The 71,933-nt window shown below is 29.6% G+C and overlaps 8 protein-coding genes and 2 pseudogenes across 10 annotated transcripts; 5 read left to right on the top strand and 5 right to left on the bottom strand.

The window, feature by feature from the left end:
• Nucleotides 1-321: 321 nt before the first annotated feature.
• LOC132939813 (uncharacterized) lies at nt 322-3,726 on the top strand. Its single transcript, XM_061007196.1, has 5 exons — nt 322-411; nt 519-639; nt 3,153-3,260; nt 3,381-3,464; nt 3,548-3,726. Exons 1-5 carry the CDS (start codon nt 322-324, stop codon nt 3,724-3,726), a joined length of 582 nt encoding a protein of 193 aa, XP_060863179.1.
• Nucleotides 3,727-4,483: 757 nt separating this feature from the next.
• Nucleotides 4,484-7,113, bottom strand: LOC132939815 (lipopolysaccharide-induced tumor necrosis factor-alpha factor homolog). Its single transcript, XM_061007198.1, has 4 exons — nt 6,961-7,113; nt 6,607-6,713; nt 6,388-6,547; nt 4,484-4,983 (listed from the first exon to the last, which is right to left on the bottom strand). The coding sequence occupies exons 2-4, from the start codon at nt 6,707-6,709 to the stop codon at nt 4,878-4,880; spliced, it is 369 nt and encodes a 122-aa protein (XP_060863181.1). The 5' UTR covers nt 6,710-6,713; nt 6,961-7,113; the 3' UTR covers nt 4,484-4,877.
• Nucleotides 7,114-7,223: 110 nt separating this feature from the next.
• Nucleotides 7,224-10,912, top strand: LOC132939812 (E3 ubiquitin-protein ligase CCNB1IP1-like). The gene is made up of 3 exons (XM_061007195.1): nt 7,224-10,405; nt 10,492-10,702; nt 10,794-10,912. Exons 1-3 carry the CDS (start codon nt 10,193-10,195, stop codon nt 10,898-10,900), a joined length of 531 nt encoding a protein of 176 aa, XP_060863178.1. The 5' UTR covers nt 7,224-10,192; the 3' UTR covers nt 10,901-10,912.
• Nucleotides 10,913-11,428: 516 nt separating this feature from the next.
• LOC132939811 (ubiquinone biosynthesis protein COQ4 homolog, mitochondrial) lies at nt 11,429-14,398 on the bottom strand. The gene is made up of 6 exons (XM_061007194.1): nt 14,038-14,398; nt 13,869-13,965; nt 13,675-13,777; nt 13,479-13,608; nt 12,017-12,110; nt 11,429-11,944 (listed from the first exon to the last, which is right to left on the bottom strand). Exons 1-6 carry the CDS (start codon nt 14,195-14,197, stop codon nt 11,779-11,781), a joined length of 750 nt encoding a protein of 249 aa, XP_060863177.1. The 5' UTR covers nt 14,198-14,398; the 3' UTR covers nt 11,429-11,778.
• Nucleotides 14,399-15,003: 605 nt separating this feature from the next.
• On the bottom strand, nt 15,004-15,835 carry LOC132939942 (uncharacterized). The gene is made up of 2 exons (XM_061007382.1): nt 15,616-15,835; nt 15,004-15,552 (listed from the first exon to the last, which is right to left on the bottom strand). The coding sequence occupies exons 1-2, from the start codon at nt 15,761-15,763 to the stop codon at nt 15,248-15,250; spliced, it is 453 nt and encodes a 150-aa protein (XP_060863365.1). The 5' UTR covers nt 15,764-15,835; the 3' UTR covers nt 15,004-15,247.
• Nucleotides 15,836-17,258: 1,423 nt separating this feature from the next.
• Nucleotides 17,259-25,147, top strand: LOC132938262 (G-protein-signaling modulator 2). Of its 3 annotated transcripts, none has more exons than XM_061004996.1 (12): nt 17,259-17,699; nt 18,151-18,383; nt 18,540-18,675; nt 18,766-18,908; nt 19,528-19,651; nt 19,714-19,829; nt 19,896-20,062; nt 20,460-20,557; nt 20,624-20,818; nt 21,051-21,128; nt 21,194-21,341; nt 24,366-25,147. In XM_061004996.1, the coding sequence occupies exons 1-12, from the start codon at nt 17,667-17,669 to the stop codon at nt 24,713-24,715; spliced, it is 1,821 nt and encodes a 606-aa protein (XP_060860979.1). In that variant the 5' UTR covers nt 17,259-17,666; the 3' UTR covers nt 24,716-25,147. The 3 variants fall into 3 exon arrangements, with proteins under 3 accessions (XP_060860979.1, XP_060860981.1, XP_060860980.1); XM_061004998.1 differs by having other exon boundaries at nt 20,624-20,779; XM_061004997.1 differs by having other exon boundaries at nt 17,260-17,690; nt 24,366-25,146.
• Nucleotides 25,148-25,189: 42 nt separating this feature from the next.
• LOC132938264 (surfeit locus protein 1) lies at nt 25,190-28,008 on the bottom strand. The gene is made up of 7 exons (XM_061005000.1): nt 27,800-28,008; nt 27,451-27,555; nt 27,263-27,384; nt 27,009-27,200; nt 26,777-26,950; nt 26,514-26,657; nt 25,190-25,481 (listed from the first exon to the last, which is right to left on the bottom strand). Exons 1-7 carry the CDS (start codon nt 27,863-27,865, stop codon nt 25,406-25,408), a joined length of 879 nt encoding a protein of 292 aa, XP_060860983.1. The 5' UTR covers nt 27,866-28,008; the 3' UTR covers nt 25,190-25,405.
• Nucleotides 28,009-28,106: 98 nt separating this feature from the next.
• LOC132938263 (ATP-dependent DNA helicase Q1-like) lies at nt 28,107-33,786 on the top strand. Its single transcript, XM_061004999.1, has 12 exons — nt 28,107-28,325; nt 29,460-29,624; nt 29,704-29,883; nt 30,186-30,316; nt 30,931-31,105; nt 31,166-31,332; nt 31,392-31,525; nt 31,673-31,868; nt 32,005-32,159; nt 33,105-33,283; nt 33,354-33,536; nt 33,609-33,786. Exons 1-12 carry the CDS (start codon nt 28,307-28,309, stop codon nt 33,710-33,712), a joined length of 1,788 nt encoding a protein of 595 aa, XP_060860982.1. The 5' UTR covers nt 28,107-28,306; the 3' UTR covers nt 33,713-33,786.
• A 15,158-nt stretch (nt 33,787-48,944) lies between these two features.
• LOC132938581 (probable aconitate hydratase, mitochondrial) lies at nt 48,945-53,342 on the bottom strand (annotated as a pseudogene).
• A 7,366-nt stretch (nt 53,343-60,708) lies between these two features.
• LOC132938576 (probable aconitate hydratase, mitochondrial) lies at nt 60,709-67,224 on the top strand (annotated as a pseudogene).
• The last annotated feature ends 4,709 nt before the right edge of the window (nt 67,225-71,933 follow it).

Raw genomic sequence — 71,933 nt, forward strand, 5'->3', positions numbered from 1 at the left:
TGCAGGTTCGCAGTTATAGTGTTGTGATTTTATTTTTTTAAAATAGATTATAATAAAATTAATTACTTTTTAACTGGCTCAAAAAAAAATGTTATCTACTCCAAAAATAATATTGTTTGGATAATAATGATTGACGACGTATATTTTATTGAAAGCAATACCCATACGTATAATTCATACATTTTAAATTGTTTCATCGCTCAAATAGTTTTAAGTACCTACATAAATAATATTCTGTTAAATAATACACGTTACATCAAGCTTGAATGCTTGATAGACGATATAGACTATATCTAGTTGTTTTAAATTTTTTTTTTAAAAATGGATCGCTTAATTTTTAATCTGTATCAATATTTTTTCGGAAAGAACCAGCAGAATTCTGAATCTGAAGACCATTCTAAGGACTATTCGGTATATGAAATATAAATTCTTAATTGTCTGCAAATCTCAAAAATTACGATTTAATACAAAATATAATATTATAATATATACTATATTATAACGTACTAAATATTTAGAACAATATTATGAAGGAAGAGGAGTGGAATTCAATTTCAACATCCACAATAAAATCAACAGATTCGAGACATTCAATTGAGTTCCATCCCAGTCGAGATGAAATCAATGCTTTTTCCCTGTGTAAGTTGAAAGTTCTAGGTTTTAAGACTTAAGATTCATACCAATCATTGCGCAAAAGCAAACGACACAATAATATTGTGGTATACTAAATTCGATTAACTATAGACTGGTTTAAGATTGTCCCACATTATCCCGCAACGGGATAATGAACCACGTAAGTGATATGGTCCAAACATCCCGGTGCATTATTTTTTGGTTTAATCTAGCGAATTTGTAGATAATGACTAAAACTATATAAGTATGGGTTATTGGGTTGTATATTTTTTTACAGACATTGTCAAAATCGTGGTTTCAGTCCCGTCAATCTTAGTCCGTGGCTTATACTAATAGACGGGGCAAGGGTGTAGTTCGCGTGGTTTTGCCAGGCAGCGCTGCTCAACAGGACTCGGTGTCCTACAAACATGCGCAGTAGATGACACAATAAACTGTGTATAATTATATATTATATATCACCGTAACGCAAATTGCCAATGACCGCACTAACCAACCCCGCCGTCCTTATACGCTCCGTCTACTAGTATATAAGGTCCATGGGTAATAATCGGTTATAATAAATATATTTTGTTTCATCTATTCTGTGATAATATATGACCACTGCAGGCCGCGTTTCGTAGAAGATAGAAATAATGAACTAGGAAATTATAAATAATGTTCCATAGATTGATTTGAACTCGAAAAAAATTAAGTTGTCGAATAACATTGTTTTATTCATTATACTCCAATAGACTGATATCTGATGAATGATAATAAGCTGTTTTGGGTTTTTTTTTTTTTGTAAGCCGAGGTTTTGATACATAAATACCAAAAATTGGAGAGGTTAATAATTGTTTTAAAATTAGGAGTGCTAATATACCAGTAATACCTCCTAATTTCGCCTATATTCCACTAGTTTTTGGATTAATGATAAAAATAAATAAAAACGTTAAGACACAGCAGCTGATATATATATATATATATATATCGTTTACCCTTAAGGGTCTATTTAGGAGGGGTTGATAGGGGGTATTATATCGAAAAAAATAACTTTACGGGAATAACTCTCAAGCTTTGTAGAATTGTCGGATTTTGATGACTATTTTTTTATCTGAAAGAAGAAGATTTCCTACAGCCCGCATCGATCTCTGATTTTGTATTTTATTTCAAATAATTGTATTAAAAATTTGTAAAAAAATGCTTTTTATCTTGTATAGTTTATTATAAAGTTTGAGAATAAAATATTGAAAAACAGAGATCGATGCGGGCTGTTAAATATTTCCCTCTAGCAATTGAAAAATTAAGAAATTTGGTTGATTCGACAAGGCGATATCGTTATTCCCGCAGAGTGTATTTTTGAGGACAACGGGTGCCTTATAGGTACTCAGTATAATAGGCTGAGACTCGATTGAGCATAAAACATCTTTTTTGCGACAGGATTGAGCCAAATTGTCGGCGTATCAAAGGAAATCGGAATATAAAAGAAATCTTACACGATTTAGGATAAAAAACTTAAAACTCTGCAACGTTAGAATGTCTATGTTTAAAATGTGTAGTTTCTTAACTATTGGGTTACCTATGACCTTCGTCTTACACGCCTACACGCCTACCCACCTATACAGCCATATAGGTAGGTACTGCAGCAATGAAACCTGAGTGTTTCTTTTTTGCCGGATTGGTTTTTATAAAAACAACTATGGCTGTATTGTACTGTCGTGTGTGGTTCTGAGTGGGGTGACACCTTCTTAATTGATGTAGGTACTTTGTACGTATCAAAATCAATCAAAAATGTAGGTACACCAATATTATCTATTCAAAATATATGTTCATTTTTAGTTAGACGTCATACTACGTTGACATGTTATTTCCGTAGACCTATTAGTTTATAGGTCTATGGTTATTTTGTACATTACACAATAGACGTTCAGATTAATCCATTTAACTATAATATTTTTAATATTAGATTTACTTGATGTATTATAAATTGTAAATGTAAGAATATTATCGTAATTTTTTTTTCGATGAGTTAATTTTGATGCAAATAATAAGAATTTTAAAATTGTAAATATATACTATATTATGTCTATATATATAATATTATAATATATTTACATTATTGTCTTTTTTATATTTATAAAAGTTGGGTAGTAAATATCAATATATGTATGAGTGTACGATTATAATTTAATTGGTGATTCATAAATTTCTTTAATACATCTGAAAATCTTCAATCGCAACTCACTATTTGACAGTGAAAATTCAAAATGTTGAAAAAAAATTTTCATAAATTGCAGTTAAGATGGTAGCCGGTAGGTTCTGTCCATCGGCTATCATAATAGGACTAGACATAATGATAATATTATAATATATATTATATCTTATATATCTACGTTAATACGTTATGAATTATAATTTATATTTTATAATATATTAATATTATATTTTTATTATAGGTAGGTATTTAAAATAAGTAATAAACTAATAACTAAACAGTAAACAACTAAGTACTAACAAGTCTTAAATAAATTGTTTGTATTCAGACATCGAAGACAAATCGAAACTCCCAAATACTACTCCTATTGAAGATCGAATTCCGAAGTGTACAGAATTATATCAATGTTTGAAAAATACTGTAAAGGAACTAGGAGGTGATACTCATACTGTGATAGTATATTATATTATTATTTAACTTATATAATAATTTGGAATCCCATACAATCCCTTTTAATAATAAGCTTCTAAATAACCGTCAATTTTCTCTCGTTTAGAACAAAAGTTAATACACGACACACAATTAAAAGGATTGACATTAAATTTGAACAACAATAATATTCGTTTGATTGCCGTCGAAAGTATTTATAAATCATAATTTAAATATTATAGGTATTTCAAACTAATTTTACGTTATAATATCAATATCTAATTATACGTTTAGACGATGTTAAAAACATAATCCTAAAATATATGGGTCTACCTCAAATGTATGAAACATTACAAGACCAACTCGAAATGGTTTCGGGGAAGATCAATGTGAAGTTCGATCACTTGGAACAAATGTTAAGCTATCATGCAGCGGAGTGTTATAGAACAAGTGATCCTCCCGAAGACCTGTAGCGCGCATCAAATCCTATAATAATTATTTACTGTAAACCACGAATTAAGATAATTAATAATTTATAATAATTTTAAGTATATCTTAATTCGTGCTGTTAAGTGTAAACAAAAGCTTCGCGTTGTACCTACATTTTATATTAAACAATTTTTAAACTTCGAATAATTGCGCTAGTTTTTAATAAAACACTAATACGCTATTATAAATAGGTATTCACCATTTTTTTATTTTTTTTTGTGGAGTGCTCAAGCACCACACCAACCTATAGCAACCCACAGGCCATATGATGTGGCTATGTGGATGAAAATCAGATAGGATAATAACAACTATACATCATAATAGTTTTCATTAAATAAGTAATTATTTTTACCATCTAGATTTATTCTGTGATAATATTTTTAATCATTATTTGTTTTGTTTAATTTATTACACTTTTAGACTATCTAGGTATATTTTATAAAACAAAATTATAAAAGAAATAGGTAACTGATAGAATTTTATGCTTTTTTTTAGTACTTAATATTTACTCCCAAATTGTATATATGTGTTCAAATTTGCTTATTATGCCTATTGTAGCATAGATTGTAAATATTATAATAATAATAAAAAAAAAAAAAATATTTACTAAAGTAAACAATCTTTGGCCTATTTGATACAATGATATGAATATGTATCGTACCTGCACGGAACTGTAATTAACTGTTTTAGTAATACCTAAATAGTAAATTGCAAATAACTGTATCTAATAAAATAATGAAATAGTCTTTGAAAATTTTTTTATTAGTCATAACAATAATAATTATAATAAAAACAAACAACACATTATATAATAATATAAAATAATAAAAATATAAACAGATAACATTAAAACTTTTATAATTAATATTGATATGAGGTAACTAAATTCTAATGGGATATAAAATAATTGTTTAATTTATAAGTAGTTTTAGAGATTTTATATTTCCAATAATACTATAAGGCACAAAATTACAAGTCACCGAAGACAATAATTGTTAGTAAGTATACATAATGTCTTTTGAATACATCAAACAAGCTGCCTCATTGAGTAAGCATTAGTATACTAAGTTTTGTAAGTAACAACTGTGTGTTAATTTGAACTTTTATTAAGGTTTTAGTTAAAAATATACATAACCTATTGTATATACTGCCCTAAATAAACTTCACATTTAGGGCATTTATGTTCAACATTTAAGCATTGGTCCATACAAAACGGTATTAAGCAAGGACCCCAAAAACATCTGAAAAACATAAATTAAAAAAGTTATCATTATAATAATTTAAATAAATAGTACCTATAACTTTGAATTGTATAAAAACTTTTTTTTTTGGTTACATTATTTATTTATTTATACAATCTGTAAATTAATTTTTTTACAATAAGTACAAGTGCTGTGGGAGTTGATGGGTTGGAGGCTTGAAAGAAGAATCCATCCAGTGATGGAACTTCTTAACAGATTTATTATACAAACTTAAATGTTTTACTATCTTTTTAGAAAAATGTGTGTAATAAAAAAATAATAATATATGCATAAATAGTACGGTTAATTTATTAATGTACATCAGCATCACCTGATATTCATTATAATATGTATTGTTCAATTTATTCAACATTTTAACTACATAAATTATTATTATCCTTTAGTCTATTCAATCAAAATGTTATAAACATAATAAAAACACAAAAACTGCCTTGTCATAAACATTGTTATTTAAAAATTAAAAATAAATTTTACCATTTGAAAATAGAAAGTTTACATTGGTATAACAATACTGTAATATAATATAAAATTGATTGTTGTTAAGAGGAGGTTACTTAAACACTTACGTGTTGTTTCCGTCTTACAAAACATATTAACATACCAAATTTTACATACAAAATAATCCATTTTATTATAATTTTTGACATTAGTGGGTTTCTTTTTTAAATTTGCAATGCTTAAAACTTGCTTTAAAATTAAAATACCAATAAAAAATATAAGTGAGTCCCTGGGTAATATTCTTGTCTTCAAATTTTATAAAAGGCCAATTCATTCTACTGTTAAAGATAACTGAGTAAAATTAATTGAATATAAAATTTGGTTTGCGGTGTTTTTAAGACAGGGCAACACAATATGTGGGTATATACTATATACATTATATTCAGGGATTTTGACTAGTTACTAAGAAATTTACTTGCATGTTAAAAGGACACTAAACAAACATATTTTGTTGTCTGTCTTACAAATGCGTAACATAGCAAATGTACACTCAGCAGATCGCATTTAGCTTCGTTAGTTTAAAAATTCGAGAGTATCGAACTATTTTGTATGAAACTTGATGGTATAAACATTATCTGTGTTTGTATGTGATTTTTTTTTACGAAAATTCAGATATTAAGTGAATAATAGGCATTTTTTAATTTAAGCTATATTAAATAAATAAAAATTGCTAAAAAATTGATTTATCGTAAAAAAAACCCACATCAAGTACAGATAATGTTCTTACCATCAAATTTTAAAATACGTTGATTTACTCTTAATTTTTAAACTAACAAAGCTAAATGTGTAAGACGGAGACAACAAATGGCCGTGTAGCGTCCTCTTAACATAATTACAAAATAACTATTTAAAATGATAAAAATTATTAATTCATTTGTTTATTACCCAAACACACAAAGCAATAAACTGGATATATAAGCCTTTGTAATTGGTTTTTTATGTATATTTGTAGTTATTTCTTTTCGGCAAAAGGAGCAGACCATTCGGGTACTATGGGGGCCAACAGGAACAACAGTGGTAATAAGTTCATATGGTGCCTTCACAACTAAATCAAATAAGATACTTTTAAAATATTAGAAGAAAAAAATGTAGCTGGTCACTTACATTCGGGTTGTGGGGTGTAAGGACTTGCTGGTGAAACACTTATCTGTTGATTCCATCCATATGGTGCTGTTGGAACAGTGCCTGGTGTATATGTGCCACTCATGATTCTATAAATAATTAATACCTTGGTATAGTTTACAAAATAAATTAATAAAAGAATATTACGTGTGTGTAATTTTAAAATATATTAAATAGACTTCAAACAGCCAAATAGCTAAAAGATTTCCATTTTTGGGGTAAGGTCAAACAAAACGGGTTATTAGAGCAATTTTATAGGCCTAATTATTTTGAACACTTTCTATTATTGAAAATTCTATAAAGGCATTCCGTAATAGCACAGTTAAAATACTGTACCTGCACGTATCCTATAATTCAATGATGTATATAAAAACTAAAATTAGTTATTATAGAAGTAGGTATCTATTTACTAATAGTAATTTGAGTATTTCCCATGGTAATTTCATAATTTACATTCACGATTCACAATCACATTTCAGAATAATATGCACCTAATCATATTATATTCTAATGATAAAAATATATTATATTATTCTAGACACGTTCATGGAAACATACATACATAATAACTATTTCTTCCAACGTTTGTAAAATTTACGGATTTACGATTAATGATTATTACAGCAATATTGTTATATTCTGTGATTGTACACTCAATTTACTTATTCACTGAATACGAATGTAGGAAATAAAAGCCAAACATACAGACAAAGTCAAACAGCTCCAAACTACAAGTTGTTGTCTACAACTTACTGACAAGTTCATTGTTCATATTATAATAATATCCCGTACGACGAACAGTGAACTGGAACCAATTTTTAGCTGGCAAAAAGTTCTATTCCTAAATCCTGAAACCTAAAAAATGCTACATTTTAGTACTTACTTATTTTTGTTATAGTATTTTGATTGTAAATTAAAAAAATGTGGGTAAGTGGATGTCGCTCTGCTGTACAGTAGGTTACAAGTGGGTCACTGTAATGTATGGTGTTAAATTTGAATTCATTAATTTAATATCATTGTATAAGAAAAACGATTCTGAGCGAAAACAGTCGGTCAGCCAAGTATTACCATATTACCAAGTATATTTGATGATATTATTGTGAATAAAATAATTTATATATAACCTATTTACGTGGAGCCTATATAAGAGCCTTGTTTTCAATTTTCAATCCTTAGCTATAAAAGTGGAAAATTTTATAAATTTTTAACTAAAAATTAATTATTAAATTATAAATGCTTATAAAAAAGAATTTTGCCAATGTATTTTTAATATTTTCAAGTGCTATTAGAACGATATATCAGGAGCCTTGCATTAAATTTTCACGCTTTTTTACACAACGAATAAAAATTTATTGATATTTATAGAAAAAAAACTAAACAAATTGAAAAATGACAATGTCCGTAATCAGCTCAAAAAGAGTCAAATTATTTTCGAAATTTTACTGTGTATAGAAAATGCTAATACAAACATTCAGTGAAATTTTCAAGTATCTACAGTGATACCTTTTTTAATTACAACAAAATAAGAAAATCGTTACACGAGAAATCAAGTGAATATCAAATGTTGTAAAAACATGAATTTCAAAAGCTCATAAAAAATTAATTCGAGTTTCTTGTAGACATTATTTTTGTTGATAAAGGTAGATAAACTTATGGATAATCTTGTATTACATTTTCAAATCTTAGATTGAAAAAGAAAAATTTTTATCAATTCTCAACTCAAAATAATTTGCTAATTTTCGAGATTTTTTCGTATTTTGTCAATATTTGAACTTTAAATGCTTATAAATAAAAACTGTGATTAAGGATTTTTAATATATTCAAATGTCTTTCTAATAATATAGTAGGAGCCTTGTATAAAATTTTCAAGGTTTTTTATCCAACAAATAAAATTTTATTGATATTTGTAGAAAAAAAAACTGCAAATGTCCATAAACAGCTCAAAATAAGTCAAAATATTTGGAAAATGTTATGGTGTATAGAAAATGCTAATATAAACATTCAGTCAAAATGTTATGTACCTTGTACCTACGGTCATTTCTTTAGAGTTGCACCAAAAACCAAAATCGATTTTCTCAAAAACAGATTTTGCGTAAAAATTCCCGTTTTTCCTTGACAGACACAAAAATAAAAACAAAAACACACATCATTGTAAAATTAATACATTCATCGCTTCGCTCAGAATCTAAAATGAGGTTAATTATTTGATTATTGAATGTTATATAGAACTGTTGATTAGAAAAATATAGATTTTTATCGATTATTTCCAACTTTTACGCTAGGTATAAATATTAATTATTTTTTTTCACTCTAAATAATTTATTTAAAGTTTATATTTTTATAATTCACACTTATTATTTTGTTTTAACATAATACCGTCAGAAAAAAATAATATTTTTTTTTAATCAAAAGTAATACGAAAATGAACACGAAAAACACAATGTTTCCATTATTTTTTTGGTTATTTAAGAATATAACTAAAAATTGCAGAGTTTTATGTAATATTAAATACACACATGTTATATAGTACAAGTTGTCAACAATAAATTTAAAAAAAGATGTTTGCCAAAAATGTGTTTTAAGTACATTGTACTTAATAATATTATATGATTTTACTAAAATAGTAAAATATATATATCTACGTAATTTTGAAAAAAAACCAAGATTTCAGACATATTTTATCGTCTTATCGATTATCAATCGGAAAATAATGATATTAAGACACGATTTCGATAATATTATAATATTATAAAAGTATAAGACTATTAAAATTTAAAATAATATTGTTAAACTGAATGTGTTATTTTTTTTTTCAATTGTTTAATGTAAACAAGTAAACGTTCGTATGTATGAACACAATTTTCCAAAGAAGTTTGATTTTTATGGTATCTATATTTCTACTTTACGGGGCACCTTTTTATTGCAATTTTTCTTTTTGAAACGGATGTAGAAGTAGGTACATTGAAAACGATGGTGAAGTCAGAAATCGGCGCTCGGGCATAGTTTCGAGGTTACGACACTTCAAAGTTAGCATATAAAGAGTTGAGAAAATGATAAGAGTGGATATACGGCGGTTACCCTGCGATCAACTACTTGAGGTGGTGTTGCATAGCAATTTGAGGGATATTTTTTTTTGTCCGAGCGCAGAGCATCGAGCGAGTGGTAACGCGGGCATCGCTGGCGTCCCTCCCCCCAAAAAAGTACTAAAAAAGGGTGTCCCGTAAAGTAGAAAAGTTCCATTATAGAGCCGTGTACACGAAAAATTTGAACTTCAATTTTGATCCAACTTCATGGTATCATGGTTAAACCTGTGGTAAGAACGTATACACTCTGGTACATCAAAAGCTTACCATGTATACCAACCAATCACAGAAAAGTATTTTTATGCACGTGTGTAGTGGAAATTCACCTATAGTAGTTCACTGGTTAATTATACAAATGTGGTTATTATTGACTAATATATTATATAGATACTATATGTCTATATCTTATACTATAATGAGTAGTGAAAATGTGAATTCGTTGCAAACTGATTCAATTGTTGAAACAATCAAATCAACATATTAAAATGTCTGAATTAAATTTAATCTGTAATTATAAAAAATGTCGTAAGGATTTAAACTCATTTGCATGGGTAACGAGTTGCTCACATATATTTTGTGACTACGATGGTAGCCGAACATTTAACCGTGAAAAAAAATGCCCATGCTGTAATGAAGTCCTAAACAGACGATTGGACATTGTCCAGATAAACTTAAATCCAGACGAATCTTTTAAATCTGTATGCATTTTATAACTATAGAGTACCTTTTACCTATTCTAAAAACATAGATTTAAGCTTCTGTAATGATCAATTTTAAATTTTAGATGATACTGTGTGGTTTAAGACCAGAAGTTGTAATGGATATATCATTACGAGCAGTGTCTTTTTGGAATTACCAAATGACCCAAGAAAAAATCATTCAGACTAGTAGTATGAAAAGACTTCAAGCAAAATTTGAACAGGTTAAAATCAATATAGAAACCATGGAGTACCAGTTTCAAAAACATATTTTAATTGAAACAAAAAAATCTGAGTGCAAGTATACTTTTAGAAATTCATGACAACAAAATATATAAAGGTATTTTGTAATTTCCTATTTATAACTAGTGTACAATTACATTTATAGCAGCTTTGAAAGATGCTGAATTACAAAGACGAAAAACCCAAGAGATAGAAGAGAAGCTGATCGAAAAGAGTAGAATCTTACATCAAGTTCAGGTGATAGTAAAATAAAATAAAATCAACAAAACATAATATTATGCACATTAGGATTTAATACACTTTCAATAATTACTAAATGTTTAAAATATCAATCATATCTAGTTAGTCTAGTTATCAAATATTGACTAGAAATTTGCTGGGCTAAATCGGTGTAAAAATAATGCACCGGGATGTTTAGATCATATCATTTACATGGTTTATTTGGTGCGAGATAATGTGTAATAATTGTATACTGGTCTAGTCAAGCAAATTTCTAGCATGAAACATAAATATGATTGTACTATTGAAGATAAATATTGTTTTACATACTAAGATAAGGTTGGGTTATAAATGATAATTTTTATTATATATTACACGTTTTGGTTACTGACAAATTGCGCGCATACTGTAGTCTATGTTATTAATTTTATAATGCCATACATTTTCCAAAACTGTACAATTTTATTTATTTTTACTAAATTTTACAAAGGTATTTAGTATTTCAATTTCACATATATTTTAATAAAATATAGTTGAACATTTTTGTATAAAAGAGGCAAATTGAATATGAAATCAATATAAAAATATTAGTTTATTATGGAATTATTTTTAATATTTTAGTCGAAGTATGAGTCTCTCAAACTTCAACTTATTTCTAATACTATAAAATCAACAAAAACAGAACAAATTCCTATGGCCCAACTCCAGCCTAAGACATTTGAAGGTCAAAATGGTCAGTGCAACTATAACATTATCATTTAACTTTAAATTAAATTAATATTTATTTTATTTTACAGAATTTGTATTTGCCCCAAATGTTGATTAAGTTAAATGAATAAATGTATACTAAGCTAGAAGACAAGACTAATACAAAACAAGATGTTAACACTACTTACACATAGAAACAATTTTTATTTTAAATCAATTATTTCTAAAGGTTTTATATTTAATTCTTTTTGTAGTTCTTCTATTGGTTGATCCCATCTTTTTTCAAAATAAATATTTAACATAAAATTGCTGTTTAGTCCTGTTTGAATAGCCCATGGTAAATAATGTTTTACATACTGTTCTCTTTGCCTAAAAATAATGTAAGTGGGCATTAAATTGAACAAACTAGAGTAGATGTATATTAAGTATATAAATGTTTACTTTGGTTTAAGTCGTACAGCACCAAAAAGACCTCCACTTAAAGTCATTGGTAACTTGGTCTGAAATGCTTCAATCCATTTTACTGTTACTTCTCCTAAATAAAATAGTTACAAATTTTTAATTTTTTTGATTAACTTGCAGCAACATAGGCCATTGGGTGGTTTTCCAACTGTTGGGGGAGGGTACTGTAGGTTGGGTCAACACTTCTATTTGGTTTTGGCAGAATTTCGAATTGGGCATCCTTAGGTTTCTGCCATGCCCGGTCGGGGGAGACAGTTGCCTGCCCAGAGAGAGGAGCCACCCGTGGTCGAGATTCAAAACTTCTTAGTCCGCTCAGCCACTCCGGCCCCCAAATTTTAAATTTGCTTAAAAATGTGTATTTAAGTACTCGCTATCACCTCCCGAAAACCTCATTTCAATCTAAAGTCATTCAGCTGAATAATTAAGTGGGTACCTCATATTGTGAATAAACTGTACATATAATATTTATACACATTAATCTTCTATATACATCAAAGTCTGTGGAATAAGTAAAACAATTGTAATGATATCTGAGATTTAAACTCTATACCATTAAAAATTGTCTTTATATTATACTCTATGGACAGACATAGTATTTATATACTCATGGACAGACAGTCTTTTTATACTTTAGGGGCATACAGTCTTTGTATTACTTTACAATATGTGCTATATTGTAATTACTTATTTTGTAACTTTAATTCAACCGATTTAACTGATTTTTTCTTAATTATCAGGACAAGGTTTGTAAGAAATTTTTTTTTATGAAAATCCACTGGAAAAGTTGAAAATTGGATGGAAAAATACAACAGTGGCAACAACTGTCCAGAAAAAAATAAACTAAATACCTAATAATATATTTTTATTTATTGTTAGGTTCACATTAATTATGATTTAATATAATTTTGGACCTGTACCTATATTATACCTATTAGGTCAAAACGATATAACTTAGTAAAAACAGTATTTCAAGGGCTAATTTTTCGACCGGTGTCCCAGTAACCTACTACCTACACATCCACATCATTAACAATTTGTTAATAAAACATTCGTAATTAAGAACGTACCTCGCAGGGTCTGCAATCCGCTATAATATAATATAATTGAAAGTGTGCTGACTGAATCACTGACTGATCACCATAGATCCTAAATAATGATAACTCAAGGCCTGACATTTTCATGGAACCTTTGTACCATCATGTAGGTGTGCTTTAAGTTAGCATCTTCCAAAATTAGCATTTTAAAGTGATGCTTGCACAAGTACTTTGAGATTCAAGATAATCAATCAACATTTTTAAATTTTGAACATCATATAACGGATATTAAATAAGCGAATTGAACAAAGTTTGAATCATATACAGTTGACGGTTTTAAAGGGGACAATGAACGAGCAAATACACGGCTCAGCTAGTATTTAATAAATTAGAAAACAACATATTACCTAACATATTTGTAGGCATTCCCAACACGGTATGAAATAAATCATGTACTTCTCTGTATCTCTGCATCACATATGCTAATTGAATGTCATCAATGAATTGTACTGACCCTCGGGAATCTGGTGTTACTTTCTAGATAATAATGAAACATTTTTGGCTTAGCATTTCATTGATATAACTTAAAATATTGTTACTTACATTATGATCCAAAAATTTAAAGTAAGCATATCCGAGAGTATTTTCTGGCATATATTTTAATTTTCCAAGATCAACTGTTGAAGTGTTAATTTGTGGTTGTAACCTTTAAAAAAGTATTTCATGCAATTAAAATCAAATCAATATGTCTTAGAATATAAATATGCAGATAATTTCAAGCATTTTATACTATATACTGTAATATTTCGTTGCCTTCAGGATTATTAATCATTTTATCTCTCATATATTTCAACGCAGATGTTCCAGTAGTTTCTCCCATAGTGGCAATCATATCTAAAATGCAGTATATAGTTTAACAAATATCAATAAATATTTAATATAATTATGTTGTTCTCCAATTGTTACCTGCTCTTCGAGGATCAAACAATGAAACAGTGGCAGAACCGATTGATAATAATAACTTTTGGAGCGGTGTGGTTGGTATATGATTTTCATTATATTGGGTTACAAAATCAGACATACGTCGGTGTACTTGGTAATTTAAAACAATACTTTTTTTCAACATTTTAAAGTGAATTCTTAAAAATTATAATATTGATTTTTTATTCGTTTTGACTATCATAAAATAATTATTTTTAATTAATAGATGACAATTGAGTGTTCAATTTAAATACTATTAAACTATTTTAATTTGTAATTTTATTGATTATTATTCTATTATTCAATATGATATTAATTAATAATTATCAGTTATCACGGTTAACACGGGTCGGGTACAGACAAGGTTTTTAGATTATAGACTATAATCTAAAAACCTTGGGGTACAGATTTCCCGATTTTGATAACAATTGATAACACCACGATTAAAGATTATATACAGGTTGCACGTCGCCCCATAATAAACGCATAGACGATCTATGAATAGATTGCTTTCAGATTGCTTTACAAAGTGACTATGAAAATCAGCTGTTAATAATTAACTAGTAGCGCTTGATGTCAACATTCAACCATAAGTGTCGACATTTAGAACTAATTTTACACCTATATATCTATAATCGGTTAATTGTAATACTGCCGCTTGGAGCGCCACTGGTTAACTATTGGTAGTCGTTTCCACGGACTAAGATACTATCATTTTGCAACACCACCCGAAGGCTGAAGTTGTATCTTAGTCCGTGGTCACAGCACAGATTATATGATCATATAATCTGTGGTCACAGGGTAACCGCTTATTATACCTTATTATTTTATAACCGCCGTGGGATCGGGCGGCGGGCGCTATTAAAGCTATGTATTAAATGTCCTTGCCCTCGGAACAGTGCCATTTCTCTAACTCAGTGGCGCAACCCGGATTTATTCAAAGGAAGGGTCCAAAAATATGTATTTAACTACTGTTTTTCTATACTTTTTCTGAGTATATATGTTACGGTATATTATGTTAAATGGAAATTAACGTTATTCGCCGGTTATTAACGTTATTTACCAAATACACAGATAATTATCGTTGTAAACCGGATAATCACGTTAATGACCAAATACAAAGGTAATTGTTGTAATAGATCAGATATATGTACGCGATGAATCTCAAATACTACAATTTGAAAAATTATGATTTTTAAAAATAGAAAAAATGCAATATTATTTTGTATTTATTTTTACAAGCTGTATTCCCATGACATTTACTATTGCATAATATTTCAGCCCCACGGCAGGCACAACGCTTATTATTGCAACCAGTTTTGCAATGGCAACGCTGGTACCCTTGAGGGCCCGCAACCGAACTATTACTAGTTGCTTCCCTCAGTGTCAACTGTCTACCATCTGCTAATTTGATCACATTGTCCATATCTAATAGATTTTCTTCGCAAGCAGCTATTTCTTGACGTGTGTAATTGTATTTAAGAAAACCATGTTCAGTATCTATAAAATAATTAAAAAATTAATAATTTTAATAACATATTTTTTTATTAAGAATTAACTTACAGAGTTTGTATAAGTCGTGTTCAAGTTGGGTGACAACTCCTAGTATATTTCGTGGAGAACCACGAGCTCTATCAACGTCCGCCACAGTTACACGTACAGTTGTGTCTATTTCAAGTTGAGCAAACTTTTCTTTCGAAAGTTTCATCATTTTCTCTCCTTGTTTTTAAATAAGTGGTAAATACGACGACAGTTGTACGCATACTGAGGTTATAATCAATATACATTTTTTTTAGGTATGATATTTTCAAATGTAACCTCCACCGATATTATATTATGTATAGTAATTGTATACTGTATAGGTCCACATTATCTGTGGCCGATAAAGTTATATTGGTTTACCCAATTAGTACCACAATTAGTTTGGCGATCACCTTATCATTGCTCGTTGAACATTATTTTATAATCAAATAAACATTTCCCAAATCATACGGTTATTAACGTTATTAACGATAATTCCCTCATTCGTAGGTAAATAACGTTAATAACCGGCGAATAACGTTAATTTCCGATATAACATCATTTACCGTAACATATACATACATTGTATTTTTTAATAAACACAATTTGCCCGGTTTAACCACAGAATATAACAATAACCCCGTGTCCAAACTGAATGCGTCCGATGCGTCGAAAAACACAACGGCTTGTATTTTGCCGCATTGGACGGAACAGCATGATCAGAATAGAAATCGCACGCACTCGCCGCACTCCACAGATTCAGTTTAGTCACAGACAATAAAAAAAAAAATGCAATTATATTATATACATTTTTAAATTAAGTATATGAGATATAGTATGTTATTGACAATCGTTGATATTATCTAAACATATTCGGATTCAACGTGTTATCAACAAAATGCGGCATAATTCTGGTTTATAAAAAAAACCAGCAACCTATCAATTTTTCAAATTTGTTTTTTCCAAAATGTGTATTTTGGGGTGGTTAAGTTGAGAAGTTGGAGTTGTACAAACATTTTCAAATACCCCACCTAAACGTCTAAATGTATTGGACAAGAAAAAAAAAAAAATAAGCATCTTTATATTGCTTATTAGTTGACGACAGACGACAGTTGAAACTTGATAAATAGGTATTAATTTTAAAGTTATAATCACGGTCTTAGAATATAGTTACGGTTATAATAATACGTCAAAGGGGTGTTGGGCGGGGGATTTGGCCCTTCACAGTTCACACCCTGCGTACGTCAATGATAAGAACAGATTTTTTTAAAAGATATTTCAATTTCAAATTTTAAATAAAATTAAATATTGAAACAAATATCAGTGATTTTAGTCATAACTTATTAGTTTATTATATACTTATTTTGTTGTAATTTAAAATAATATTATTTTTAGAAACTTTAAATTTTTTGCCATTACGTAGATTATTACTAGCATAGAACAATATTTTATAACAAAGGCTCTCTAATTACTACTTTATACAATGACATTTTTAAAATTGTTCTATGATAATATGTCATAGTTTGTTTTAGACATAGACCTATTAGTTAATTATATGTCTATGGTTTTAGATACACAGGTCACAGACTTCTTTTCTTTGTAGAAATTTGTTTTCAGATATTATCTTATCTGTTATTGTGGTAATTGATAACAATGATAAAATATATCATAATGACGTCATGGACAGTGAGAAATTTTTCATGTTTGTGAGAGAATAGAATGGATGATGCTTCATCCACTTTTTTGTTTAGATCCATACCGATTTGTTGATATTATCAACGAGTTGTTATCGTCTTAACATAATTGGTTAAAAATTAATGTTTACTTCTTCTTTCAAATTCGATGTAATATGTTTAATTATTAATTAATATTCAAATATTAAATATTAATTGTAGACATATTTTGTTAATAAATGGTATTTGGTAGTATATTATACTTTATATTTGAATCTTGTGTGTGTTACTGTTGAGCTTAAATTTAAATTTGTAATTATTCATTAATGCAACTATTAAAATTTATTTTCAATTGTCATGAAATGTTTATTTATTGTATTTTGAACGTATTGTGAACGACTATTCTATCTAAAACTCATAATGTCTGACAATTCAGAAGATCAAGTAAGACAAGTGAATGGCTACATAATTATAAATAATTTTAAATATTATGTATAATTTATGTCGGATAAACATTATTGTAAATAAAAACTTTATACTCACTCAGTTGGTAATTATTTTGTTGACTAAATATACAATATAACTACAGTTTACTGTTGTAATGCATATTTACTACAACATAATATAATTTGAATACAATCATATTTCATCCAAGCTATTTTATATGCTCAGAAAAATGTGAGTTAATAATTCTTACGATTTTAGTTATGAACAATAATTTGAAAATAAATATATTAAGTGGACTTAGTATTTGGTACATTTCACCATAGCTACATATTTATATAATTAATAAATATTAACTACTTCATAAATTAGAGTGTAATATGACTAAAATATATTAATTATGATTAAATAAACTATTCAACAATTGTTATTTTATTTAACAACATTTATACTGTTATAGAACCCTAGAGATGCTGGTAACATGTGTTTAGAATTGGCTTTGGAAGGTGAAAGACTTTGCAAAGCAGGAGACTGTCGTTCAGGGGTAGCATTCTTCCAAGCAGCTGTTCAAGCCGGAACTAATGACTTACGTACTCTTAGTGCCATATACAGTCAATTAGGCAATGCTTATTTTTATTTAGCGGATTATCCAAAAGCATTGCACTTTCATAAGCTTGATTTGGCTTTAGCAAGGTATTTATATTGTATATTTATTTACTGGTCTTAATAAGAATATAATAAAAATAAAATACTTAACTTATTGTTGGATTTGTTGCCAATTTTTATAAATATATTAAAAAGTCACAATAAAGAAGTTTTAAAATACTTGTTTTTTTATGCTTCGTGTAGAACACTAGGAGATAAACCAGGTGAAGCTAAATCTAGTGGAAACTTGGGAAATACTTTGAAAGTAATGGGCAATTTTGATGAAGCTATGATTTGTTGTAAACGTCATTTAGAAATAGCAAGAGAATTGGGAGATAAAGTCAGTATCAATTTTATTTATACACTTCTAATTAAATTTTCTAAGTAATTTATTTTTGTTAAATTATATAATGGTTAATTCTTTTAATAGTTGAGTGAAGGACGAGCCTTATACAATTTGGGAAATGTGTATCATGCTAAGGGTAAACATATAGGAAGAGTAGGTCAGCAAGATCCAGGAGAGTTTCCGGAAGAAGTAAAAGTTTGCATTGAACAAGCAGTTAAATATTATGAGTAAATAATATATTTATATTATATCTGTTACTTATCAGTTATTACAATTAACATAGGTTAACACTGTGTTATATATATATATTACTTTAAAGCAATTTTGTAATCTACAAGACAATATAATAGAAGTAAGTCTGCCCAACTAAACTAGAAGCGTAAAGCATAGAGCCTGTAAAGTGCATTTTACTCTAAAACAACTGGGATTTACCATGAAAAAAAATGTTTGTGACTTTTTCCTAGGCTATCGACCATCAAAGAAACGAGTATGTGGGTCACAAATCCAAATTATATAAATATATTATAATAAAATGTAATGTTACATCCTGTAAAAAAAAAGTAAGTAGGTACTTATGTATGTTTCAGGAAATTGTGTTTATATACTTTATACTTATTATATAATTTTGTCTTAGAGATCACAAAAATTATCTTAAAATAATATAACTCTGTGTTAACCTGTACTCGTAATAACAAAATTATGTTCACAGAAAATCTTATAAGTTGTCACAATAATTGATAAGTTCCTTGTTTTGTTTAAAAATTGTGTCCAATCTTTCATTGAAAGACTAAAAGCTTATTGGTGATGAATAATATATAATAATATTACTATGAATAATTTTTGCAGAGAAAATTTAAAACTAATGAAAGAGCTCAATGATCGTGCAGCTGTTGGTCGAGCTTGTGGTAATCTAGGAAATACCTATTATCTGTTGGGTAACTTTAAGGAAGCCATTCAATATCACGAAGAGGTAATGTTGTTTTTAAAGTTATTTATATATAATATCACAATCTAAATATTTTTTATGTTTAGAGATTGAAAATTGCTCGAGAATTTGGTGACAAATCAGCTGAGCGCAGAGCTAATAGCAATTTAGGAAATTCTCATGTTTTTCTTGGTGAATTTGAAGAAGCAGCAGATCATTATAAGTAAAATTAATATATATATTAAAATAATCATAAATAAGATAAATAGTAATTTTAATATTTAACTAGGAGAACATTGATCCTGGCTCAAGAATTGGAAGATAGAGCAGTTGAAGCTCAAGCGTGTTATAGTCTTGGAAATACTTATACATTATTGAGAGATTATAATACAGCTGTTGATTATCATTTAAGACATTTAGATATAGCTCAAAAATTACATGATAGGATTGGCGAAGGTAAATCATTGTTAACAATGTGTTAAAATAAGAAAAAAAAACAATAAGTATCATATCTTAGTCATTAGTCATATTTTAAACTAGAAATTGTTGGAATCTCTTGGAAGCATCAATTTATTATCTAACAGCATTCTATAAAAAATTAGCTTGAATTTTTCCTAGATTATCTTTTGGCAATAGCCGATCTTCAAAAACAAAAACTGATGACAAATACTGGTTTATCTAAGGCTAAAATTGGGTGACCATATAAAGTTACTCTTATATACAAGAAGAGTTTAGTGTAATAAATTCTATTTTATTTCAATGTTAAATTTAATCAAACTTAACAATGTATTAAAAAACGTGTTTATGTTATTGTATAAATTAAATATTGAATTGATTTTTATCTCAATTATAGGAAGAGCTTGCTGGAGTTTAGGAAATGTAAATCTGGCTTTAGGAAATCACGAAAAAGCATTATATTTTGCTTCTAAACACTTGGAAATATCAAAAGAAGTAAATACTAATTACATAATATTGTATAAATTACAATTTTATAACAATTTTTAAATTTCTATTTAGATTGGTGATACAGTTGGTCAAGCAACTGCACAGATAAATATAGTTGATATCAAAAAATCTTTGGGTATGTCAAATGGACAACTTTCACCAGATAGTAAAGAATTGTTGGATACCATCTCTAACACACAGCCTTCACCTCAACTACGACGTTATCGGGTGAGGCGTCAGAGCATGGAACAGCTTGATTTACTTAAGGTAGTGTGTGCATGTTTATGTGTGTCTAGTTTTTGTTTGTCATTGTATTTTATGTAACATAAATCATAATGCATTAATTATTTTTACGGTATTCAGTTAACTCATTTTGGCATACAGTGATGTTATATCAAGTAAATAAGTAGTTTAAAGCTTGCAAATACAACTGCTTTTATTTTAAGTTTAATTGATAATCAAAAATTGGATTTGAAATAATATTTATTAATAATTCTAGTTGACTCCAGACAACAAAGGTAAATTACCCAGCTCTAACGACAAGATTTATCAGTCTACTTCATCAGTTTCCAAAAAGGTATATCATAATGTATTCTTCTCATTTATTATGTTTATTAATATCCGTTTTATTGTTTTAAATAGTCTGAAAAAACTGAAGATGATCCATTCTTTGATTTGTTGTCACGATTCCAAGCTGGACGCATGGATGATCAACGTTGTACTCTTGGTTCCTCAAGAAATTTAGAAGATAAAGAAAATCAAAATGCGAACAAATTAATTGCCCAAATTGGTCAGTATTTTATTAATTTACTTTTTTCTGGTGTCATAATATGTTAACTATCAACTGATTATTCTTTAATATATGTTATATATATATATTATGAATAACAGATATAAATAACAAATGTAATTAACTAACTGCATAGGTAAAAACTTTTGTTCTTATTAATACATTTTTTTCTAATATTCATGATATGTACAATAATTATAACAATTAAATTTTAAAACAAATAATGTATAACATAGTTAGTTAATTACATTTGTCAGTTTTATCTGTAACACTCTGTATGACTGTATATTAAATTAATTAACTACCTCAAATTTTTATTGATACTTAATATTTTGTTTAGTAATTTACTTAAAAGGACGTCATACCTGCATATTGTTTTGTATCCGTCTTAGTAACGCATAATATACAAAAATTTACGTCCTGGAGTTTCAATTTTGGGTTAAATATTTGACCCTAACCTAACCTTACCTATTACCAAACTTTAATGAACCTAAACTGTGTTTTCTCATTGGTTTTTTACGATGTTTTTATTTTTAAGTGAATTATGAGTGTTTTTAAATATCAATATTGTACACTCATAATTTTAACAACACAGAATAGGAACTACTGGATGTACATTTTGGTATATTAAGCGTTAGTAAGACAGAGACAACATATGCGAGTACAACGTCCTCTTAATAGTTGTATTTTAAATTTTATAAAAAAAAATTTAATACAAAACACATCATCAGATTGACTGATCACCATTCTGGTAGTTGGTAGTTTACAATATTATTAGTACCGTGCAGTTTAATCTTGCTCGATTTTAATCTTACAATAGACAACATACTTTACATTTTGTTAAAGTTCCAATTACTGAGTTTTTGACATTTTTTTTTCCACTTTGTTATAAATGTATGCTGTTTGTAACAATATTGCATTTTTATTACAGCCATTAGTTCAGTTTTATGAGTTAAATGGAACTCTGTATTCAATTGTAAGTTTTAATACGAAGAGAAATGATTTCATAGATAATTTCCCAATATATTATGCTATGAATTGTTATTGAGTACCAACTATTTTGTTACATTAGTTTAATTATTTAGTTTTATTAGTTTAAATGTTTATCAAGTTTATCAATGATAATTTTTAATACACGTGTATTAAACGGTATGTACCTCTGAGGGTTTTGAAGAAATCAAATTTTTTACGTTTGGTTTCCAGTGAACTTAAAGGTCTCAGTTATAACAAGAAAAAAATGCACACTTTAACTACTAAAACACAGGCCTAGCTTTAGACTATAATGTCTTTTCTGAACTCCGTGCTAAGTGCAAGCGTTTCTCCAAACTAAACTATCAACAATTCACAGGCCAAACCTAATTCTTCCTATCCAAAATACCCAGGTATTTTTGGAAAAATATTAAAGACTTAAATCAAAAACCAGTCATTCCCTCTCGAGTTACCTCTTCAGTAGAACTTTAACATGAAACGTCTTCTAACCCAATTGAATCAGCCAACTTATTCTCTAAACACTTCTCATCTATCTTTAGTTAAACATTAACTTCTAACCTTCAGACTATACAACCTAATTTACCATATGACGTGCCTGCTTCCTATACCTTCAATCCCAATGATTTGCTTTCTGCGCTCTAAAACCTAAAAAAACAATCGTTCCAATGGTCCAGATGATATTTCTGCATGTCTCCTTTACAACTGCCGTTATTCCCTGACTTTACCACTCTACCACCTATACCAATATGTTTTCGACAGTGGTTTATTCCCTGACGTCTGGAAAATCTATTCTATAACTATGATTTTAAAATCTGATGACCCATCTATTGTCACTAATATTACTTACCGCCCAATCTCTATCATGCCTCATCTTGGTAAAATCTTTGAACTTATTGTGCTTAATAATATTAAAAGATCTTTTAATCATGTTTTAATCGACGAGCCACACATCCTGATAAGTCTACCATAACTAGTAGTGTGGTTTTTACAACTTACATTAGTGATTGTCTTGAAGCAGGTTATCAGGTTAATGTTACCGATTGTAATAAAGCCTTTGATAGTAAACCATGAGTTATAAATAATTGACAAACTGGAGCGCTTAGGCGTCGGTTATCCACTTAATCCTGGTTTGAGTCTTATATCACTGGTAGAAAACAATTTGTTTCTATTTCAGGATCTACTTCGGAAATGTATGCTGTTACATCTGATATTCCTCAGGGTGGCCACCTAAGCTCATTATTATTCTCTCTTGTAAATTCATTACCCCAGTGGCTTACTCATGTAACATTTTTACTTTATGCAGATGATATAAAAATATTTTATAAGATTACATCTCCTGACAATTCTTTCCTGCTTCATAGTGAACTAAATATATTCTACGAATGGGTTACCCAACTAAGATTAGATATAGCTTGGTGTCATGTAACTTCTTCCTATCACCCGTAATACAAAATTCTTTAAATCTCCCAGGTGCCTGCACACTTAGTATTTTGCTCTAGTTCATTCATTGTTAGAATACAGATCATTAGTCAGGAAACCTCTTCTAGCTAAATATCAGATTCGTTTTGAGCGTGTACAAAACAAATGTTTAAATTACGTGGCTTTTAGTATTCATTGTATACCTCACGACTATACCAGTATAAGGCAGACTTAAAATTGCCTATCCACCCTATCAAATGGCTCAATTGATCTCCTTTCAGTCTTACCATTCAGTATCCCTAACCATTCATCTAGAACCCATTCCCATTACCACATACTACATTGAATGCTTAGAGATGCAAATTCAGTTTAATTACTTAGGCCACGTCCCTCACTTCTAAATTGTCTTAAACTATCTTCTATCAATACTATATATTTTTATTTTTGTACTTACTAATAGTAACTATCGAATATATTATATATTAATTAATTTCTTATAATATGTTACTTCTTATCATACCATTACTCATTTGTACATTTATGTAATTTTGTATCCGTGTTAAACTGCCGTTTGGCGTAAATAAACTAATAATAATAATCAAATATTTATAATAGGTGGACATGTTGAAAGTCAAGATGATTTGTTGGACATGATAGCAGGTATGCAGAGTAAGCGTATGGATGAACAAAGAGTAGAATTGGAACAACTTCCTGGCATTGCAAAACCAGATAGTGAACCCGATGATAACTTCTTAGAACTTCTTATGCGATGTCAAGGCGAACGGTTAGAAGATCAACGCAGTGAGCTTCCTGTGTCCAACATTAGTAGTGATGGAGAGTCACAACGTACACCAAACCGAGGACCAACTGTACCTGATGAAGACTTTTTTACATTAATTATGCGCCTTCAATCAGGTCGTATGGAAGATCAACGAGCAAGTGTTCCAATGCCAAAACGAAATTAATGTATGTTTAGTTATTAAGTATTATCAATCAGGTTATGTATATTATAAAAATATTATTTGTCTTCATTTTGGATTTTTTTTCTACTTTAAGAACATTATAATTTGAATAATTATACTTGTCTGTTAATGGTATTGCTATATTCTTTACTGTAATACTATCAAAATGTCCATCATATGTTTCTAGTATTAAAATAGTTATCTGTACTATCTATCATATGTTTACAAATAATTAATTATATAGATGAGAGCTACTATTATTTGTTGTATTATTATTTTAGTAATATAGTTTTATCATTCTTAGATTACGCTTTTATTGAGCATTTTTCATATATTATAGTTAATTTAAGAATTGGAAATTAGGACTAATATTCTAATAGTATCATACATTTTACATTTATATAATTCTAAGCCATATTAGTTTAAACAAGACATAGTATAAAATAGTTAGATTAGATAATACAAATGTTTAGTACATTTAATATTTGAATAATATTTATTTTTTCAAATTATCTACAAAATAAAATATTATTCTAATAGGTAGTTAAGCATAATAAAGTTTAGTTTTTCAAAATCTATTGTTCTTATTTTGACCATAATAAAATATAAATTGTAAAACAATTTGTTGATGAATAATACTTAATATTATTTTTAGTATATATATTTTGACTGGAATACATAAGTTAATAGTATTTATTTAATAATTGATCTTAATGCATGTGAATATTTTGCATACCACATGTATCCTGTTGCAATTGCTAAACCATACCTGCAATAATTGATAAAACAATTTATTTTATTACACATAAATATTGAAAATCATAAATATGAATATTTTAATTTCTTCAACTATATCTATTATCTATACTCTGTCTCAGAGTAGAATATACCGGGCATCGACCTGTTTCCAAACGGAGACGCGCATCTCCCTCATAACAGCATAGGTAGTGACTGGTGGAAGGGGAAAAAAGTGCATAGAACTGATGTTTTCTACTTTAAGACAGAATATATAGAACTATAAAAGATAATTGAACAGAAAAACTGAATGAAATACAAACTTTTCTACTTTTCTAATATAAAAAATTCTATTTAAAAAATAAAATTTAAAAAAATGATGTCCACACGTCAAAAAACACATTTTAGCACAAAAATTACTCAGGTTTATATAATTAAAAAAAAGAAAAGATGAACAAGTGAGTACCGCTTTGTGCTTCTGCTGAACAGTAGGTCCAGTGGCGCCGAACACGGGTATAAACTGGGGAAAAAATTCCTCAACTATTTATGGGTGGGTGATAAGTGATCAGTCATTAGTGGTATTTAATATTTAAAGGCAGTATATCGTTATTATAATGCACTATTTGAGAGTAGCTAAACATTTTTTTTAAGTAGATTTAAGTTTGATATTGCTATTAAAGCAACTTATTTTACTATTAGCAAGACCAGTGTGACGGAAGGATAATTTAATTTAGGCCAAAAACGTTGTATTTATAATATTAATTATTATAATATTCAATATTTCTAAGATATTATATTGTAGGTAGTTATTAACTTAAGTCAATACCACATTACCGTAGAACAGTGTGGTGAACAGGTCTAAGGTATAAATAAAAAATAGCTTAAAAATGTAAAAATTAATATAAAAATTTTGAAAATTTCATTGCATAATATATTAAAATTTGTAATTTTATATGCTCCACTTCCACCAGGTACCCTCTAAAAAACTTTGATTCTAGCCAAATCAAGATAACTATTTAATATAGATTTGAAAATGTAAAATAATATGGAAAATTATGTATCTTACCAGGTAATAATGTAAGAGACATGTTCGTTTCTCAATGAAATATTTGTTTGACCGCCAATCGGACCTCCAGGAATACTACATTCAACCACAGCATCAATCATAATAGGTTCACTATCAACTAATTTTGACATTGCCTCTAAATCTCTATAATAACAAACCAGTACTAAATTATTGACCTATACATTAAGTTCAATGAACTTTTCTTTTTAAATATTTTAAGCATATTATTCCAACCAAATTTAAATATCATATAAATTATATACCTATATGCCCAGAAACGAGAGTCTGCTACATTTTTGGATACAAATTGAGGTCTAGGTTCAGTTAACCGAACAACACCCTCTAATTCAATTTCACCAGCAACTTGACCAGAACTTCGGGATGCAGGGTTTTTATTTTGCATAGAAACCCAACCACGGTTTACTAAAATTGTATAACTTAAAACAATTACTATTAGTATATTAGTGAAACTAAAAGAATGAAAACACTTCTTACGGTTTGTTGGATAGTTTAAAAGGTGTGATGACATAATAACCACTTTTTGTAGAACCAGAAAACAATCCATTGCTATTCTCAGCTCCACCATCAGTTAAACAGGATCTAGGACCTAAGTACAACTCCTTTGAATGATCAAATTCTCCTACTACTTTTATTCTACGATATTCAAGGGTTTTAAGTTCTTCTTCGCTATAAAAATTGAGAAACTTTAGATTTATTTGACCATAATAAAATAAGGAAAAGATTCTAACTTTTCGGGAAAGTCCAATGCAGGAAATTTAGTTTTAGTTTTGAGTTCTTGAATCAAACTTTCTTTCCATATTTTTCGTCTGACTTGCCATGTACCCAGTCCAAATGCAGAAATTGGTAGTACCTTAAATACAAAGCATATTTTTTCATTTAATAAAAATAAATTATAAGTGATAAGTTATAATCTTACTAGTAAAATCCATCCAATATCTGTATTACTCTTTTTCCTTCTACTAAATGAATTTAATTCAACTGATTTAGCTGTCATACTAGAATTTCTAGTCAAACTAATTTGCTAAATAATGAAAACATAGTTAGAAAAATTATAAAACAAATCCACTTTTACTATGAATGATTTTTTAAAAAAAATTAAATAATTATTATTATTAGTTTATATGGCACAATAGTAATTTCTTACTTTCAACTATATTTCAAAAATAAATTTCTATTGTTAAATATAATATATTTATCCTGAATATATTGTAAAGCTTTCATAATAATAATTAAAATATAGTTGTACACCAAAAACATAAACTTACATATAGTTTAGATGGAGTAAAATTTTGTTTCACTAAGAAATTTGAAAAATATTTACTACAAATCATGCTGATTTTTGATAACTTCCAAGTTATTGAGTATTATTACATATATTAACAATACAATATTAATAGATACCGGGGACTGGAGTTGCGAATTGAAAATATCTAATTCTAATTTAATAATTATTATTTATAATAAGTTTTGATTTGTTATTATCATTATTATTATTATTATTGTTTTGTGTTATCAGTGAATTTGGTATCATACATTGACCTTGTACCACAGATAGCAGTGAGCATGGTAAATTCTAATTTTTTTGCAATATCAACAGACAACTAATGAATTACCCATCATTTTCAAATTTCAATATGCAGTTCTTTCCTCTTCAGTGTTTCATTGCGTATAAATTATTAACTTTTTCATGTTTGTCTGTTGAATACTTTTAATTATTTAATGTTTGTAAATTATAATTATTAAATTAACAGTTGTTAAGTAAATAGTAAATAATGGAAGTAGATGAAGAAGGTAATAGCCATATAAGCCATTATTCTCTCAATTTTTTTTTTAAAAATGAATTCGTATTTATAATGCTTGAATTTTGTTGAGAAATTAAACAAAAACAAAGTGTACTTCTTTTTTTCCAGAAATATTTTAATTCTTATTTTTAAAAATTTTCTTTTGACTATTTTAGTCTAAATTGGTATTTGGAATAGTGCTGGACATTGGCTGGCCTAATCCGAACTACGGATTGAAGTATAGAATTCGGATTGACGGATTCAATCTGTCTTAACCGGATACGCGGATTCAATCCGAAAAAACGAGTAACGGGTTTAATTTATAAAGCTGTATTTATAGTTAAAAAATCATGTTTATGAACAAAGTACAGACATCATAATATGTATGATAATATAATATAGTATCTACTTTAGCCACCCGGATAATAAACATATAATATATATGTTTGTTATATTAATTATTAATTAAGTTAATTACTAATTTAATAATAATTATTGTATCAATCTATATTCTATTTTTTTTTATTTCTATGTAAATTTATTATTTATCACATGTATATCCATATTATATCATTATATTTTCCCAAAAGGTGTTTAATGTTGATTTACCTATAATAAAATAAATAAATTACTACCCCATACGATGATGGAAAATATAACTAGTAAGTACTAAGTACTAAGTAGTAACTAAATAAAAATCACATGGTTCCCGACTTCCCGTCATCTGGTCAATAATCGATATTACATTTACTTAATAATTAATAATTATCTTATCTTTTATAAGAAAAACGAATTTTTATTTTTATACTAGAATCTGGATCGAATTTCCTATTCAGATTCATATCAAAACCCGGATTGGTATCATAATCCAGATTGATAATTTTTAATCCGGATAAACAGATTAATAACAGTTGTTTCAATCTGGATTGGTAATCTGGATACGGATTTATCTGGATTAGATGTCCAGCACTAATTTGGAACCAGATCTTAAGTGCACAATAAATTGTGTCCTTTTCATATTTTTTACCATTTAAAGCACATTTAAACTAGAATATAATAATATATAATATTTTCACAACATTTTAACATAGGTAGCATTAGAGCATATTATTAAGTAAACATTTGAACAATTTCTCAATTTCAGATAAACTATCAAAAATTGAACAAGAATTAAAGGAAATTAACGTAAAAGTTATCAAACTTCAAAAACGTAAAACTGATTTATTAGAACAGAAAGAAAAATTGAAACAGTTATCTTATCAAAAACAAACTAATTCTATCAGTGACCATAATAAATGGACCCACACGGGTATTAAGAATATAGCATAACAAAATGCCAATTATATATTACTATGAAATTAATAATGTTATAATTTTAATCTTTGTAGATTTTCCTTGGCATGAAAGAGTGAAAGATACTTTAAAAACTGTTTTCAAATTGGACAGTTTTCGTTCACAACAGTTAGCAGCTATTAATATTACATTATCAAAACATGATGCTATACTTATTATGCCAACTGGTGGAGGAAAATCTCTTTGCTATCAGTTACCTGCTCTTATAGATCAAGGTATATATTAAACTACTATAATTTATATTAATTCATTTTCTGAGTAGTTTTCATAGTCTTGATTCATAGTCTATCTAGAAAAATATAATTTATTTTATTTAAAAAAATGTTTAACTTGTATATTGAACTAATATGATCATGCTTCATTAATTAATAATGTATATTATATTGTTATTTGTTAGATCCATATAATATTAATGATTCAATTACCTATGTAATTAATGTTTTAATATTAACTTTTACTTATTTATATCTTTTCTTGCTTATTCAAAATGTTATCTATAAAGTTATTGTTTTACAAGGTTTTACTCTTGTGGTCTCACCTATGGTGTCACTTATGGAAGACCAGATAATCCAAATTCAAAAACTTGATGTTAATGCTAAAATGATAAGTTCCTATTCATCAAAAGAAGATGTAAAATTATTATTTCAGGTATTAATATTATTATTATTTATTGATATTAATATTATTATTAATTATTGATATTTTAGATTATGAGTAAAGCGATGAATGTATTTATTTTTTTTGTCATCATCTATTGGATCAGTAAAAAAAATGCTTTAATATTCTACTTCAATATGGTAGCAAAGTGAGAATAGTACTTTGAGGGGTCAAAAGTAGAAAATTCTCATACTTTTCTTAATAATGGGGACAAATGGGAATTATTGTGCATAATACATTTTCAACAATAATTAAAAATGTATGAATTAATGTTCAATTTGCATAGCTATGGCTTGAGTATATAATACAAGGTTCCTTATAAGTTCATTGTGTTACCAAAAAATCTAAAAAAATGTATGAATAGTTTTTATTTGATAAATATTTTAAATTGAAGTTTGAACAAAATTAGAAATTTAAATAAAGAATAACAATTTTAGTCATTTTATTGTAATTCAAAAATATTATTTGTGGGTACTTAAAATGTTTAACATATTATATTATTATACCTACCGACACTTACTACACAATAAAACGCTGGGTACTAAGGTTAACTTTCTTCCCTGTTTTTCACCTTTATATTTAAAGAAAAATATTTTGTTTTTTAGATGATGACTGATATTAAATCAGGTTTAAAACTTGTATATTGTACCCCAGAAAGAATTGCTAAAAGTAAAACATTTATGAATAAATTACAAAAAGCTCATAGCTTGAAATATCTATCAAGAATAGCTATAGATGAGGTACATTGTTGTACAACATGGGGACATGATTTCAGACCGGGTATTTGTTTATAGTTATTTTTTTTTTATGATGTTGAATTTAATATTAATTGAGTTATAGATTATACACATTTAACAATTTTCAAACCAATGTTTCCTGATATCCCTATTTTGGGTCTCACCGCAACTGCATCTTCAAAAGTTATTGTTGATACACAAAAACTATTACAAATACAAGGATGTGCTTTGCTAAAAGCATCATTTAACAGACCAAATCTATATTACGAAGTATATAATATTAATATTTTTACTTTAATTTTTATTTAATAATTTAAATTATTTATTAGGTTAAATGGAAGCCTGAAGGTAAAAAATGTGTGGACGAATTAGCATCATTACTTAAAAATAAGTTCAAAAATCAATCAGGAATTATTTACACTACATCTATTAAAGATTGTGAAAGCTTACGAAAAGATTTAATGTAATATATTTATACGCCATAATCTAATTTATTTATTTTACATTTTCAGCTATGAAACTAAATTAATTTTAAATACATAATTAAAATAAAATATTATATTTTCTATACTTCTAAGACTTAAACTAATATTAAATGTATATTACTTAGAGAACATGGATGTAGAGTTGGTTCTTATCATGCCCAACTAGAAGGACCTTTAAGATCAAAAGTTCATAGGAAATGGTTGAATGGTGAATATCAAGCAGTAGTAGCTACTATTGCATTTGGTCTTGGTATAGATAAACCAAATGTGAGATTTGTTATTCATCATACTCTATCAAAATCAATAGAAAATTTTTACCAAGTAAGAGCAATAATAAATTAACATTATGATGCATAACTCCATATTTAATAAACCACATTTTTTAAATTACATTAGGTATAATTAAAAACAATTAATTAAATATTTTTATGAATACACTTACAATTTATTAATATAGGAAAGTGGACGCGCTGGAAGAGATGGAAAACCTTCTACTTGCTTATTATATTATAAGTTAAGTGATGTGTTTAAATTAAGCACAATGGTATTTACAACACAAACTGGGTTACCTAATTTGTACTCTATTATAAAATATTGTTTGAATGTAAAAGAGTAAGTTCAAAAATGTTTAATTGCTACCAGAGGTGCGTTAATTGGAAAAACATATAACATATACTAAAAATCCTCATTTACTACCCTACTCCCATTGTCAAATAACCACCTTACAATTCCACAAATTAAGTTTTTACCAACATAAATGAATAGATATCATATATATATCATATATCTATATGGATATGGCATATACCAGGGGTGGCCAAACTGCGGCTCGTGTCATAGACTTATGTGGCTCGCATCTTATCATAAGATACAAAACATTTTTACAAAAATATAATATGAATTTATGTATTTGAAAAAGTATAATATTTTATTAAATTACAATTTAGGAATCTCAAAGGAAATTTGTTATCAAGCGAACTGTGATTTGTCTCATAATGGCGTTTTAAGTTACTAATCTTAAATTTGATAGTTGGAATTGACAGATGAGACAAAATGGTTTACTGTTTCGTTCTATAAAAAAAGAACTCTTCTTTCCAGTGTCATTTGAATTCTCTATGTTCTTCTCCATACTTGCGTTTCTTAGACATGATAATTATTTTATTAATATTACGATGATACATTTACAACGTTGCACAGAACTATGAAGACATATCCATGTGTATTTCATGATATTTATGGTATTTATAAAAACAAAATTAAGATAAAATTTAATCTGACATTATTGATTATTGTACGTTATTATATTATTTCGCAATCTATACATTTTATTACATTTTGATATCTTATCTTATTTATTATTAATATTATATAAATGTGATCTTTTTTTTTCATTTCGGCTCTTCCATATATATTAATATATTGGGCGGCTCACGAGTCTTCTCGCTGGTCATCCCTGGCATATACTATAGGTAAAAATGTGAAACAAACTTTTGGCACCTCTGTCTATTAGACTATCTTGTTAATTCATTTACGTATTTTTTTCATTTTAACTTATAGATGTAGGCGCAAATTAATATCAACTCATTTTGATGAGTCATGGGAATCAAATGATTGTAATGCAATGTGTGATAATTGTTGTAATCCTAAAACTGTGAAGTCTATTTGTATAAATAAATATTGCTTGGATGTATATAGCATATTAAATGCAGCTGTAGAAAATGAAACAAAGTTTACAGGTATGTATTTTAAATAATAACTAAAAAAGTCTTGTGTATACTTTGAAACTTAATTGTTTATTTTCTATAGCTCAAATGCTATTAGACACCTGGTATGGTAAAGGTAACAAAAAAGTATTACTGCTTGATGTACAGTCTCCAGTATTTTCAAGGACACGGGCTGAAATGATTCTTGGTGAACTTATTGTACAAGGATATTTAATGGAAGACTTTCATTTTACTCCTTATTCCACTATTTCTTACATGAAAAAAGGTAATTACTAATTATTATTTATAATTGCATGATTATTTCATATATTTTAAGTTAAATCATCTTTGTTCATAGGTCCAAATCAATATAAGGTGACAAAAGAAAATAAAATCTTTATGGAAATGTCCCAGGAACAAACCACCAGTGAACCAGTATTAAAAAAGTTTAAATCAAAATAATTTATTTAAAGTAGTTAAGTTGAATTAAATTTAATTTTGTCAAAATAAATTATGAATATGTTTCTTTAATTAAACATGTTTTTATTGTTTATTTAAAAATAAAAACTGAGAAACTTGCTCCTGCTGCATAGTAAGCTTTAAGTTGGGGACAGAGTGGCCGAGCGGACTAAGGCGTCAGTTGTTATGTGTGCCGGTTCAAACCTTGGTTCATAGGCGGCATTTTTCTTCGGGCAAGTCACTGTGTCTGGAGAGAAGTACTGCCATCCTCCACCCTGGCATACACCCGGAGCATACCCACGGGTACCCACTAAAAAATCTGCCAAAACTACACACACATGTTTACATCTACAGTTCCCTCTCCCACAGTTTAAAAAAAAAAAACCACCCAATGGCTTTAGTTGCCGCGGGTTAACTAATAAAAAAAAAAAGCTTTAAGTATACATATGCGTTGAGTAAGTAACTAGGATGGATGTATTCAATTTTAATTCATTAATAAATCATTATACATGAACTACGATTTTTGGAAAATGCAAAAATGGTTATATTTCTATTTCTTTCTTTCTTTTTTTACTTATTAGAAAATGTATTTACAATATATACAAAAGTATAATATGAAAATTAGATATCTTTGAACTTGGAAGTGACTGTATCATAAATTGAAAATTAACATGGACAGAAAGGGGCAACCAGTATTGCCATCCAAATATATTTATTTTTTTGTGTAAGTTTTATGGTAAGAAAAATATTTTGATGATCAACATTGAGGGTGGTTTCTAGTAGCAAATTGGATCTAGTTAGTATTATTGGGAGGTCAAAATTAAAAATTCTCGGCATTTTTCAAAATAATATTATTTTTTTCTTTCATATGGCGTCACTTTTGGTGAAAACATACATAACTTAACTAAAAATATTAAACCAAATAAATAACAAATACCGATTACACTAGTTAAATAAACTGAAACAATATAAATTAAATATATGGAGTCCCAAACTATAAACACTAAACAGTATATAAATAAAACAAAATAAAATAAAATAAATAAAAAAGTACATAGATGACTGCGGTAACATATAACTATGGGTGTGACTGAAAGTAGTAACACATACAATGATATAAATAGGAATTTGCCCACTTTCTAAAGGTGTACTTTTAGGTTACATAGCCAATCTTGTGCCTCACTGTCGCCTTTATGGCGCTCTGTAATTCCTCCTTTATATTTTGTCCACGGACATGAATCGACAATGTGTTTGTTGGTTTGAACCTGCCCACACTCACAGAGTGGAGTATCTGTCATTTTCCATTTATGTAAGAGAAACTTACATTTTCCCTGTTCTGTCCTGATACGGTTTAAAGTAGACCACATTGCACGAGGAAGTTCAAATCCTGGAACTCTCCGAGTCGGGACGTTGATAAGGGAGCTATTACTACGTTCTCATCTTTCCAGCTTTTTTTCCACATATCTTCTTGGTTATCTGTTGCGTTCTCGATCGCCCAGATCGGGTGTCTAGATTTTAGTCTTTTATATGGTGCTTTACTTGTATCATTAAATATCGGAAGGTTTGTTGAGTTTTGGACTAGTTGAAGTAGTTTTATGGTTGCTGCATATCTGGTGCTATATTTGAGAGGACTGGGAGTCATTGCACTTTAGTTCCCCGGACACAGCTTGATATAATTCTCGTCATATTATTTAATTCAACATCTACTTTCCTCGTATGGACACTCCTCTACCATACTGGGGCACAATACTCTGCAGTGCTATACACTAGTGCTAAGGCTGATATGCGGAGTATATTAGCCCTGCACCCCCAGCTAGTTCCAGCTAACTTACTGATCATGTTATTTCTGGTTTTTAATTTCCTCTAGCTGTTGCTTGAAGGTCAAAGTTCTATCTAGTTTGATTCTTAGATATCTCGGGGTGTTTTTACCTTGTATCCTGACTCCCTGGAACATAAAGTTGAGTTTTTTGTTTGCGTCTCTGTTTTTAAGTGGAAAGCTATGGCAGTCGTTTTGATAGGGTTAAGAGTTAGGTGCCAAAAATAGAAATAATTGTGAACAATGGACAGATCTTCGTTCGGTATCTCCTCCAGTTTTCCAAAAGAATCAGATTGAGCTACTAATCCTACATCGTCTGTATACATAAATTTGCGTGATGTTGTGTTTACAAAATTGGATGTGTAGACGTTAAACAAAACTGGGGAGAGGACAGACCCTTGAGGGAGTCCATTTTGAAGGCACTTGTATTTACTCTCTTTTCCATTTATTTGTACCTTGAATTTCCGGTCTGACAGCATGTTATCAATAAGCCGTATGGATGTTTTACAATTTAAGATTTTCGCTAATTTCAAGAAAAGGCCACGTCTAAGTTCAAAAATTGACAAAATATGGAAAAATCACGAAAATTATTTTGAGTTAAGAATTCATAAAAAATTTTCTTTTTAAATCTAAGATTTTAAAATGTAATACAAGATTCTTTATAAGATTATCTACCTACATCAAAAAAAAAAATATCTATAAGAAAGTCCAATTAAATTTTTACGAGCGTTTGAAGTCATATTTTCACAATATTGGATATTCACTCGATTTCTCATGTAGCGGTTTTGTTATTTTATTGTTATTCAAAAATGAATAACTGTAAATACATGAAAATTTTATTGAATGTTTATATTTTCATTTGCTATACACCATAACATTTAAAAAATATTTTGAATTTTTTTGAGCTGCTTATGGACATTGTTAGTTTTCAATTTTTTTGTTTTTTTCCTATAAATATCAATTACATTTTATTTGTTGGGTAAAAAGGCGTGACAATTTAATGCCAGGCTCCTGATATATTTTTACAATAGCAGTTGAAAAATATTAAAAATACATAGGCACAATTTTTTTTATAAGGATTTAAAGATCGAATTTATAATTTATATAAATTACTTTCTACACAATAATATCATCAAATATATTAGTAATACCATAGGCTGACTAACCGTTCTCGCTCAGAATCGTTTTTCTTATACAATGATATTATATAATTGAATTCAAATTTAACACCATCTATTACAGTGACCCACTTGTAACCTACTGTACAGCAGAGCGACATCCACTTACCCACCTTTTTTCAAAGATAATTTGTAGTTATTGAAGAAATATATAAACAACATTTTTGACAAAGGTTGGTTGCTCAATACACAATCAAATATTAACCAAATTTATTATAACGTATTATGTCAAAACAAGAATGATATTCACTTGCAAAAGAAAAAAACAAGCAAGTTGCAAAAAAAAAGAAAACACCAAAAAAAATAAACAATTTTAAAAATTAATTTAAAGTTTATAAGATAACTATAATTGAATAATATTATAATCTATATATATAAAGCTGAAATCAAGCAAAAGAGGAAATCTTTGTTACGGTTTGGCTTCGAAACTTCTAATCCAATGGTCATGCAGTTTTTTTAAATAAAAGAGGATATCACGGGGCAGGTTTTAGGCATAAATAAAGTCCGATAATGTTAGTCAATAATTAGTTATCTATACATATAAAATCCTAATACCACTGACTCACTGATCGCTGTATCTCAAAAACTACTCAACGTACGGACTTGAAATTTGGAATAGAGGTTCTTCTCATATTTTCACCGTGCAATAAGAAAGGATTTTCAAAAATGTTGCGTTTCAATGGAGTAATTAACGATTATAATTATTCACGTGATAAAATTTCTATCGTAAATCTCTAAATTCCTGTTTGAGCATCTACCGGGGGTGATCACTTCCCTTTTTAAATTAGCCTATGACACTCACAAAGAATGTGGCTTTGTATTGGTGAAAGAATTTTCGAAATCGGTTCAGTAGTTTCGGAGTTTATCCCGAACATACAAACAAACGCTATCATTTTATAGTATAGATAAAAATAAATATTTGTGTGTAGATTAGACCTCTGGGAAGAAGATAGGTTAATTTAAAAAGTGTTAAATTTGTTTTTTTTTTATTCATCGGATTTTAGTACGGTTGCGTTAGGCTTTTGTATTAATTGATCATATTAATCCTCCGAAGGTGGAACTAAGTAAAAATGACAAACTTTGTACAATTTTGATACTTTAGAGTTAAATCATACACTTACGTACAAACAGCACGGGGTCCGCGATCTACCGCTGGTAGATCGCCTACCTGATAATATACTGCTGCGAATCAGAATTTTTATTCCGGGCAACAGAAAAGTTAAGATAAATTTTGAACACCATTCACCATACACCGAATATTAAATAACGAATTGAACAAAGTTTGAGTCATATAGAATTGGTACATTTAACGGGCAACGAAGTGCCAGCGGGATCAGCTAGTATATTATATATATAATATACCTAATCATATAATAAAATATGCAAAATATTTTAAACATGTTTTTAGAGTTTTTTATGACCACTAGAAAATAATACTCCACTCTACCAGACTACTATTCAAATTAGGAGCAGAATCATAATAGTCATATACATTTAAAGATTTGAAGTGACTAAATTATACATCATATTTTATAATTGATGTAGACTCGATAAAAAATATTGCAAATGATTAAAATGCAAATGTAATGTATAATTACAGGCTAAAATGTATTATGTCAACTCGATTAAAAAAAAAACTTATTTTGATGTTTTTGTAAATACTAACTTCAATTTAAAAAAAAAATAGCATTTTAATTCTTAAGTTTTAAGACATTTTGTATTATTTTAACAGTATGAATACACAGGCCTTCATAAGACGGGAAGCGTGCTCTGGTGACTATAGATTATAGAACTCAACTGTGGTAATATTTTCCATAGATAATACAAGATCTTATATTATCTATGGTGGCTGGCAGTTGTCCGAATAATGATAAAGACCGATAAGAGTGGTTGTCACTTGCATTCCATAAATCGTAATATTGTTGACATTAATAACTTTCTAATAGGTACTTTGTCAGGTAAGTGTTGCGGCCAACATGCTTGGACGAAACCACAATTTAAGACAATATGTGAAATAACGTACAACCGTGTAGAAGGCCGTAATCGAAAAAAAATTCGGGGTAGTTTTGCATTTTTTTATTATCGACAGACGATAGTGGACATTCATAATTTTTTCGTTAAATTTATAAAAACTCTTTATTCTCGTTATTATTACTTGTAAAAAAATATACAATTTTTCTTAATATAATAGTTAATAGACAATATTCACAAATCACAGCTAAAATGGTTTTACTCTCAAAATATTTTGGGCGGGGGGTAGGAGCCGGAACCCTGGACTTCCCTGTAGTTACTGTCTAGTACCTATATGTAATGGTAGGTATTCAAATAGTTAAATCGTAAACGCAACCTATCGTATTTATTGACGGGTTATTTGCGTCTCATACGATATCGATTACGCCGTTTCAATATCAATTCGGCAACGGCTGTCCGGCTATCGATTTCATATGACTTACAGCCCAATATAGATACATAGGTAGTATGATGGAAAAAAAAACAGTAAAATTTTAAATAATAAATACAATAACTACAATACATAGGTACAATAACTCAAATACTGACGGTGTTCATTATTTTACAAAATGAAATATAATTGTAATTTTTCGAAACATAGTAGTGATTTAATGTCAGTTTAATATTAGAGAATCTATCAACATTTGATTTTAATAATAGTAAACAATTGATGTTATTAGTGGCGGCGCCAGGGGTGGGCTAGGATGGACAGCGACCCGCCCTAAAATCTTCTCGGCCCCCGGCTAGCCCACCCTGTATGTTTTCAAAGTATTTTTGCTTAGAATTACATCATAATATTTTAAAATTTATAAAATTATTTTTTGTGTGCGACGTACCGAGTTTTGACACAATCTGGTCTACTCGTTGTGTGGTGGTGGTAGCAATAACGGCGGAAAATCATACAGCACTTTTGATAGCGAATTTTGTTACGCCACTGGCCCTCCCTTTAAATCAGTGGCCCCAGCTTGGCCCACCTAGACAAAAAAATCTGGTGCCGCCATCATGTTATATACATTTTTTAATCAAATAATTTTTGTTTTCGCTGTATTTATTTTTATTATTATGTCGAGTGTGTTGTAAGCCCAGTTGAATCCGTGCTTACAGAGTTCGCGGTTTGCCGTTTGTCTGGGTTTAGCCAACTAGTACTTTCGAACTGAGACGTTTATTACAACGTTGGTTAGGTTTCCCTTAAATAAATTTACACTCGACTGTTGGTTCTAACTACTGGTTTTTATTGTACACGTTATAATAATCAAAATAAAGACAATCACGTAGCTCTACGTAATACAGACTGGTGATCGTGTGAACCCACACGGCCGCTCAGCGCTCATGCCCGATATGCTGAGTGTGCATGACCGTGCGGCGCGTGCAGGGGTTCACAACAAGTGCAAGTTTTCTGTCCTCTCATATAAATTAGTTTGTATTTTTAAATTCAATACCATAGTATGTGAAAACAAAAATATATTATAGAATTGTGAATTCAGTCTTTAATGAATCGATTCGCAACTATTAGTAATTCTTTCCGATGCGATATTGAAAACGATGCCAATATTTTTGGACTAAATTTAGATGTTTTATCAGTGTAAAATACTGTTAATACAGATTTTTTTTAGCCTCTGGTCATCAATTTTCTGTAAAAGTTTATAGTATAAGAGACGGCGGAATTGAAATATAAAAGTTCGGCGCAATCAATAAGTATCTTAAAGGTAAAAAAGTAATTTTGGTGGAATTTATATACACCCGAATGTTGTGACCGAACTATTCGGATGAAAGTTACCACCTGTAATCAATATGAGTAGGTATATAGTATACTAGCTGATCCCGTGCACTTCGTTGCCCGTTATATGTACCAACTCTATATGACTCAAACTTTGTTCAATTCGTTATTTAATATTCGGTGTATTGTGTTCGAAATGTATCTTAACTTTTCTGTTTCCTGGAATAAAAATTCTGATTCGCAGCAGTATAGGCAATAGGGTAGGCAATATCAGGTAGGCAATTTATCTGTGGTAGGTCGCGGACCCAGTGCTGTTTGTACGTAAGTGTAGGATTTAACTCTAAATTATCGAAGTTATACCAAGTTAATTTTGATATTATAATATAATTCGAATTGATGCTATTGTACCTGATCCGCCCGAATAACCAATGGCAACCAATAATAAATAATTACTAATTTCTACTGTAGAGTGTAACCAATGGCAACTATTAATAAATAAAAATAAAATTTCCAATTTCCATCTTGAACCTCAATGTCCCTGTTTGAGCAGCTATTTAAAATGCGAATTTCGAAAAATCCTTTCTTAGTGCGCCTATACATAGTAATAAATACATTTACTGAAAATTTCATATCCATAGCTTCAGCAGTTCCGGCTAGACGATGATGAATCACCCAGGACAAGTCTTTTTATATATATAGATAGGCAGAGCCGCATCTAGGAAATTTGACGCCCAGGGCTAATAAAAATGCAGCGCCCTTATGTAGGTGCAGTACGGGGTGTGCCGGGTGTCAACACAAAATAAATAATGTTTAAATACAAATTAAAAAGTATATTTTTATATTCTAAATATTTTTATTATTGAAACCAATGTTTTCATATATACCGTATGTACGCGAAAACTGGATACCTAGGTACATAGTATAGGTAGTATAGTTAGAGATGTGGATTTTACGTAAAAAATTTTTTTGGTAATTTACCAAGTAAATTTACTGGTAAAATTAGTAAATTTTTATTAAAATTCAATTTATAGTGTACCTGTTGATTTTTTTCACAATATTATGTAAAGAGGCAAGATAAATATATAACAGAGTATTAGTATTTAATCTCTTTATTAAAAATAATGATTAATAATTATTAATTATAGTAAAATATAAAATAAAAATAAATTGTGGTAACCACATACACCATAATACCATATCACAATTATTTTTATCACGTAACTGTCATTATCATTTTATAAAAATCCTGATTTGTATTATAATCCTAATATCTTAATAAAAAATACAATAACATATACAAATAAAGTGGTCACTCAACCGTTTGAGCGGTAAATTTTTTTTTGTAAATTTACGGTAAGTTTACTTTAGCAGTAAAATTGTTTATGGTAAATTTACGAGACTCACATCACTAAGTATAGTACACACTATAGCTCACTTACCAACATTTTCATTATCCTATACATATTTAAATAATTTAGAATTCTATTAGCGGAGAGTTGATGATTCAATAGTCTAGTTTCATGTCCCGCAACAGAATTAAAAAATATTTAAATATGTATAGAGTACACACATATGGTTTATTACAGAATATTTCAATATTATACTTGAACTAATTAAATGCACATAACACGATTTTTTGGACTTTAATATTACGTACAACTGAAAAAAAATCTAACATTAAAATGATCACGAATGAATTAATATTGGTCAAATTGTAAATTTTTCATGATTATCATATTTTCTGGATAATAATTATAATAGAATAAACCAAATGTATTTATGAACTAAGTTATGAGTGTTCGGTAATTGTTTATGTTTTTTACTCAAAGCTCAATGTTTGCTTAATTAGTAATTACTACATAAACATTTAAAAAATAAGTAATGACTTTTTTATAATATCAACTGAAGAGTTCAAAACATAATGTTTTAAGTATCCCAACCCTGGTGAAATGTATTGAATTTAAATAAAAATAAATAATTTAATTTTACAGGTGTTAAAATTGCTTACCAATGATTTCTGTTTTTGAAAATAAATTGAGGGGTTTCAATTCAAGACAAACCTTTTCCATTTTTCTAATTTTTCAGGACAGCTCATTTTTTGTTTTTCTAATTATTAAATGATTTAGATAATATGAGATATACCATTGAAAAATAGGTAATAAAAAATGATAAATCAATTTCTGATATCGAAAGTTTTCTTCTTAAAATAATTACAGTATACATATATTTAAGTTTAAAGAAAGTGGTTTTGGACAAGACTTTCTTATTCCAGGATCACGTCCATTTATAAATAAAAAAACTGGAATAAGTGCCTTTCGGAAAATAAGAAATCAATTTATATCCATCATAATTCCTGACAAATATTTTCCTGAATTAATTGTTCCTGACGAAAATTAAGCGCCACCTTTGACACCGGCCATGGGCGCTTAGTTACTCGTGTCATGTAATCCATTATACATTGACCCACTTGTAACCTACTGTACAGCAGCGCGACATCCACTTACCCGCTTTTTTAAATATACCTATTCGTATAATTTATACATATTTTATGTTTATGACTTTTTTATTTTTCATAAACTCAAGAGCACCTGAGCCACTTGCGTCTTCTCCCCCCCTCTCTTAGATCCGGAACAGAGTATATGTACCTAGTACCTAACTAAACCATAACGAAATTTATTTAAACTTCCATGTAACCCAAAAAACAAAATATTAGAATCTGTTAACACACGCATATAAGCAATGCCCAAACAAATTAAACCTTTTTCAGTTTTTCAGATTAGAAGTATTTAAAACCACGAATTTAAGACAATATCTTAATAAATCGTGTTTAGAATAAAAAATATAAAAGTAGGTAACCGGTTATCTGTTTAAAATTAAATATGTTTGATTAGCTTTAACTCGAAACTTTAAAATGTTTAATTACGTTTTGTCTCACGGATTTACAGATGTATAAAAGTTATATAGATACATAATGTACTATATAGAAATTCCATACATCGAGGAAGTGGTGTAATTGGTACTTATTATTATTAGTAGTAAAATAATAGTAAATTAGTGAACAATATAATATTATAATGAACTATGAATATTTCGAGTAAAATGACACACAGAAGAAACAATTCAAGCGGCTGTCACTATTATAAGCACTTAAAAAAAGACCTTAAATTGCATACACATAGCGCCGTCCTAAATTTATATACGGTAAAAAGGACGAACGTGGTTAAACCTATATACTATATAGTTCATACAATATTATCAACAACTTCTCTTAACTGTCCGAAATTCTAACTTTGACCTTTGAAGTAATATCGTTATGTTTTCAGAGATTACGAGTTATCTCCTTCTGCCAACATGACTCAATAATAGAAATTAATATGGGTATATATTATGCATCAATTATATTATATACTTAGTCAGATTTTATGTTTGTTTACTGGTAAGTAAAATATGGACAGCCATGTGTATATTCTACTACGTTATTATGTTCTTAAAATATCACAATTTTGTCGTATTTGTTAAAATTTAGTACAAATTAAAATTTGCCATACCTTGGGAGTTAAGAACTTATTGTACATAAAGTAAAAAACCAATAATGTAGGTGCAATTGCAAATGTTAAAACCATCTAAAGATTCCCGTGAGCCATCAAATATATTTTCGGAATAAGTAGGTATTATGAAAAAAATAATGCACAATAGTGATGATATTTTCTGCACATCTTCATATCAATTCGTCAATACTATTATAGGGAGGACGAGGTTATTAAATAATCAAAAACCTCACAAAATAAACATTTATCAATTACCATACAACCCAAAGCACCACTTAGTAATTTACCAATTTATACTGTTTAACTGTTATATTGTCGTCTAAGAATAAATTAAATGGCTTACGAATTATAACAAGTGTATGCAGGTTTGCAATGAACTGCGAAGTTAGCAAACAATTTTCGTGCTATACAGAGCAATACACCATATTATATTATACTGCAGCACTAATCTGCAATTACACATTTACTCAGTCAATTAATGAGTAGCTTATAATATTATACTCTCGAATAAATAAAAAATAATAATTGTATTATATATATATATTTAATAAATAATAATAAAACAATTTGTATAATAATATTATGTAATTAGGTACTAGGTACTAACGTTTTTATTGTGCTGTTTTTTTTTTCTAGTATTTAATTTATTAATGGCGTCAATAGTTGGTTTGATTCTGCAACGTGTCTATTGTGTGCTGAAATGTGTATACGTGAAAAGTTCGTAGCAAACCAAAATTTTTCAATTACATGAAAATATAATGAAAACGTCAAATTTAAGTAAATTATACGTATAAATAATATACTTACGAACATATTTTAAAAAGTCCGTACGGCGAATCTACGTCACACCCGTAAAACGCAATTTAAATAACGTGAAACCAAACTTAAGAAAAGTGTTAAAAACACATTTATTTGTAGGCTATTGTTTAGGTAAATACACGACAATGTATAAACATTTGTTCGGATTCTCTGTCGAAACGATTTATGTATTTATTTGTTTTTCTCTGAATTCGTGACTAATTGACATTTGAAACATTACGCATAAATTGCTTTTACGCTCGCAAATTGTCGAAAATTAATTAAACTGAGGTCTCGGTGAAGTGCACCTATAGAACACAAAATATTACGTTCTCAGCAGACGGAGGTCGAACTTGACTTCAGCGGTCACTTATACTAAATAGTACCTATATTATGCGCATACTGTGTTATTTTGTTTAGAAAAAATATACTGTACATGTATTAACTAGAATTTTAAAGATTGAGGACCATTTATGTCATTTTGTGGTCATAATATAAAGTAAACTATGCGTGTCTGTGGTGTATTTTTATGCTAATAATAGAATAGATATGTGAATAGTTTATACCTACTCAAGTGCGGACCATGGTTGAATAGCGACATTGACAGTCTTATAAATAATTATCCCTTTGAACGACCTTGACGGTTACTTAGTTTTTTTTTGCATCCGTTGTTTAAAAAATGATTTGTAAAACCGTCTTGTTAAAATTATATACCTATATATTATGGTATAGTAATATCTAACTCTGTAAACCTTGGTTTAAATATTCAAACGTCTTAAATATTCTAATTGAAACGTGTATACCTATTACCTATTTTGTTTTCCTGTAAAATGTATAATGTACATGGTTTTAACGGAGTGGTAGTGTAAGACGTACAGCATCAACAGGGACATAATCTGGCGTAGAAAAAATATCGCAATAGTTTCATACGAGCAACCCAGTTGCCCATTGATTGGAAACAACTAATAAGTATTTATTTATTTGTACGATTACGTGCAGACGCAAACTAACCTACACGCTAAATAATTCACACAAAACGCAGTTTTGTCCATAATACTGAAATGAATATGAATACAACTGTTGTACATTTGTACAGTTGTTGAGCTGTACTCAAGAAAGTAAATCGAACGCAATATTCATACGGTACCTATACACATAATACAACTATTTTGTGTTCAGGATTAGACAACTCAAAACACACGTACATTTATTGTACATTTCTCATTCGAATACACTCAAAAAAATTCTGATAAGGTTTACACCACCCAAGACACACATACAAACAGCTTACGTTGTGGAGCTCGCCGTATAGGTATGCTATCCGCGATCATAAACGATTTTAAGTGGCGAAACCCATAGCACAATATTTTAGAGTATTTTCATACAAGTACAATAATTGTTAAGTGCGTTAATGTAAAAAAAAACAAATTTCTGTGTCTGTGTACCATAGACATAATAATCGTGTTCCATTCTTCCTTGGGGGTATACAACAGATATATCCATATTTCAGTATTGCGGACAATACTAAAAACAGGCTCAAAGAACATCCAAACCGAAGAAAATCACAATAATAACAAAAAACTAGGGGGCAAGAACTGTAGATTGAATTATCTGAACCAGTGGCCGTCAAACGGGAAGATGGGGGAGAATGGATCCCCACATAAATTTAAATATTTATAAAAACTTACAAATATGTTGGTATACAACGGTAACCATATAAATTATATATTTTTAATGATCAAATAGCAATAGCATAATATGTTAAAAAATCAGCCACATCCCTTCCCCTAACAAAATATTTAACCGCCACTGATCTGAACCCTCCCGCGGGGGTCCCTAAATAAAAATGCAACTATACCTATTTCGTTTTCTCTAGAATATTATTATAACGATTATCGTAATCCTATTTTATGTGTTACACTGTTTTAAACACCTTAAATTTTTTCGTAAATTTAATCGAATCGAAAATTGTTTTATTTGGGTATAAGGCATTCATGCTTTAGTCTCATAACGTAAAACTAACGATTATCGTAATCCTATTTTATGTGTTTCTGACCATACGAATAAATAAAATAATAAAAAATCGAGTATTATCCTAATAGTATACAATTTATTGCTGTCAAAAAATGTGTCATAGAACAAATTTAATGACAAGTGTTGCACAAAGATAACAAATAATTGTAATACTGTATAGATAGTAGGTATAACACATAATTAAATGATTTATTGAAATTTTATATAGATAAGATAATAGATAACACTTACAATATTTATCTAGATGAGGGAAATAATACGAGAGGATCGCGGGAGCAACGCGAGCTCTTTTTCGGAGCTGGTATCACGGTTTCCTTATCACTAGAAGATCTTCTAAGACCGTGTACAGGACTGAACACGAGATGAATATTGTGGTTACGAAATGTCTATAACAGTCAGTGTTCGGGTGGGGGGGGGGTATTTTCCTTTTAGCATTACTAGCGCCGACTTAGTGGATACTTATGGAACTAGAACACATCATCACAAATTTATAGTTCCATAAGTATTCACTAAGACAGCGTTAGTAATGCTAAAAGGGAAATACCCCCTGCACACTGCCCGTTGTATTACATTTCGTGGTCAACCACCCACACCCTCCAACCTCGTCGTGTCCAGTCCTGTATATCTTAGTCGGTGATATGAACAAACTTATCAATACATTTTTGCTATAAATACAATAACATAAATAACGTAAATTCGTGTGTGTTAAATACGATTACACCATTCTATGTTTAGAGAATGACCAATTAACTCAGAATAACTAATAAGCAATACCATGAACTAAAATAGTATGCACTGGACACGACAAGGCAGGCGGGTGGGTTGTGTGTGATTCTATTTTGTCACGGCAATTTAATATTGTGGGGGGGAATCAAGTGATAATTTGTTATTCGAACCTCGTGGTCTTTGCACGTGATGATATTGTTATTATATATAATTATTATAGCTCTCTAATCGCATAGTCCCCCCCCCCCCCCCTCTACAATATTTACCGTGAAATTTTTGGATCACGATTTTAGCCACCGTGTCCAGTCTATACTATTTTAGTTCGCGGCACTACCTATGAGCAGATATAAAGTGCGAGATTTTAAAACAAAACCTAACTATGTGTAAACTTCTCAGAATAAGTTTATGTTTAAATCATGAAGATTAGAGATAAGGAGACCAAAATTATATAACCACCCGTTCGTAAATTGGCCCGACATAAGTCGCACGGTTATTCTGTCACCAGGATCACGTCGTTCGATAACAGTGCTACGTTTCACAATATAGCATGTAGTATAATAGGGATTATGTACGTTTTTCGAATTAAACTTGATTTATTATTCCTTACAAATACTTGATGATGTGGATCAGATCCAAAACATATATACAGGAGTTGGGGGATCTGATCCAGATCATTAAGTATTTGTAAGGAATAATAAATTAAGTTTAATTCGAAAAACGTACATAATCCCTATTATACTACATGCTATATTGTGAAACGTAGCACTGTTATCGAACGACGTGGTGGCAGAATAACCGTGCGACTTATGTCGGGCCACTTTACGAACGGGCGGTTATATAAGTTTGATCTCCTTATCTCTAATCTTCATGATTTAAACATAAACTTATTCTGATAAGTTTACACATAGTTAGGTTTTGTTTTAAAATCTCGCACTTTATATCTGCACATAGGTATTGCCGTGAACTAAAATAGTATAGACTGGACACGGTGGCTAAAATCGTGATCCAAAAATGTCACGGTAAATATTGTAGAGGGGGGGAACTATGCGACTAGACAATAATTACATATAATAACAATATCACCACGTGCAAAGACCACGAGGTTCGAATAACAAATTATCACCTGATTCCCCCCCCCCCCACAATACTAAATTGCAGTGACAAAATAGAATCACACACAACCCACCCGCCTACCTTGTCGTGTCCAGTGTATACTATCTTAGTTAACGGTATTGCTTATTAGTTATTCTGAGTTAATTGGTCATTTTCTAAACATAGATGGGTGTAATGGTATTTAACACACACGAATTTACGTTATTTATGTTATTGTATTTATAGCAAAAATGTATTGATAAGTTTGTTCATATTTATAACCTTCATCTAGAACAATATTGTAAGTGTTGTCTATTACCTATCTTATCTAGATAAAATTTTAATAAATTACCTGTTATTCTATCTATAAAATTATTTGTTATCTTTGTGCAACACTTGTTAACAAGTAAAAACACACGCATTTACATATGTCTAAATGCTAAATTAGATTATTTGGCCAGTTGCTTCATTCTGTTTAAGGAACTTCCGGACTTGAACCATTCAATTTGTTGTTCGTTGAATGTATGATTCAGTAATATTTCATCCCTACTTCCATCAGTATGGCATAATATGCAGTTTATAGGCTGAAATAATAATATTTATTAGTTGGATAATTCAACTAAAAATGTATTTATAAAATATATAGTAATTTAAGTAGTTAAAAACATTAAATTATCAATTTTGATTTTACCTTGCCAGGGGTAAATTGGTTAAGTCCGACCAAAGACACTCGATCACTTGGTTGAACTTTATCATAATCCTTGGCGTCAGCAAATGTCAAGGCTAATAATCCCTGCTTCTTCAAATTTGTTTCGTGTATCCTGGCAAAAGATTTGACAATGATTGCACGTCCTCCCAAATGACGTGGTTCTAAAGCGGCATGTTCTCTACTACTTCCCTCGCCATAGTTTTCATCACCAAACACAACCCAAGGTAAACATTCGGCCTTGTATGCTCTTGCTGTATCCGGTACTCCACCCCATTCTCCAGTTTCTTGGTTCTTTACCTTATTCATTTCATTATTATCTGAATTAGTTGCACTGGAAAAATGAAAATAACAATTATATTTTTATTTATTTTAGTATAAACAGTTATAATAACTTACGTTAAAAACATGTTATTTGAAATATTATCCAAGTGCCCTCGATATTTCAACCACGGACCAGCTGCAGAAATGTGATCAGTTGTACATTTACCTTTCACCTATTGAAAAGGTAATAGGTAATAATATTAGAATATTAAGTAAAAATAATAAAATCATAATATGATGCTTGTTATTTAAGTTTAACATACTTTAATAAGTATAATAAGGTTTTCAAGATCTTTTCCGTCCCAAGCCTCGAACGGTTCCAATATTTGGAGACGATTGGATTTTGGATTTACTTCGACACTTACAGATAACCCATCTGCAGGTGGAGCTAGGTATGTATCTTGACCAGGATCAAATCCCTTATGAGGTAGTTCGTCGCCAAATGGATCACTTAATTTAAATTCTTTACCTTTAAAAATATATAATATTAGATCTAAAAATATATAAATATAAACTCAAGATAACGGAAATTCTATTCACGAACGAAACCTTCGAGTATTGCAACAACACAATTATAATAACCGTATAATGTCATAAGTTTGTCATCATGATAATAGCTAATATGTAATATTTAGGTAACTAACCATCAGTCCCTTTGATTGATTCAGTTGTTGGATCAAAGTCCAAACGAGCTTCAATGGATAAAGCAGTTACCATCTCTGGAGACGTGACAAAAGCATGAGTCGCTGGATTGGCATCGTTTCGTCCAGTAAAGTTTCTATTGTACGAGCTCACAATGGTGTTCTTTTCACCCTTTTTCACATCTTTACGGTCCCATTGACCAATACATGGACCACATGCATTAGCTAATACAGTACCTCCAAAATCTCTCAGTATTTGTGCCTAAACAATAGCGTAATTAAATTTCTACCAATAAATACTAATTTAATATTTTATTCTTTTATACAATTCCATCTCTTTCAATTGTTGCCCTAATTTGTTCAGACCCAGGAGTGACGTTAAATGGAATTTTGGATTTAAGTCCATGAGCTAAAGCTTCTTTTGCTATACTAGCGCATCTCGACATATCTTCATAACTTGAATTTGTACAACTTCCAATCAGACCTGACATTAAAAAAATATATAGTATGATAACAAATATCTAAAAACTCTAATATCAATAGAATTTTTAGTATTTTTATATGATGGTGATAAAACGGTTTCCACGGACACTTGTATTTTTACTGGTCATAAAATAACTCTCATATTAAATTAATTTTCTTGTGTAAATGGTTTTTTAATTTTTCTTAATGAAGGTTATATATAAGATAAACAAATTGCTTAGGTATGTAAATTATTAATTCAACCTATTTTAGTGAGAATATTATTTTTTGTATACATTTTAAATTCAATTTCGCATTATATTATAATGAGCCATTTTAATTTTTATACACAAATCTTAAACTTAATTGCAAATATCTCATATCTGTTGCAGTTTATAATAGCAATGTAGGCTCAGAAATCGTCAAGTAAAAATCACAGTAATCGAGTCATCTTGAAAGTGAAAAATATACATGGAGATTGCGGGACAAAAAACTAAGTATGTTAATTATCAGTATTTATCACAGTTATCATCTACGCAGTCATTATAAATTATTAAGACATTAAAATCCGTTTTCAATATAAAAATTCAAAAATATTTAATTTTAATGTCTAAGGTTTGAAAATGTAATATAAGATTCCTTATAATTATTAGACTGTACTGGAATTTAAAATTTAAATCGAGTTGGTAAAATGTTGTCTTAATTTCTCCTTTTTCTTCTAATAATTGTTATGAATTAAATAATTAAGTAACTAACCAACTTTAATTTCAACAGGCCAATCGTTTTTTTTTGGCATTTTCTCCAAGTTTTGAAATAGGATGGGCGAGATCAGGCGTGAAGGGTCCATTGACATGAGGTTCCAATGATGTTAAATCAAGTTCAATTAACTAAATTGATGATGATAATACAACAGAATATTATCATAACATTGTAATATTTCAAGGGAAAAGGATTACCTGGTCATAATTACTGCCTTTGTCAGGAGTCAACAATGATTCACTGTGCTTCGCAGCCTCTTCAGAAATATAACCACGCGAGGTAGCTTTTAAATAATCCGCCATTCGGCGATTATATGGGAACAAACTAGTAGTAGCTCCAATTTCTGCACCCATATTACAGATGGTACCCATACCTTTGTAAGTATGATTAAATGATTATTAAAATTATTGACAACCAACTCTACGTTTAGTAGGTGTCTATAAGTTAATTTTTTTTTATGTTTAACTGACTGCAAGCAGAAATAAACGATTATGCGGTTATGATTTTAATATTATTAATAGTGGGTAAGCCACACTAAAATTACCAGTGGCTTCTAATTTAATACTCGCGCAACCCTCCGGGGTCCCAAAACTATTTGTGCAAAATTTGTTGCCGTTGTTCAAACATTTTGCACGTTTTAAACATACAACTAGACTAATAATATCTGAATTTAAACGACTGACTATTATAATTTATTTATTTATCGTTTCCGTTTCGCTTCTGTTAAAATTATCCTCAATTGTTTTTTTTTTTTTGTCAAAACCAGTGAAGTATTTTTTTAGTATTTACCTACAAAAACCTCAACCATATCATACACTTTGTATCTTATAAATATAATACAGCTGATACTCAATTCCACATTTTTATTTAATAGTTTTATGCGCTGATATGACAAAATATAATTCAACACGATATGATAAATATATATAGGTATGATATTCAATCATAAAAACTATTATACTATTTGTAACCAATAATTACAACCTTATAATACAAACAAAAATATATTTTGTATTAAAGTTTTGTGAGCAGAATCTCTATTGATGTGTGAGTCACCCTATATCGACATGTAGGGGTTGAAAAACGAAGTTACTAATCCTCCCCAAGTCTTAAGGAATCTATTAGTATATATTTTATTGAAAACGTTCCAGTAGTTTTTGAGTCTACATAGGACAAATAAAGAAAGAAACATTCATTCTTGTTATATATGTAAATAAATTTACCTGTGCATGATATATTATCTACTCCTGGACCATGATATTCAATAACAGCACCCGTACCACCTTTGACTGTCAAAATATCCGCCACCTTAAGGATGACATCCTTCGGTGTAGTCCAACCCTTCATTTTTCCGGTCAGATGGACTCCAATAATCTATATTTAAAAAATTAAAAACATCATTTAAAATTATTAGATAATATAATTATTGATTATTTATTGATTATTAATGATTGATTACTTTAGGACACTTCAATTCCCACGGAAAATTTGCCATCACGTCCACGGCGTCTGCACCACCAACTCCAATACACAAACCACCAAGTCCACCGCCATTAGGTGTGTGCGAGTCAGTCCCAACCATCAATAATCCAGGAAAAGCATAGTTTTCCAGAATTATCTAAAAAAATCATTATAGTTTAATTTTTTTCTTACGCTATTTGATTTACATATTATAGCTAATATTTTGTTTTTGTTATACTTGATGAATAATCCCTGAACCAGGACGCCAAAAACCAACTCCGTACTTAGCACTAGCTGTTTTCAAATAGCTAAATACTTCTTCATTATCTACATTAGCTCGTTTTAAGTCCTCTACTCCACCAGTCTGTTTTTAAACAAATTTTAATACAAATAATATACAATTTTAAATGTTAAATAAATTGAGTTTACTTGAGCTTCAATTAAATGGTCACAATGAATAGTCGTAGGTACAGCAACTCTCTTTAAACCAGATGACATAAACTGCAGCATAGCCATTTGAGCAGTAGCATCTTGCATTGCCACACGATCGGGCCTTAATTGTAAGTAAGATACACCTCGTTTAATGTCTTGTTTAGCCGGGTCTTCCAAGTGCGAATAGAGAATTTTCTCGGTCAAAGACAACGGTTTTCCTATTCTGTTATATAAAAAAAAAAGTACTAAATCAAACAAAAAAATTTCATGTTTTATTTAAGTACATAATTATTATTGTAAACATTATTTTAATTTGTTATCTTTGAATACCAAAAATGCTAAATATTTAAATCAATTTCTTAGAAGGCATATAACCGTACGGAACAAAGTACCTATTTATAAAGTAATAAAATCTATTAATAATCTACAAGTGGTAATTATAATATTATGCGTTTTTTTTATATTAAAACCAGATTCAACTTAGTTATGGTCTCTAATATTTAAAGAATTAAATTTCAAAATTAAAACAATAAATCACCTATATGACTAAATTGCTTAATTAAATTTATAGTTTTAAAATTGTTAATTTATCACACATTGTAAATATCGAGTGCTATATTTTTAACATTTTGTCATGGTTGGGGTAAGGCGTTATTTTTTATCGGTAGGCTTCGGATCTTGGGGTACGTACAATATTTTTAACAGTACATATTGACTCGGTGGATCAGTCGATCACTGCGATTACCCGTACAATTTAAACCAATGACATCCCTCTTTTTGTTATGTAAAACCATCTTGGTTAAGTCCGCGAAACCGTATAAATGACAAATTTCAAATGGTAATAAACTTATAAGTTATATCATTAAAACATAATTTTCCTCGAAAAAATAGATATTTTAATCGCAGAATGAAAATTTAAAAAATAAAGTTACCAGGTAGTGACGTAGAGACGGTAGTACCTAGTTTTATACCCGTTATCTATACCACGGGTATTTGCGTCATTAATTAGAGACAAGGTGGGTATTTTCCACTGTATGATTGTAAAACCAGGTTGGTTGTTGGTGAAAAAAATAACAAAGTAAATTTTTTTTTAAGGAAAAATAATGTTGTGTAGGTACTAGGTACATAAGCACTAGAAAATACAATAGAAATTCTAAAAACAAAACGATCACTCTTAAATGTATCCATGATTTAGAAAACACCTCTATGATAGAAAATACTTTAAATACTTCGATTTTTTAGCAGCCATTATGTTTCCTATTATAATTTAATTTGTTCGACCCCTCTAGGTTCTATAGAGACTATAAAGCTATATAATTACGCTACTGAAATAGGTAGATTCCATAATTATTTAGCTCCCTTGCGTATTTTTTGTTATTAAATAAGGCTACTTTTGCCTCAGGCACGTATAATATTATTTAAGATTAGAATTGTATAGAGATAAAAAATGTAAGTGAAAATTAGCTTGCATGAGAAGCTATCTGATTTTTTGATTCAGTTATAATATGAGCTAGTCTATACTTTTAACCACACCTCTTAAAACTGAAATGACGCCACTGAACACGAACTAAGATTGAATACATCTCACAGGGCCGTATACAGTATATAATATTATATAGGCAATATAAGTACTGTGCGTAGAGCCCACGAACAAATCGGGACTTAGACATTTTTAATTATAGTTGTAATTTAATCGAAAAATTATTTGTGACATAAATTCTCCATGTTTTGGAGAAAGTGCTTATAGGGCCCCCTCACCCACAAATTATTTAATCCGACACTGCGTCCAGTACGTGGTCCACAGAGATATAATTATGCAATTGAAAAGAGTTGGGAATAATTTTATTTGTAATTAAAAATAATATACAATACACACGTACTTATCTTTCACAATTTTTAAGTTTGACTCCATTTTTTCATAGGGCAAAATGTTCTTGTCAAATATACTCATCGTTGATACTTTTCTAATTGCGCTGTACACAACTTGCGGTTTGAAAAACATCGAATTCCAGAACGTCATATTCAAATGATTGATAAACGTAAAGATTTCACTTTTGTTATAAACAAAAAAATATTGATTTATAGCGGACTATAGATAACAATACAATAATTATATAACAAAATATATTTAGAGCATCAGTAAATTGTAAACAAATTAATTATCCATGGTTACGTAAATATAAATTTGATCAATGTAGTTACCCTGATGTGTTATAAATATTTACAAGATTATGCTACTTATTGGCTATTAAGTGCATAATAATTTTGTTTCATGTATATTGTGATATCAAAAATAAAAATTACTTATTTAAAAATCACTTGTTAATTAAATTTACTGGTAGCCTGGCGCCTGCGATAAATGACAGTGATTGTGTTACATTTGTGTACAGCGTATAGTATGTTGAAACAATTTACGAAAAATAATAATTGTGTCATTAGTCATTACCTACTCCACTATTTATCTTAAGTTACTTGTACACAATTTAATGATAATTTCAGTTGGAATAGGAAATAAAAAATTAAAACAAGTACTTATACTGATTTAATCATAAATGGGTGGTAGGTGGTAGTTAGACAAGATAGTACCTATAATCTATATAGGTATAAAAATATCGATGGGCCTTAATCGAAAAATCTGTTCTTCACGCCACTGGTAGTGTATTTATTTATTTATATTTATAATATTATATATATGGGTTGCTCCAATTCAAGTATGAAAACACAAAAATAGCAAATATTTAACAAATTAAAACAGAAAATAGGAAAAATTACACTGAAAACTAATAACATTAATAGTAGAATTACAATGCATTTATAATACAATCAAAATAAAATGATAGTAATGTGTACCAATATGTAAGTAATCAAATGTAATGCAATATCTACCAAAAGGTAAAAATAATTTTTATTTATCGCTTCTCGGTAACAACTATTATAGCTCGACAATTACAGTGCATACATGATAGTGGGTAATGAAATAGAGTTTATTATATTTAAGTAAACAATATAATTTGTCAAAATGATGTTTATACTTTCATAATTCGAAGAAATCCGTATGATGTAGCAAGGAGTGGATAGATGACCTCTACGGTTTAGGTTTTATCTAGTAAAAGTGCGGATATTGGGTAATTTTCATTGCCACCCCTAAAAAAATTCAGTTCCATGCCACCGGGTATGATACGCCACGTGTTCACGAATATTGGAAGAGCACAGAACGTTGAGATTAAACGATGGTATTTTTAACGATAAACAACATAGGATTTTCGTTATAAATTTATTTTCGTTCTACACCGAGTCTACCATACAAATAGAGAAAAAAATGGTGTTTATTGTCCTCATACAAATCTCACAAGCCTCAAGAACGCACACCTATAAAACGTGGAATTTAAACAAAATAATTACAATGAGTTCAGTAATAAAAGTGGGGAGATGCCATAGCCATATACGCATATTTACACTATTATTCATTCACATAGTTTATCCGCTTACTACATTTTCATTATAAATTTCATATTAACGCCCGTCCAATTCATGCGTATTATATTTATGAGCGTAACTAGTAATTTCCTATCAAGAAATTGCTCGTTATAAATAACTTTAAGGTATTAATACGTTTTGAGAATATTCTCTGGAAAACCACTAGAAGCAGGAACCCAAGATGTGCTTTTCGGCTGAATAACACCTAAAAAGGTGTTTTTTTTTAATACCCAGAGGTATAACTGTTATTTTTTTGAAGCTGGGCAAAAACCTGAGACCTCATTTAATTGGTTTGATCCATGCGTTTAAATTATCTGCCCATCTCTATTTTCCCTTTACTTCTTTGGCTCAGAGACAGTGACGAGGTTTCTCATATAACTATATGTCCACCGCTTCTACTTCACGACTGCATATCGATTAAGTAGAGTAAGTGATGAGGTACTTGTGTAAAAAAGACTGTTTGAACGTGGTAAAAATGTGATTAATAAAATATATTTGTGACTTTAATGACTCTATTTAGTGCGTCAAATTGTACAAATTGCGATGTGTAAAATAACTGTACACATCTCAAACTTACAATTTAGGAATTTGAACGTAATATACGTGCATAAAAATACCCACTAAATATATAGTATATTGTATTAACTATCACTAACTTATTTTAAATCACTATTCGATCGTTAAATGACGTAAAATTAATAGGTTACTTAGTTAGTTAACTGGTCTTTATTGTCGTATACAGAGTGATTCACCAATACGAGTGAATAAGTTGGGTGAGCATATTGGTGAATCACTCTGTATACGACAATAAAGACCAGTTAACTAACTTGCAGCTTCTGTCTCGACAAAGACAATGTGATGACGTTAACTAAACGAGTAGGTAGTCAATTTGTTATAATAAACGATAGTCTTCTAAGTGTAGATGAGCGGTGATCAGCATACAGGAGCAAATATCATAATTTTTTTTGGGGGGAGGGGACTAAGTCCTACCTCAATGCACAATGCCACTCCACTTAGTTCTTAACTACTGTGCGGGACAACTATGGAGAAGACATTGAGCAAGAGCAACGTTGACTGTCGAGCGAGATTTCTGCTAAAATTTTCGATCCAGTTTTAACTTGTTTAAATAATTAGGGGAAATGCATTAAGGCTTAGGGTACAACATTGTACATTTATTATATACGATAATCGATACAACATAATATAATGCCTACACATATAATATGATGTATAATATATTCTAAAAACAATATTAATAAAAATAACTAGTAAAAAAATATAGTATAAATTTGAAAAAGGGGGATACCACTGTGCTGTACCTATACAGTAGATTACAAGTGGGTCATTGTAATGAATGGTGTTACATTTTGATTCAATAATATAATATCATTGCATAGGAAAAACGATTCTAAGTGAAGACAGTCTGTTAGTCAGCCTATATTATAATAATATTTTAAAATTACTACAAAATAAATAAGATTGTTATTCTTCATTTAAATATATAATTTCGTCCGAATTTAAACTGAAAATAGCAACAAAAAAAAATGTGTTAAAATTTAAACTTTGAAGTTGCATTTTAAGTTTTTTTTTTTTTTTTTTTTTTTTATTTAAAATATAATTACAATCTATACAATTTGGTACAATAAGTAATTTAGATAAAGGTATTTACATGTCGAGAATAACAGATAGGGGAGGGCACTCAGTAGTGCCACCCGACAGATTAAATTAGAAGGTCTCTAGGCCAGGAGCGTTTTAAACGTCTCTGGGGGTTATCAGGGATTGTTAGAGAAGATAAGCGTTTTATTAATGGATTGTAGTGTTGGATTAACTTGGAATGAAAGGAGACGTAGTGAGACTTTGTTAATTGAGAGAGCGATGGAATATTTAGATCTTTGTGGAGATTGTTATTTGTGATAAACCATGGAGCAGAGACAATTTGCCTCAGACAGATAGACTGGAATGCCTGGATTGTTCTCGTGTTGGAGGGTTTGGCAGAGCCCCAAATCTGGATGCCATAGGACCAAACAGGTCTGATGATGGTTTTGTATATTAATAGTTTATTTTTTAATGATGTCTTGGATCTAAGAAGTGGGCGGAGTAAATGGAGTCTGGAGTTGACTGTTTTTCTTTTTATTTTAAGGTGTTGGGCCCATGTGAGGCGCCTGTCAAAGATCAAACCTAGGTATCTTATTGTCGGGGTGATTGGGATTTGATTATTATTAAACGATACAGAGGGGCAGTCCCCTGGTCTAAGAGAGAAAGTGATAAAGGATGATTTAGCTTCATTAATTTTGATCTGCCAGCGGTTTGACCATAGTTGAATCGAGTTGAGATGATTTTGTAGCCGGAGAGATACTACCTGGGGGTCATGGTTTGAAGCCAGGATTATCGTGTCGTCAGCATATGTACCCAGTGATGTATGGGGAGAGGTCGGAGTGTCGTGGGCGACATTTTAAGTTACGCCAAAAAAATTAAATTGATTTTGTCAAAAACTGGTTTTGCGTAAAAGTCCCAGTTTTCCTTAGTTTTTGTTTTGTTTTCCCGGCACTTTTGAAAACTACTGAAAATTTTCAAATTTCACCTATCTAAAGTATCTTCTAAATTCACTTCCCTATCAGAAAAGATGCTGAAGTTGAAAATCAAGCATTATTTCTACTATATAGAAAACATTTTTGGACAGAAAAAAAATAATACAACACATAATTTACAATCGCTGCACTTAAAAACTAAATTTGGTTAATTGGGTAACTAACCACTCTGCTGTACAGTAGGTGTCGAGCGTATCTCGTCATTAAGTCACTGGTAATGCATAATATGTTAAATTTTAAATCAATCATTGCATACTAAAAACGATTCTAATCGGAAACCTCGTCAGCCTAAACTACAAATTATATTTTTTAATAAAAAATCTATCATTTCTATTTTACGTGTGTATATTATAAACAAAATCGTTTTTTTTTTTTAATTTTTTATTTGTTAATTCAATGTATTGTCTATTTAAGAAATCTGATTTATTGATACTTGCAGTATAGGTAATAATAAAATAAATAGCACCAGCTCTCCGGCACAGACAGTTTAATTTATGGACTTGAAGCATATCAAATTGTGTTTACTCAGGACACGCTGCAGCCTATCATAACATATTTTAGATTCTGAGTGGAGCGATGAATGTATTGGTGTTACAATGATGTGTGTGTGTGTTTTTTTTTTTGTGTTTATTTGTGTACACAATAAGTAGTTTAGATAATGCTTCCATTTTAAACTTCAGTATATCTTGTTAAATGGGAAAGTGAATATTGTTGGTGCTTGGGGAGGTCAAAATTTAAAAATGATTTTGTAGTTAAAATGTATAAAATGTTCAACTTTTATAGGTAAGGATTGAAAACTTACAACAAGGTTCCACATAAGTAGGTTATTCTGTAACCAAAAAATCTCAAAAATATAAAAATACAGTTTTAGATTCTGAGTGAAACGATGTATTGATTTTACAATGATGGTGTTTTTTTTAAATTTTTTAAATTTTTTTTGTGTCTTACTTTGATTTTTTTCAACAGTATCTTATAATGTGTACCAAAATTATTAGGTAAAAAAATTAGAAAGTTTGCCAAATCCCATCTTCTGAATTTGTTTTAAAAACATTTTAATTTATTTAAAAAATAATATCATAACATTTTCTAAATTGTAATATTTACGTAACCATGGATAATTAATTTGTTTACAATTTACTGATGCTCTAAATATATTTTGTTATATAATTATTGTATTGTTATCTATAGTCCGCTATAAATCAATATTTTTTTGTTTATAACAAAAGTGAAATCTTTACGTTTATCAATCATTTGAATATGACGTTCTGGAATTCGATGTTTTTCAAACCGCAAGTTGTGTACAGCGCAATTAGAAAAGTATCAACGATGAGTATATTTGACAAGAACATTTTGCCCTATGAAAAAATGGAGTCAAACTTAAAAATTGTGAAAGATAAGTACGTGTGTATTGTATATTATTTTTAATTACAAATAAAATTATTCCCAACTCTTTTCAATTGCATAATTATATCTCTGTGGACCACGTACTGGACGCAGTGTCGGATTAAATAATTTGTGGGTGAGGGGGCCCTATAAGCACTTTCTCCAAAACATGGAGAATTTATGTCACAAATAATTTTTCGATTAAATTACAACTATAATTAAAAATGTCTAAGTCCCGATTTGTTCGTGGGCTCTACGCACAGTACTTATATTGCCTATATAATATTATATACTGTATACGGCCCTGTGAGATGTATTCAATCTTAGTTCGTGTTCAGTGGCGTCATTTCAGTTTTAAGAGGTGTGGTTAAAAGTATAGACTAGCTCATATTATAACTGAATCAAAAAATCAGATAGCTTCTCATGCAAGCTAATTTTCACTTACATTTTTTATCTCTATACAATTCTAATCTTAAATAATATTATACGTGCCTGAGGCAAAAGTAGCCTTATTTAATAACAAAAAATACGCAAGGGAGCTAAATAATTATGGAATCTACCTATTTCAGTAGCGTAATTATATAGCTTTATAGTCTCTATAGAACCTAGAGGGGTCGAACAAATTAAATTATAATAGGAAACATAATGGCTGCTAAAAAATCGAAGTATTTAAAGTATTTTCTATCATAGAGGTGTTTTCTAAATCATGGATACATTTAAGAGTGATCGTTTTGTTTTTAGAATTTCTATTGTATTTTCTAGTGCTTATGTACCTAGTACCTACACAACATTATTTTTCCTTAAAAAAAAATTTACTTTGTTATTTTTTTCACCAACAACCAACCTGGTTTTACAATCATACAGTGGAAAATACCCACCTTGTCTCTAATTAATGACGCAAATACCCGTGGTATAGATAACGGGTATAAAACTAGGTACTACCGTCTCTACGTCACTACCTGGTAACTTTATTTTTTAAATTTTCATTCTGCGATTAAAATATCTATTTTTTCGAGGAAAATTATGTTTTAATGATATAACTTATAAGTTTATTACCATTTGAAATTTGTCATTTATACGGTTTCGCGGACTTAACCAAGATGGTTTTACATAACAAAAAGAGGGATGTCATTGGTTTAAATTGTACGGGTAATCGCAGTGATCGACTGATCCACCGAGTCAATATGTACTGTTAAAAATATTGTACGTACCCCAAGATCCGAAGCCTACCGATAAAAAATAACGCCTTACCCCAACCATGACAAAATGTTAAAAATATAGCACTCGATATTTACAATGTGTGATAAATTAACAATTTTAAAACTATAAATTTAATTAAGCAATTTAGTCATATAGGTGATTTATTGTTTTAATTTTGAAATTTAATTCTTTAAATATTAGAGACCATAACTAAGTTGAATCTGGTTTTAATATAAAAAAAACGCATAATATTATAATTACCACTTGTAGATTATTAATAGATTTTATTACTTTATAAATAGGTACTTTGTTCCGTACGGTTATATGCCTTCTAAGAAATTGATTTAAATATTTAGCATTTTTGGTATTCAAAGATAACAAATTAAAATAATGTTTACAATAATAATTATGTACTTAAATAAAACATGAAATTTTTTTGTTTGATTTAGTACTTTTTTTTTTATATAACAGAATAGGAAAACCGTTGTCTTTGACCGAGAAAATTCTCTATTCGCACTTGGAAGACCCGGCTAAACAAGACATTAAACGAGGTGTATCTTACTTACAATTAAGGCCCGATCGTGTGGCAATGCAAGATGCTACTGCTCAAATGGCTATGCTGCAGTTTATGTCATCTGGTTTAAAGAGAGTTGCTGTACCTACGACTATTCATTGTGACCATTTAATTGAAGCTCAAGTAAACTCAATTTATTTAACATTTAAAATTGTATATTATTTGTATTAAAATTTGTTTAAAAACAGACTGGTGGAGTAGAGGACTTAAAACGAGCTAATGTAGATAATGAAGAAGTATTTAGCTATTTGAAAACAGCTAGTGCTAAGTACGGAGTTGGTTTTTGGCGTCCTGGTTCAGGGATTATTCATCAAGTATAACAAAAACAAAATATTAGCTATAATATGTAAATCAAATAGCGTAAGAAAAAAATTAAACTATAATGATTTTTTTAGATAATTCTGGAAAACTATGCTTTTCCTGGATTATTGATGGTTGGGACTGACTCGCACACACCTAATGGCGGTGGACTTGGTGGTTTGTGTATTGGAGTTGGTGGTGCAGACGCCGTGGACGTGATGGCAAATTTTCCGTGGGAATTGAAGTGTCCTAAAGTAATCAATCATTAATAATCAATAAATAATCAATAATTATATTATCTAATAATTTTAAATGATGTTTTTAATTTTTTAAATATAGATTATTGGAGTCCATCTGACCGGAAAAATGAAGGGTTGGACTACACCGAAGGATGTCATCCTTAAGGTGGCGGATATTTTGACAGTCAAAGGTGGTACGGGTGCTGTTATTGAATATCATGGTCCAGGAGTAGATAATATATCATGCACAGGTAAATTTATTTACATATATAACAAGAATGAATGTTTCTTTCTTTATTTGTCCTATGTAGACTCAAAAACTACTGGAACGTTTTCAATAAAATATATACTAATAGATTCCTTAAGACTTGGGGAGGATTAGTAACTTCGTTTTTCAACCCCTACATGTCGATATAGGGTGACTCACACATCAATAGAGATTCTGCTCACAAAACTTTAATACAAAATATATTTTTGTTTGTATTATAAGGTTGTAATTATTGGTTACAAATAGTATAATAGTTTTTATGATTGAATATCATACCTATATATATTTATCATATCGTGTTGAATTATATTTTGTCATATCAGCGCATAAAACTATTAAATAAAAATGTGGAATTGAGTATCAGCTGTATTATATTTATAAGATACAAAGTGTATGATATGGTTGAGGTTTTTGTAGGTAAATACTAAAAAAATACTTCACTGGTTTTGACAAAAAAAAAAAAACAATTGAGGATAATTTTAACAGAAGCGAAACGGAAACGATAAATAAATAAATTATAATAGTCAGTCGTTTAAATTCAGATATTATTAGTCTAGTTGTATGTTTAAAACGTGCAAAATGTTTGAACAACGGCAACAAATTTTGCACAAATAGTTTTGGGACCCCGGAGGGTTGCGCGAGTATTAAATTAGAAGCCACTGGTAATTTTAGTGTGGCTTACCCACTATTAATAATATTAAAATCATAACCGCATAATCGTTTATTTCTGCTTGCAGTCAGTTAAACATAAAAAAAAATTAACTTATAGACACCTACTAAACGTAGAGTTGGTTGTCAATAATTTTAATAATCATTTAATCATACTTACAAAGGTATGGGTACCATCTGTAATATGGGTGCAGAAATTGGAGCTACTACTAGTTTGTTCCCATATAATCGCCGAATGGCGGATTATTTAAAAGCTACCTCGCGTGGTTATATTTCTGAAGAGGCTGCGAAGCACAGTGAATCATTGTTGACTCCTGACAAAGGCAGTAATTATGACCAGGTAATCCTTTTCCCTTGAAATATTACAATGTTATGATAATATTCTGTTGTATTATCATCATCAATTTAGTTAATTGAACTTGATTTAACATCATTGGAACCTCATGTCAATGGACCCTTCACGCCTGATCTCGCCCATCCTATTTCAAAACTTGGAGAAAATGCCAAAAAAAAACGATTGGCCTGTTGAAATTAAAGTTGGTTAGTTACTTAATTATTTAATTCATAACAATTATTAGAAGAAAAAGGAGAAATTAAGACAACATTTTACCAACTCGATTTAAATTTTAAATTCCAGTACAGTCTAATAATTATAAGGAATCTTATATTACATTTTCAAACCTTAGACATTAAAATTAAATATTTTTGAATTTTTATATTGAAAACGGATTTTAATGTCTTAATAATTTATAATGACTGCGTAGATGATAACTGTGATAAATACTGATAATTAACATACTTAGTTTTTTGTCCCGCAATCTCCATGTATATTTTTCACTTTCAAGATGACTCGATTACTGTGATTTTTACTTGACGATTTCTGAGCCTACATTGCTATTATAAACTGCAACAGATATGAGATATTTGCAATTAAGTTTAAGATTTGTGTATAAAAATTAAAATGGCTCATTATAATATAATGCGAAATTGAATTTAAAATGTATACAAAAAATAATATTCTCACTAAAATAGGTTGAATTAATAATTTACATACCTAAGCAATTTGTTTATCTTATATATAACCTTCATTAAGAAAAATTAAAAAACCATTTACACAAGAAAATTAATTTAATATGAGAGTTATTTTATGACCAGTAAAAATACAAGTGTCCGTGGAAACCGTTTTATCACCATCATATAAAAATACTAAAAATTCTATTGATATTAGAGTTTTTAGATATTTGTTATCATACTATATATTTTTTTAATGTCAGGTCTGATTGGAAGTTGTACAAATTCAAGTTATGAAGATATGTCGAGATGCGCTAGTATAGCAAAAGAAGCTTTAGCTCATGGACTTAAATCCAAAATTCCATTTAACGTCACTCCTGGGTCTGAACAAATTAGGGCAACAATTGAAAGAGATGGAATTGTATAAAAGAATAAAATATTAAATTAGTATTTATTGGTAGAAATTTAATTACGCTATTGTTTAGGCACAAATACTGAGAGATTTTGGAGGTACTGTATTAGCTAATGCATGTGGTCCATGTATTGGTCAATGGGACCGTAAAGATGTGAAAAAGGGTGAAAAGAACACCATTGTGAGCTCGTACAATAGAAACTTTACTGGACGAAACGATGCCAATCCAGCGACTCATGCTTTTGTCACGTCTCCAGAGATGGTAACTGCTTTATCCATTGAAGCTCGTTTGGACTTTGATCCAACAACTGAATCAATCAAAGGGACTGATGGTTAGTTACCTAAATATTACATATTAGCTATTATCATGATGACAAACTTATGACATTATACGGTTATTATAATTGTGTTGTTGCAATACTCGAAGGTTTCGTTCGTGAATAGAATTTCCGTTATCTTGAGTTTATATTTATATATTTTTAGATCTAATATTATATATTTTTAAAGGTAAAGAATTTAAATTAAGTGATCCATTTGGCGACGAACTACCTCATAAGGGATTTGATCCTGGTCAAGATACATACCTAGCTCCACCTGCAGATGGGTTATCTGTAAGTGTCGAAGTAAATCCAAAATCCAATCGTCTCCAAATATTGGAACCGTTCGAGGCTTGGGACGGAAAAGATCTTGAAAACCTTATTATACTTATTAAAGTATGTTAAACTTAAATAACAAGCATCATATTATGATTTTATTATTTTTACTTAATATTCTAATATTATTACCTATTACCTTTTCAATAGGTGAAAGGTAAATGTACAACTGATCACATTTCTGCAGCTGGTCCGTGGTTGAAATATCGAGGGCACTTGGATAATATTTCAAATAACATGTTTTTAACGTAAGTTATTATAACTGTTTATACTAAAATAAATAAAAATATAATTGTTATTTTCATTTTTCCAGTGCAACTAATTCAGATAATAATGAAATGAATAAGGTAAAGAACCAAGAAACTGGAGAATGGGGTGGAGTACCGGATACAGCAAGAGCATACAAGGCCGAATGTTTACCTTGGGTTGTGTTTGGTGATGAAAACTATGGCGAGGGAAGTAGTAGAGAACATGCCGCTTTAGAACCACGTCATTTGGGAGGACGTGCAATCATTGTCAAATCTTTTGCCAGGATACACGAAACAAATTTGAAGAAGCAGGGATTATTAGCCTTGACATTTGCTGACGCCAAGGATTATGATAAAGTTCAACCAAGTGATCGAGTGTCTTTGGTCGGACTTAACCAATTTACCCCTGGCAAGGTAAAATCAAAATTGATAATTTAATGTTTTTAACTACTTAAATTACTATATATTTTATAAATACATTTTTAGTTGAATTATCCAACTAATAAATATTATTATTTCAGCCTATAAACTGCATATTATGCCATACTGATGGAAGTAGGGATGAAATATTACTGAATCATACATTCAACGAACAACAAATTGAATGGTTCAAGTCCGGAAGTTCCTTAAACAGAATGAAGCAACTGGCCAAATAATCTAATTTAGCATTTAGACATATGTAAATGCGTGTGTTTTTACTTGTTAACAAGTGTTGCACAAAGATAACAAATAATTTTATAGATAGAATAACAGGTAATTTATTAAAATTTTATCTAGATAAGATAGGTAATAGACAACACTTACAATATTGTTCTAGATGAAGGTTATAAATATGAACAAACTTATCAATACATTTTTGCTATAAATACAATAACATAAATAACGTAAATTCGTGTGTGTTAAATACCATTACACCCATCTATGTTTAGAAAATGACCAATTAACTCAGAATAACTAATAAGCAATACCGTTAACTAAGATAGTATACACTGGACACGACAAGGTAGGCGGGTGGGTTGTGTGTGATTCTATTTTGTCACTGCAATTTAGTATTGTGGGGGGGGGGGGGAATCAGGTGATAATTTGTTATTCGAACCTCGTGGTCTTTGCACGTGGTGATATTGTTATTATATGTAATTATTGTCTAGTCGCATAGTTCCCCCCCCTCTACAATATTTACCGTGACATTTTTGGATCACGATTTTAGCCACCGTGTCCAGTCTATACTATTTTAGTTCACGGCAATACCTATGTGCAGATATAAAGTGCGAGATTTTAAAACAAAACCTAACTATGTGTAAACTTATCAGAATAAGTTTATGTTTAAATCATGAAGATTAGAGATAAGGAGATCAAACTTATATAACCGCCCGTTCGTAAAGTGGCCCGACATAAGTCGCACGGTTATTCTGCCACCACGTCGTTCGATAACAGTGCTACGTTTCACAATATAGCATGTAGTATAATAGGGATTATGTACGTTTTTCGAATTAAACTTAATTTATTATTCCTTACAAATACTTAATGATCTGGATCAGATCCCCCAACTCCTGTATATATGTTTTGGATCTGATCCACATCATCAAGTATTTGTAAGGAATAATAAATCAAGTTTAATTCGAAAAACGTACATAATCCCTATTATACTACATGCTATATTGTGAAACGTAGCACTGTTATCGAACGACGTGATCCTGGTGACAGAATAACCGTGCGACTTATGTCGGGCCAATTTACGAACGGGTGGTTATATAATTTTGGTCTCCTTATCTCTAATCTTCATGATTTAAACATAAACTTATTCTGAGAAGTTTACACATAGTTAGGTTTTGTTTTAAAATCTCGCACTTTATATCTGCTCATAGGTAGTGCCGCGAACTAAAATAGTATAGACTGGACACGGTGGCTAAAATCGTGATCCAAAAATTTCACGGTAAATATTGTAGAGGGGGGGGGGGGACTATGCGATTAGAGAGCTATAATAATTATATATAATAACAATATCATCACGTGCAAAGACCACGAGGTTCGAATAACAAATTATCACTTGATTCCCCCCCACAATATTAAATTGCCGTGACAAAATAGAATCACACACAACCCACCCGCCTGCCTTGTCGTGTCCAGTGCATACTATTTTAGTTCATGGTATTGCTTATTAGTTATTCTGAGTTAATTGGTCATTCTCTAAACATAGAATGGTGTAATCGTATTTAACACACACGAATTTACGTTATTTATGTTATTGTATTTATAGCAAAAATGTATTGATAAGTTTGTTCATATCACCGACTAAGATATACAGGACTGGACACGACGAGGTTGGAGGGTGTGGGTGGTTGACCACGAAATGTAATACAACGGGCAGTGTGCAGGGGGTATTTCCCTTTTAGCATTACTAACGCTGTCTTAGTGAATACTTATGGAACTATAAATTTGTGATGATGTGTTCTAGTTCCATAAGTATCCACTAAGTCGGCGCTAGTAATGCTAAAAGGAAAATACCCCCCCCCCCCCCACCCGAACACTGACTGTTATAGACATTTCGTAACCACAATATTCATCTCGTGTTCAGTCCTGTACACGGTCTTAGAAGATCTTCTAGTGATAAGGAAACCGTGATACCAGCTCCGAAGAAGAGCTCGCGTTGCTCCCGCGATCCTCTCGTATTATTTCCCTCATCTAGATAAATATTGTAAGTGTTATCTATTATCTTATCTATATAAAATTTCAATAAATCATTTAATTATGTGTTATACCTACTATCTATACAGTATTACAATTATTTGTTATCTTTGTGCAACACTTGTCATTAAATTTGTTCTATGACACATTTTTTGACAGCAATAAATTGTATACTATTAGGATAATACTCGATTTTTTATTATTTTATTTATTCGTATGGTCAGAAACACATAAAATAGGATTACGATAATCATTAGTTTTACGTTATGAGACTAAAGCATGAATGCCTTATACCCAAATAAAACAATTTTCGATTCGATTAAATTTACGAAAAAATTTAAGGTGTTTAAAACAGTGTAACACATAAAATAGGATTACGATAATCGTTATAATAATATTCTAGAGAAAACGAAATAGGTATAGTTGCATTTTTATTTAGGGACCCCCGCGGGAGGGTTCAGATCAGTGGCGGTTAAATATTTTGTTAGGGGAAGGGATGTGGCTGATTTTTTAACATATTATGCTATTGCTATTTGATCATTAAAAATATATAATTTATATGGTTACCGTTGTATACCAACATATTTGTAAGTTTTTATAAATATTTAAATTTATGTGGGGATCCATTCTCCCCCATCTTCCCGTTTGACGGCCACTGGTTCAGATAATTCAATCTACAGTTCTTGCCCCCTAGTTTTTTGTTATTATTGTGATTTTCTTCGGTTTGGATGTTCTTTGAGCCTGTTTTTAGTATTGTCCGCAATACTGAAATATGGATATATCTGTTGTATACCCCCAAGGAAGAATGGAACACGATTATTATGTCTATGGTACACAGACACAGAAATTTGTTTTTTTTTACATTAACGCACTTAACAATTATTGTACTTGTATGAAAATACTCTAAAATATTGTGCTATGGGTTTCGCCACTTAAAATCGTTTATGATCGCGGATAGCATACCTATACGGCGAGCTCCACAACGTAAGCTGTTTGTATGTGTGTCTTGGGTGGTGTAAACCTTATCAGAATTTTTTTGAGTGTATTCGAATGAGAAATGTACAATAAATGTACGTGTGTTTTGAGTTGTCTAATCCTGAACACAAAATAGTTGTATTATGTGTATAGGTACCGTATGAATATTGCGTTCGATTTACTTTCTTGAGTACAGCTCAACAACTGTACAAATGTACAACAGTTGTATTCATATTAATTTCAGTATTATGGACAAAACTGCGTTTTGTGTGAATTATTTAGCGTGTAGGTTAGTTTGCGTCTGCACGTAATCGTACAAATAAATAAATACTTATTAGTTGTTTCCAATCAATGGGCAACTGGGTTGCTCGTATGAAACTATTGCGATATTTTTTCTACGCCAGATTATGTCCCTGTTGATGCTGTACGTCTTACACTACCACTCCGTTAAAACCATGTACATTATACATTTTACAGGAAAACAAAATAGGTAATAGGTATACACGTTTCAATTAGAATATTTAAGACGTTTGAATATTTAAACCAAGGTTTACAGAGTTAGATATTACTATACCATAATATATAGGTATATAATTTTAACAAGACGGTTTTACAAATCATTTTTTAAACAACGGATGCAAAAAAAAACTAAGTAACCGTCAAGGTCGTTCAAAGGGATAATTATTTATAAGACTGTCATTGTCGCTATTCAACCATGGTCCGCACTTGAGTAGGTATAAACTATTCACATATCTATTCTATTATTAGCATAAAAATACACCACAGACACGCATAGTTTACTTTATATTATGACCACAAAATGACATAAATGGTCCTCAATCTTTAAAATTCTAGTTAATACATGTACAGTATATTTTTTCTAAACAAAATAACACAGTATGCGCATAATATAGGTACTATTTAGTATAAGTGGCCGCTGAAGTCAAGTTTGACCTCTGTCTGCCGAGAACGTAATATTTTGCGTTCTATAGGTGCACTTCACCAAGACATCAGTTTAATTAATTTTCGACAATTTGCGAGCGTAAAAGCAATTTATGCGTAATGTTTCAAATGTCAATTAGTCACGAATTCAGAGAAAAACAAATAAATACATAAATCGTTTCGGTGAAGAATCCGAACAAATGTTTATACATTGTCGTGTATTTACCTAAACAATAGCCTACAAATAAATGTGTTTTTTAAATTGCGTGTTACGGGTGTGACGTAGATTCGCCGTACGGACTTTTTAAAATATGTTCGTAAGTATATTATTTATACGTATAATTTACTTAAATTTGACGTTTTCATTATATTTTCATGTAATTGAAAAATTTTGGTTTGCTACGAACTTTACACGTATACACATTTCAGCACACAATAGACACGTTGCAGAATCAAACCAACTATTGACGCCATTAATAAATTAAATACTAGAAAAAAAAACAGCACAATAAAAACGTTAGTATACCTAGTGCCTAATTACATAATATTATTATACAAATTGTTTTATTATTATTTATTAAATATATTTATATATAATACAATTATTATTTATTATTTATTCGACAGTATAATATTATAAGCTACTCATTAATTGGCTGAGTAAATTGTGTAATTGCAGATTAGTGCTGCAGTATAATATAATATGGTGTACTGCTCTGTATAGCACGAAAATTGTTTGCTAACTTCGCAGTTCATTGCAAACCTGCATACACTTGTTATAATTCGTAAGCCATTTAATTTATTCTTAGACGATAATATAATAGTTAAATAGTATAAATTGGTATATTACTAAGTGGTGCTTTGGGTTCAAAGTGCAGTGTGATAATTGTTAAATA

The sequence above is a fragment of the Metopolophium dirhodum genome, chromosome 2 (assembly GCF_019925205.1).
Source record: "Metopolophium dirhodum isolate CAU chromosome 2, ASM1992520v1, whole genome shotgun sequence".
In the NCBI taxonomy this organism is placed as follows: Eukaryota; Metazoa; Arthropoda; class Insecta; order Hemiptera; family Aphididae; genus Metopolophium; species Metopolophium dirhodum.

Coding starts and splice junctions, on each gene's coding strand:
- LOC132939813 (XM_061007196.1), top strand. CDS start 322: ATGGATCGCTTAATTTTTAATCTGTATCAATATTTTTTCGGAAAGAAC. Junction 412..518: donor ACCATTCTAAGGACTATTCG/GTATATGAAATA, acceptor CTAAATATTTAG/AACAATATTATGAAGGAAGA. Junction 3,465..3,547: donor TCGTTTGATTGCCGTCGAAA/GTATTTATAAAT, acceptor TTATACGTTTAG/ACGATGTTAAAAACATAATC.
- LOC132939815 (XM_061007198.1), bottom strand. CDS start 6,709: ATGAGTGGCACATATACACCAGGCACTGTTCCAACAGCACCATATGGA. Junction 6,548..6,606: donor TTACACCCCACAACCCGAAT/GTAAGTGACCAG, acceptor TATTTGATTTAG/TTGTGAAGGCACCATATGAA. Junction 4,984..6,387: donor TTATTGCTTTGTGTGTTTGG/GTAATAAACAAA, acceptor TATGTTTTTCAG/ATGTTTTTGGGGTCCTTGCT.
- LOC132939812 (XM_061007195.1), top strand. CDS start 10,193: ATGTCTGAATTAAATTTAATCTGTAATTATAAAAAATGTCGTAAGGAT. Junction 10,406..10,491: donor CAGACGAATCTTTTAAATCT/GTATGCATTTTA, acceptor TTTAAATTTTAG/ATGATACTGTGTGGTTTAAG. Junction 10,703..10,793: donor TGAAACAAAAAAATCTGAGT/GCAAGTATACTT, acceptor TTACATTTATAG/CAGCTTTGAAAGATGCTGAA.
- LOC132939811 (XM_061007194.1), bottom strand. CDS start 14,197: ATGTTGAAAAAAAGTATTGTTTTAAATTACCAAGTACACCGACGTATG. Junction 13,778..13,868: donor GAAGGCAACGAAATATTACA/GTATATAGTATA, acceptor ACTTTTTTAAAG/GTTACAACCACAAATTAACA. Junction 11,945..12,016: donor GCTGTACGACTTAAACCAAA/GTAAACATTTAT, acceptor CATTATTTTTAG/GCAAAGAGAACAGTATGTAA.
- LOC132939942 (XM_061007382.1), bottom strand. CDS start 15,763: ATGATGAAACTTTCGAAAGAAAAGTTTGCTCAACTTGAAATAGACACA. Junction 15,553..15,615: donor ACACGACTTATACAAACTCT/GTAAGTTAATTC, acceptor ATTATTTTATAG/ATACTGAACATGGTTTTCTT.
- LOC132938262 (XM_061004996.1), top strand. CDS start 17,667: ATGTCTGACAATTCAGAAGATCAAGTAAGACAA. Junction 18,384..18,539: donor CTTGATTTGGCTTTAGCAAG/GTATTTATATTG, acceptor TGCTTCGTGTAG/AACACTAGGAGATAAACCAG. Junction 18,909..19,527: donor CAAGCAGTTAAATATTATGA/GTAAATAATATA, acceptor TAATTTTTGCAG/AGAAAATTTAAAACTAATGA.
- LOC132938264 (XM_061005000.1), bottom strand. CDS start 27,865: ATGATTTGTAGTAAATATTTTTCAAATTTCTTAGTGAAACAAAATTTT. Junction 27,385..27,450: donor ATATTGGATGGATTTTACTA/GTAAGATTATAA, acceptor TTTGTATTTAAG/GTACTACCAATTTCTGCATT. Junction 27,201..27,262: donor GCATTGGACTTTCCCGAAAA/GTTAGAATCTTT, acceptor CAATTTTTATAG/CGAAGAAGAACTTAAAACCC.
- LOC132938263 (XM_061004999.1), top strand. Junction 30,317..30,930: donor ATGTAAAATTATTATTTCAG/GTATTAATATTA, acceptor TTTGTTTTTTAG/ATGATGACTGATATTAAATC. Junction 33,537..33,608: donor TATTTCTTACATGAAAAAAG/GTAATTACTAAT, acceptor CTTTGTTCATAG/GTCCAAATCAATATAAGGTG.